The sequence below is a fragment of the Rhinichthys klamathensis genome, unplaced genomic scaffold, assembly GCF_029890125.1.
Source record: "Rhinichthys klamathensis goyatoka isolate OS25496 unplaced genomic scaffold, OSU_Roscu_1.1 h1tg000739l_1, whole genome shotgun sequence".
Lineage (NCBI taxonomy): Eukaryota > Metazoa > Chordata > Actinopteri > Cypriniformes > Leuciscidae > Rhinichthys > Rhinichthys klamathensis.
This window is the reverse complement of record NW_026607151.1, coordinates 4,528-76,616: the sequence shown is the minus strand read 5'-3', so window position 1 is coordinate 76,616 and position 72,089 is coordinate 4,528. Positions and strand designations below refer to the sequence as shown.

The following is a 72,089-nucleotide window of genomic DNA, read 5'->3' as shown; positions in this document are numbered from 1 at the left end:
TGCCATTAATGCTTGGATATCACGCTTAGGACTACGTCTCTTTACATTAATAATAATAATAATGTCTAGTGCGGTGGCTGTGTTTTAAATATAAACCAACCAACATCCGTTGCCATGATTTTTGGAATGACTGATCACGATAGGAAAAAATGACGTTTTAGTCGCATAACATCGTTTAATGGAAACGCCGTCATTTCGCAAGCGCGAATCTGTAATGGAAACGCGACAGCATTTAACATAGATTAACTTCTCAGTTATAGTGTTCATTATACTAACCATTAAACTCCGGATTGATTCTGGAGGAATAAGCACCGGCAACAATCTCATGTTTTGATTCAGATCGTGCTCGAAGAGGAGGGGAAGGGCTATTCGCGTCTCCGTTGTCAGTTTGTGAGAGGGGGAGGGAGGGAGAAAGCTGCGCGCAGCTCTACAATAAAATACAATTTACCCATATTAAATAGTTAAAAAATCTGAAAATCAATCCGCGGCGGTCAGCGTTGATATTGTGGCGAGCCGCCACAAATTAATGCATGTATGGGAAACCCTGGTGTATATCTGCTTTAAAGACTTTCATGTTTTAAATGCTTACGATGATGCTTTTTGCACAGATTCATGGGAGGCGGAGCAGAGAGCTGCAGTCTCATAGCTGAGGGTCTTTCTGTGGCCCTGCAGCTCTTTGACGACTTCAAAAAGATGAGGGAGCAAATGTGAGTTCTTGAACTTGTTCTGTGGAATCAAAATTCTGCTGTCTTATTTCTCCATTTTACTAAGATTTAGGATGTGAAAGATGCAATATAATTTGTGTTGCAGACAAAATGATGTATGTAAACAGCTCAAGGGCAGATTTTGTTTGCGATACTAAACTTATGTGACAATGCATTTTTAGGGATGACATCACGCACACCATTTTATCAGCAAAAGACCAATTGTATGTAAACAGGCTGGGCTGGAGACAGCAAATGTTCGCAAACATTTTTTAAAGCATTTTCATTTTGTCGATAACTGAATAGCACAAAAAGGTGGATGGAAACTTAACTATTGTTTTTCTCTTTAGTGGTCAGACCCACAAGGTTTGTGTGCTGCTGTGTAATTCTCCTCCATACTTACTACCGGCTGTGGAGAGCGTCAGCTATACAGGCTGCACTGCAGACAGCCTGGTCCAGATCATACGTGACGTGAGTCTGCACTGCATTCGTTTGTTCAGTTATTTATTTCCTATTTGTGATGTAATGATAGACTATTTGTAATGTAATGTATTTGCCTTGATACTGGTCATACTGGTTGATGCTATCATAGTCTACAATATGATGTGTTATTATGTTATTTTTTCCACTGTGTAGTCTTGACAAATTTTAAGCTGAGCCATTTATTTATAGAAGGTGGTGTCTGTTTCTCATATGTAATTAATGAATTTATAATCATTTTTATTTATTTATTTACTTTTTTTTTTGTGGCTGTAGCGGGGGATCCATTTTTCTGTAATTGCCCCAAGAAAACTTCCAGCGCTTCGCTCTCTTTTTGAACGAGCATCTTCGGTAGCAGGTGCACCAGAATCCTCACACCCAGACTACAGTCAAGACCCCTTTCACATGGTGTTAGTCAGGGGCATTGCACTTCCTGGTAAGAAAGACACTTGCCTTGATGTGTTTATGAATGTGCTGTGATATATCCTCAACAGTTTTTGTCAGCAGGTGGACAGCCCTATTTTGGCACATGGGAGGAGATAAAATAGTATTTTATTGTATTATTTAGGGGTGTAACGAGACTCATGTCACGATTTAATACAATTCTGAACTCACAATACAATTGCAATACTTTAAGCCACATTTTTTTACTACTTTAAACCATTTACATTTACTTGTTACTTCTTCCTTCTAAGACGTATGATAAAAAGTTAACAAAAATGTACTGCTGATTAAAATGTTAAATGGTAACACTAGAATAAAATATTCATGATTCTGAAGCTGAAAATACAGAATTTGTTGGACACGTAAGCCTGCACTGTCACTGACTACAGCACATGGGTTTCAAATGATCAGTACAACCAATCACAGTTCTAATCGCAAAGTGTATCAAAATGACTGTTCTCAAACTTTAAAGGGTTAGTTCAACCAAAAATTCAAATGCTGTCTTTATTTACTCACCCTCATGGCGTTCTCACTTGTCTCACACGCATGTACATTTGAACGTCCATGTTTACTACAGTATGTGCGTTGATCAGTAAATCTGATCATATAAAGCCATCGTGTCTCTTCAGAAGACTTGGATTAAACAGCTCGTTTGATTATTTTGACGATGCCTTTATGACCGTTTTTGAATCTTTGTACATTTTAGTGGAATGGACTTTAAATGGAGGTACAGAAATGAGGATGTGACTTGGATAAAACTAACTCTATATTGCAATACATATCGTTCACATCACCGATAGATATCGCCACATTATCACTGTAAACCTTTAGACCTCTAGTAGTATTAGATTTGCTCTGGTTAATGCTTTGTTACGTGTGTGTGTGTGTGTGTGTGTGTGTGTGTGTGTGTGTGTGTCCAGTTGCTCCTGGAGGAGGTTCTGGTCCAGTCTCCCTTAAACCTGTCTTGCCACCTCAGTCTCTGCCTGTGTCCCATTCTCCTCTGGGGACTGTAGCCCAGACTCCTCCTCAGATGAGTACAGCCCTTCCATACCAGGTGTGTGTCAGTTAATAGAAATGAATAGAATTACTCATTTCCATTCAATTCAATTAAAGCTCTAATTAAAAAGTGTGTGCGTAACAAAATCACAGTAGATCTCAAAGTCGTTCAGATCCAAGAAATGTATATGATGGTGTGAGTGAGATGCCAGTCTGCACTGTTTGGCACAGGGAAAATAGGGACAGCAAAAATATATGCCGTTTTAATGAGCGATTAATTGTCTCAGTTCACTTACCATTGGCAGGTGAAGTAAAAGGTTAATTTTTGTCTCTGTCTCATTGCTTCAGTGATGTAGAGCAGTCTATTCATTCTGAACCTTTCTGTGCCTAATTGGAAGCACATTATTGGTAATACACAGCCTCATTTTGATTCTTAAGATAAGACTAACAGCTGTTATAATCTCATTTGAATAGATCTAAGTGGTAGATAAGATGTGCATGAATGCATTTGTATTCTGTGGAAAGATCTGGCTTTGTTTTCAAATGAGGCTGTGCACACTAATGATGAGGCCTCATGACTGTTGTCCTTCTGTTACACACACACACAAAAACACTCTCACACTCTCTGCCCATAGAATCCCTCTCTAAACGCTGCCCATGATGCAGCACAGAAGGCATTAGAAGCTGCAAATCAGCAGCAGAAGAGTCGATGTGAGTCAAAATTTTATTTCTGCGTCTTGGATTTTCTGCTGTGTTCCTGCTTTACCTATTGTCTGTATATGAAACACCATTTACTGAGTTGTTTTTGTTTTGTTTGCAGTTCCTCAAATGCCAACTCCACCTTTCAGCCAACCACCAGTTCTCCCATCAGGGGGTAAACCCAGCCTATCTACAGTTACCACAGTGTCACCGCCAGTGTTAACGCAGCAAGTTCCACCTCAGCAGCCCCAACAGCAACCACAAGTCCCACCACCAGGCCCGCCCGCACCCAACCAGCAACCTCCTCAGGCCCCTCAGCAGCAGCCCAACAATCAGCAGACACCTCCACCAACTCAGCCTGGCATGGTCAGACTTGAGAAATGTATTTCTGTGGATACTGTTTCATTTGGATTCTTCCTCTTTATCATGCTCTTGCCCTATCAATAAATTCTTATTTTCCAGACTGCTGTACCTGCGCCCACGGCTGGGGCACAGCAGGGTGTTGCCAACAAGATTGTGGCGTGGAGTGGAGTTCTAGAATGGCAGGAGGTGAGAAGCTTATACTAGTGATGTCATGGTAATTTTTGCACACTGAATGGTGATTAGTAGGGCGTCCCCTAATAAATGACCAAACGTTAGTCGATAAGAAGACGCTTAGTCGACCAAAGTTTAAATTAGTTTAAAAAAAAAATCTACTGGAAGTGGCAAAGTCACGTAGTCCATGACGGACAGATCGTAACAAAGCTGGTCCATATGGTAATTGCAGTGCGTCGGGCAGGAAATCGAAAGGTTTGCCTATCACTCATCAGCCTAACTGTGGCTTATCATTTGAAACCTAGTAGTAGCCTAACATTTGCACACTTTACATGGCCGCTCGCTCCAACGTTAACCTCGATAAATGTTCTATTATTGGCACATATCCAAGTGTTCCTGGAGGAGCAGGCGCAGTAATTTTTTCCTGATGACAGCGGAAAGAACTTAACATACTTCGTCATTTTTTGTCATATAAGAGTAAAGAGTAAAACAACATTCGAAACTGTAAAGGGTCTACTTTGTGCTTTTGTAAAATAAAGAAAACAACCAGGGTGCTCTTTCTGCCATCTTGTGTCACAAAAATGAACTGAAACTCAGCGTATACTTGCCTCACAGACATTAGAAATATGTCTAGACATTTTGAAATGTCTACTTTTAAATAAACCAATTCAAATCGAAAACAAATACTCTTTGATTATGTAATCTGTATGAAACATCCTTTTCTCTCTAAAGGTGCGTCCACTACACTGAGGAGGTGACGAGTCAGCATTTTCAACTACGTCTTTGCAGCTGATGCTGACAAAAAAAAACACTAGTTTATTAATTAATTATCAAAATGTTCAGTTTCCTTTCTGTTTTTTTTTCCAGACAGATTTATAATCATTACTTTTGGCAAGCTTTATGCGAGCAGCGAGCGATTACATCACTTTTTTTAACGCAATATACCACAATTTGCTAAATAAATATGTGGATGGGAAACTATTTACTGTAATATTTCTATACTGAACTGTGATTAGTCTGGATTATATGGTTTAGTACAAGTAAGAACAGAAAATGCCCCAAAATTATGAATAACCTTTCTTAACGTTGCTAATAACAAGCCAGTGTTGTTATTTTTAACAATAGCTAAAACTACTAAAAATCATTTTCTTTATTGAAATAAAGCTGGAATAAAAGTAAAAAAAAAAAAAAAAAAAAAAAAATACTAAAACTGAAATAAAAATAAATTGAAGCTAAATATGTAAGAAATTAAAAAAGGACAAAGCAAATAAACAAACTAAAACGTAAACTAAAATTAAAAGGAAGTAGTATTAAATAAAAAAAAAAGTATATCAATAATACTTAAATAACACTGTTGCAAGATACGACAGCGTTGTATGAATTGTGTCCTAAACAACTGCCTGCACCAAGCAGGTGTGCGACGGGTGTTTTGTTTGTGGTTTCCTACTGGATAAGGAGACATGATTAGTGTCTCAATTAATCTTTCCGAAAGACTCCCATAACTTACCTGTAAAATGTAGGCTTTTCTAGATGTGTGTAAAAGATTGATTCGCTCACTGAGACTGAAACTGTTTAAGCTATCTAGTCGCATTTCATTGATGTATTGTTAGGTGACCCTTGGGTATTGTGCCTGAGATGCCATTTGCGCAGACTGTAATGAAATCAATGCTGTTTCTTGATTTCTGTTTGATTTACGGGAGATGCCCTCTCTTTAGATTAATGAAGCTCTATTGACCATTCCACAATGGCCACGAGATCATCTCAGGGGGCGTCTTAGCAATGAATGTTCTCAAACACATAGTCGACTATTGAAATGTTTTCCTTTGACAATGGGTCAACACAAATGATCAGGAAACAAAAACACAGACGCACACGTCGTGGTCATTATCACCATCTGGTCAATAACATGCCAGCAAACCAATGCGTGCTTATCAAGCATGGCGGCACGCTCCGTTGCTGAGGCCTGTCGCGGAGTCACCATCTGGATGATGAGTTCACACAGCTCATCGTACACTATTCGCAAACACAAACACTGCCAAGCTGCGCTGTGTAAATTAAATCAATAGCAATTCTGCCCCACAACTCTGTCGATCAGCAGATGAGTCCTGCTTTTCATCCACACTGTCCTTTTGCAGCGATACTGTAGGGTGGTTTGCAGTTAGGATGTGCAAATCTGGTATATTTTCAAAATTGAATAGCTGTTTGCTTGAGTCAACAAGTCTGTCTAAACGAAGCCCTGAAAAATTAGGTTCCATCAGACGTTTCCTTGGGGGAAATATTCTTGTGTTCAAAAACTGCAGGGATCTTGAGGCAAATTTAGCTATTTTGTGGTTCGTTTGCTCATTGCTTGTACTGTTTTGATTGACATAATAATGTAGCAGCTGTTCCGTTGCCAGTGCGATCTCTCTTGTTGGAAGTTGCACACACAGGTTGTTTATTTCACGAGACCTCCTGCCTTGAGTCCCACCATCCATCTCTGCCAGCAAAGTCTTTTTACTCTGTATGTTAACCTCTTCATCTTATTCTGCCTCTCCTTTTTTCCTTCCCCCTGTCACCTTTCCCTCTGTCTCCATCAATCACCGCAGAAGCCCAAGGCTTCCTCCGTGGACTCCAACACAAAACTTACACGCTCCCTGCCCTGCCAGGTCCAAGTGAGCCAAGGGGAGAATCTGTGAGTTACTCCCGTTTTGCCCAGATTTGCATAATGTAGGATAAATGGTAGAGATGCACAGAGAGAATGACGTGGTGTGTTTTGTTTCAGAAATACAGACCAGTGGCCACAGAAGCTGATCATGCAGCTCATCCCTCAGCAGCTCCTGGTAAATGTGAACATTGTCATTCCCTGCAGGATACATTACTCTGCTTGCAAAGGAAGCAATTTCTTTTCATTCTTCTTTTTCTCCTCCATTATCTTTCAGTGTTTTCTTTCCTCCATTTTCTCTGTCATCTCCTATTTCTTCATCATTGTCCTCTCTTCCTTTTTTCTTTTTCTTCTTCCTGCATCATCTTCTAATTTTTGTTCTTCTCCTTTTCAATCCTTTCTTCCTTTTTTCCTCTCCATCATTTCCTCCTCTTCATAATCGTCATCTCCTCCCTTTTCTTCGTCTATATTTGTTCATGCTCTTCCTCATTTCTTTTTCTGCACCTTTTCTTTTCCTCCTCCAAATATTTTCCTCTTCCTTTTTTCTACTCCTTCATTTCCTCCCCTACCTTAAAGTGATAAATTCATCCAAAATTGAAAATTGTCATCATTTGCTCAACCTTGTGTTTTTCTAAACCTGTATGAGTTTATTCTTTCTGTTGAACACAAAAGAAGATATTTTAAGGAATACTGGTAACCAGACAGTTGATGGGCCCCATTGACTTCCATATTTTTTTTTTTCCTACTATGGAAGTCAATGCTACCGTCAACTGTTTGATTACCAACATTCTTTAAAATATCACGTGGCCACGTGTAGCACTTTTATGATGGATGGATGCACTTTTATGGACTTCAAAACAGAAACAGTAATTCACTGCCATTTTAAAGCTGGGAAGAGCCAGGACATTTTTTAATATAACTCTAATTGTATTTGTCTGAAAGAAGAATGTCATATACACCTAGGATGACTTGAGGGTGAGTAAATCATGGGCTAATTTTCATTTTTAGGTGGACTATGCTTTTAATCATCACCTCATTTTCTCCTTTTTCTTCTCCTCTTCCTTTTCTACTCTATCATCATCTCCTCCTCTTCCTTAATAATCATCTCTTGATTAATTGATCATCTTTTTCTCATAATTCCCTTTCTCCCCCTTTTATCTTCTCCTCCTTGTCCTCCTTTCTCCACCATCTTTTTCTCCTGCTCGTTATTTTGTCCTTCTACTTTTGATTCACTCCCTGCGTTTGACTATGCGTACTTCCTTGCTACACACAGTAAGCTAAATACAGTAAATAAGTAGAATGTTAATTTAAAGACTATTCATTGTACAAATTAATACCTTTAAAAAATAATTAGACTTATACTATAAATGTATTTAAATTAGATCAATATTTAAATTAGATAATTTAAAAAAAAATAATCTCCTATTGACTTTAAACTGGCATTCAAACTGCTTTTGTTAATTTCATCCTAATACACATTCTGAAGTGTTGGTCAAATGTCTGGGTCACATGGGTTATTAATACAATGATCCATATGTCATCTTGTCTTTCTATAGACTACTCTGGGCCCTCTATTCAGGAACTCTCGTATGGTGCAGTTTCTCTTCACTAATAAAGATATGGAGTCTTTGAAGGGACTGTATCGCATTATGACCAATGGATTTGTGAGTACATGAACAGCATCGTATTTATAACCTCCTCCTGTAAGTTACATCAGTCAGTTCAAGAATTAATAATCAGGCTTAATAACTTCTCATATAGAACAGATTTGTTATGTTGCCTATGCATATATCTGTGTTTTTATTGTATTTCTCATTGCAGACTACTAAAGAGAATGTGATAGTGTGTAATAATGCTCTTCAGCCTCTTGGGGGAGTTCTTCCTCTGCTTTTAAGTGTCACTGCAGCAAAATAAAAAGATTTTCACATTTAGTTATGGGGAAAAAAGTCTCATGAAAAAAAAAAAAAAATCAGCAAATTCACACAGCCAGCATTTCCTCTGAAAATGAAAGGGTCTGAAATGAACCTTTACCCTGGAGCTAGATCCCTTGACGCAGACTAAGAGATCTGTCAGTAGTGAATCACCATTAACACTGATTAAATTCAGTTTTAGGTTCAATCTGTGTCTGGAAAATGGCTGCTTAGTTCATTTTAATTCTGTCTTCAAATATAATCATGCAGGCTCAGGCAGCTCTCCAGTCAGCTCTCTACTTGTGTGTGCTGTCTAGATGTGTGGATTGCCACATAGTTTGATGTATATGTGTATCTATATATATGTGTGTGTGTGTGTGTGTGTAGGCTGGCTGTGTGCACTTCCCCCACAGTGCTCCATGTGAGGTGCGTGTGCTGATGCTGCTGTACTCGTCTAGGAAGAGGATCTTCATGGGACTCATCCCTAATGACCAAAGCGGATTCGTCAATGGTATTCGGCAGGTCATCACTAACCACAAACAAGTGCAGCAGCACCGATCGGTGAGTCACACAAAATGGTGTTGTTTTCAGTACAAATAAACACACTTATTTATGATGCAAACTAAGCAGCATAAAATTTTTTAATTGTTAATATACACAAAAAACATGCACAGATGTGATGTAATCCACATCTAAAGTAAAACAATCTTTTTGTTTCTGTAAAATGTTTACGTGTAAAATAACAAAAGTTATTTAACAGTTTATTTAAAAATGAAAAAGTCTCTGGTTTTGCATTTGTTGCCCACATAATGCACACAGCATCTAACATTAACACTCTCTAAGTGCTAATTGCGAGTTAAATGTAGTTTTTCCAATTTAAAACAAAGATCCACAAGGTTAAAGACAACATTGCAAAATTGTATCCATGTGTCTCTGGCGCATGTCCTGGTTGGCATCAACATGCCAGCTAAACAGCTAACAGTTTCAATGATCACTAATTGAAAGGGGAGAAAAAATGAGGATCATTCCAGCCATTCTAAAGGTAACCTGAGGTAACATAAGGCCCTGATTTACCATGACATTGTTGGAAAAAATGCTTGAATTTCACTCTCAAGGAATATTCTGAGTAAAGAGCCAGTAAAATTGAAGAGCCAGTGAGACTTGTTAAGTATATGTGGAATTTGGAGCTTATTCTTTCGCAATAAATTCCCAATGAAGGTTTTCCTCAGATCTGTCTCACCTTTTTTTTGCATCCCTGGACATAATGTTGATATCAAAAAAATTATAATAATTTCAACTTGTCCCTCTTTAAATTTTTTTAAAAAAATGAATAAATGTCTGGGTTACAGTGAGACACATACAGGCCAAATCGTAAATGTTAAAATTACATAATTTTAATGTGAAAAAAATCACTTACCTTTTCTATGTAAATTTCTCTGTTTTTTCAACTTCATTGCAATGACAATGGAATGCCTTAAACCCTAAAATGGCGGTAAAAATGACAAACTGACCCTTTTTACTTCAATTGCAATCATCTCACCATTACATTGACTTGGCACATTAACATTATGCCACAAGTGCTGTTGATTGAGCATAACTTGGATTGAACCCTACATTTGAAAACTGCGTTTTCGTTTCAAAATGCTCTCAATCCACACTAGTATTTTCAAGCATTTTCCAAAAGTTTCATGGCCACACTAAAAAGTCAAATTAACCTTATTGTGCATGCGAAAAGCCTCATAAACGCTTGCTTGGATTATGCCGACGGAACAGACATAATCAAGTACTCATGGTATTCTTCTCCCAGGATCATTTTATTTTGCAAAATATTTCACCATTCACTGATGCGTTCAGTTCGCACTCACTCACCATTATAGGTTTGGTCTAAACGCAACTGCCCTAATGTTTTGCCGCAGAACAGCAATTGGGAGTATATTTTCTGTCGTCTTTGCAGGACTGTGATATGAAGAGTGTACAAAGAAACATATCAACAGTGTGAAAGTGAATAGAACATAACAGGCACAATACCGGGTATAAACATAGATATCTATCAGTACAATATGATTCACATGACTAAAAATGTGTCATTGTTTTCGAATACCTCCGTTTTCAACGACATTTTCAAATTTATCCACTTGGGAGTGCATTTTCAAAAAGCTCCGTCTCTGTTGACAAAAATGCCGTCTCAGTGTGGACGAAAGGCCAAAACAGAGAGGAAAAATATGCGTTTTCAACGTATTAGTGTGAACAAGGTCACAGTCACACACTTGAAAATGTGCATGCACATGAACTCTAGCGTAACAACATACAATAATGAAAACAAATACACCATTATGAAAAGACCTGCATTTTTGGACACTTCAGAGAAACCAAAAAGCTATTTTGCTTGAGAAGTGTGCTTATGCCACATTTGTTTTAATTCTGTCAGTAATTCATTGTATGTCCTTTTTTTTTGGATGAACAATGCTGGTCAGATGCAACCTGGACAGGTCCCGTCCAATCAGAACTTCCTCAACAGACCGCCGGGCCCCATCCCTGTTACGCATGGCAACGTGCAACAGCAGGTAAACCAGCAGTGCTTCTTCCCCTCTCTTCTCTCCCCTGCCCTGCTCTCTCTCTCTCTCTGTCTCTCTTGCCCTGTGCACTCACCCGGTTTGTATTTCTCCTCGGCCTGAGATGGAATGTGCATGCTGTTCTAAACCCTCCTCGTCTCCTCCTCTCTGTCCCTCTCTTTCTGCCTCAGTCTGTGGTGGTGGGCTTGCCCTCCGTCAGTCAGGTCACACTGATGGAGGACCAGCAGAGACAAAACAACATGGTGAGAATCAGAAACACAATTATACACGCATGCATGCACACACGCAGGACCGCGATTCCTGCAAACACAGGATTTCACCACTTGATTTTCTGCCATTTCAGCACCAATCTTGTGAACAGCGCCATGTGTTAAAGGGGACATTTCTGAAACAAGTCTCTTGTGATCACCAAGGCAGCATCTATTTGATCAAAAATACAGTAAAACAGTAATATAAAGAAACATTACTTATTATTATCAATTTTAAAAACAGTTGTGCTGCTTAATATTTTTGTGGAAACCTGCATACATTTTTCTGGATTCTGAAATGTTTTGTAACAAATATCTTTACTGGCCAATTTGATTTAATACATCTTTGCTACATGAAAGTAATAATTTCTTCTTTTTTTTAAACAAATGCTGACCCCAAACTTTAGAACGGTAGTGTAGTCTAGTCCATTTATGAAACTAAGATGCAAAAGCGTGTCATTAAAAATGTGCCATAGTCACCTACTTTTCATTTACATATCAACACCTTTTCAGTATTCAGCATCTAGACAGTGGAGTTGTTACTCATTTCAAATGCTAAGAGGTTAGCCAAACATAACAGAAGTCATTTACATATAGATGTCTTAAAGATACAGCCTGATTAAAGGTCAGAAAGAGGATAGTGTCACATTGACATGAAGCCTGGTCTGCTTTACAGCTTATTCTGTCCAATAAACTCCCAGTTAGACAGCAACCAGTGCTGTGCAGTTCATCCCATTCTCGAATAAATGACTCATGAGTTGGTTCTTTTAAGTGAATACAAATCAAACTGCGAGACCAATGTAGTCCGATTCCTGAATGGATGACTGACGAGTTGGTTATTTTTAATGAATCAAAAACATTCTGCGCGAGCAGTGTGTCACATGTTTTACATAAGGCTGTTGGGCCTTCAGTCAGTTTAGTTTCTGTTCTTATGACAACGCTTAGTTTAAAATACAGATGAAATTTGTCAGTAGTATTTTATTTATAAAAGTAATTAACGAATGCATGAAATATGCTACTCAATTGTTTTGTATTATGTAATATTGAATTGCATTTATTCCGCACCTGGAATCATTACATTTTCCTTTGGTTTCCTAGCCTGGATGCCAGCCCGAACCCCGCCCACAATATTTTTTGGTCGGGAAGTTCGGTCTGGACTCGATCCATTGAGGAGTAATTATGATCGGTTCAGAAATCGGCGGGCCAATCAAATTGCCAGGGCGGGCTTTATACGATGATGGACAGATGATCTGCAGTTACGTAATCATCGCGTTATCAAAGAGCGCTTGGGTTGAACTGGTTTCCCTCAAAGATGACTGCAGATGGAGAATTGAGATGTATAGATTCTGCTATCGCGTCTGTTGTAAAAGAAATCGACAGCGCATTAATTTTAAAAGACGAACAGAGAACTGCAATCAAGGCATTTGTCGATCGGAAAGATGTGTTTGCCGTCCTTCCTACGGCAAAAGTTTAATTTATCAGCCCTCTCCGATGGTCGCTAAGAAGATGGGACGCAATGAAAACCCTGTGGTCGTTGTGGTTTCTCCTTTGGTCGAACTCATGGAGGACCAAGTAAAAGAAGCAACACTCATTATTTTACTACTTCTTCCAGCGGGCGTGTAGTTGAGTTCTGTTGACAACTATGCGTAGCTCAACATACGTCACTTACTGCGTTGCTCTGATTGGTTGTAGGTCTATCCAATTGAGTGCAGAGTTTTTTTTTTTTTTCCTGGTTCGGTTAAGACACGCCTCATAATCAAAGCCCTTTGGAGCAGTATCAGACTCACATTCTGACTAGAATATGAGTATGACGAAGTCAGGCTAATGGTTTCCATCCCTAGAAGAAACAATTCTGCTTGTGAATATCCAGTTTACTTCAGTTTACCAACTGTGTCAAACAAAACTCTGAATATCTATATTCTATATAATAGAGTGAAAATGGTTATGTAAGTAAACAAATAAGTTACAACTGTATTTGATGCAGGAAGCCTTGACTTGTATTATAAGTGGACTCCTGGGAAAAATGTCCCCTTTAATACCATTAACACAGGTACAGTGGTCTGTATTCACAGCTCTTTCACACAGAACTAGCACTTATGTAATATAGTGTTTTACAGCAGTGCCTTCTAATGTTCACTTACATTCTTTTTTCATCACTGTGTGTGATTTTGGTTTCCATTAGCTGAGAGCAGCCGCAACAGGCAATCAACAGCCGCCAGTCACTGGTGCTCCGCCCAATCAGGGCCAAGCTCAAGCCCAGGCTCCTGGTGGCATGCTCCGGCTCCCAAACCCAGGCGCAAACCCCCAACTCCGCAGTCTCCTCCTCAGCCAACAACCTGTAAGTGTGTGCAGTGAATAGCACATGATGCCCTTCCACACCACTTCCACTCGTTTCTCTGAAAACCAATGCTACAGCCAGTTATTCTACTGTGAAATGTACGTTCCGTGTCGAAATGACGTTTTTTGTTTTGGTCTGTGCGATACCACACATTGCCAATTTAGTATTTCGACACCCCGAGTTGCCAGTTGGTGGAAAACACAGAATATTGCAACCATGGAAACCAGCAAACAAACTCAGAGATCAAAGTCCACCCGACATATAAAGCCTCGGCATCCATCTAAAAATCTCTATGAACGGGAGCATATTAAAACAGTGATAAATCAACTCATAAACTTGCAAGTCTCCTCGCCTTCCATTGTCAAGTGCGCTCGGTTCTGTTGCATGTCCTCAATCTGGCAACCCGCGTGAGCATTGAGTCTGAGGAGGAGTGGGCGGGGGAAACAACTCTCTCCAATATTTAGAATTTGGATTGCAGTACCCATTTCAACCAATAGCTGTCAATATTACATACTGCACCTTTAATTACAATAACAATTATTATTAATAATTATTCATTAGAATTAGCAGGTATAAAAGCTGGGAATGAGCAATCTATTAAGAGCCTAAGTTCCCGTCCGAACTGAAGCCCTGTTTATTTATTTTATGCTTTCGCTGCTTGCGAATCACCTTATACTGTTCACCAGCAAGCTCCAAGATTTGCACGAGCTGTTCCTATTGTGACGCTGATAATAAAATGTGGGACCCTTTTATGGAGAATTTACAACTTTAAAACGGTATAGAGAAAGCCAAACGTGATCTAAAACAGCCACATAAATTAAAGACATAAATTAGAAACTTTTTAAACTACTCATGACTCATACCCACTCATACTATAATTTATCACGTTTTATTTTATTTGTGATACATTTTGACTAACTTGTAGAACTTTTATTAGATAATATTTTTGATTATAGATTTTTATTACAACTGTGGCATGTTGTAGCTAGCTATAGTTTCTAAATGTGTAGGTTTCTATTTTTCATAACAAATGCTATAGATCTATACAAAAATAAAGAAGTCAACATTGGCCTAAGCATAGTAATGAGTCCTCATCAATGGCCTTACCTGTAATTATAGCCTTATTGTAACAAATGCTACAATTGTAAGATTACAAGAACTATGGTACATTATCATAAGGGGAAATACAAGTTAGGATCAAGAGCTTTAAAGTCTGGACAAAACAATCAGTTTTTCCCCATGTGTAAAATGTGTTTTGTTCTAATGATGACTGACAGGAAAAACCTGGCGTTCAGACATGGCCAAAATCATTAAGAGTCTGTTAGGACTAGGAAATAAACATTTTCAGTGTAAAAATGTTAAGAAAATTCACGTTCACTTCCCATGGGACTTTGAAGTAGATAATTCTGTCAAACTAATAAGGTTTCAGATGCCTAAATAATGTAGAATACACCAAATATCCTGTAAACAAGTCATTGTTAAAGGTGGGGTATGTGATTTTCTTTTGTGACCATTTTTTCGAAATCACTTGAAATCCTATTCCTAACCTACTTACAGCCACTGAGTTAGAAGCACTGAAATGAAAATTAAGCAATTTAATCATCCGTGGAACGGGCAGGACTCAAAACTCCAGCCAATCATTTCCAAGACCACCTAGAATCATTGGACAGAAAATGCGTCAATCAAACGGTCGTACCATACCCCCCTCCCCCCCGCGCGCGTGTCCCCTTCGTGTGCATACTCAAAGCTCGTGACCCAGTCACAGTACGTGCAAGTCGCCCCGGTACAGAGAGAGAGAGAGAGTAAGTGCAATCTCGCGCATCTGAGTTTTGCAGATGCATGATTCATCTCTCCAATCACAGTTCGGCTTGCATTGATATGCCATCATCTCATCTCTCTCTCTTTAGCAGGGTGGGATGCAGGGCATGCAGGGAATGCATCCCATCCAGCAGATGGTCCATCCAGCACCAGGAGGGGGCGCTCAGATGCAGGCTCAATGGAGGCAGCCTCACCAAGGTAACACTTAATTTCCAGTATGGTATCATTAGCACAATTTATTTTTATCACATCTGTGACCTTGTTAATTGTGTAAGAGATTTCATTTATTTGCTGTGGTTTGTACAACTATTTTTGTTTCATTTTTTATTAAAACCTCTTGGATTTTTTAGACATTTATTTAATAAGTTTCACATTCCCACAGGTCCACTGATGATCCCTACAGGTCCACGTGGGCCAGTCGCACAGAATCCTGGGATGCCTTCAGTTTCGAGTGTCATGGAGGATGAAATTCTTATGGACCTTATCTAAGGACCACTTTACCCATCATTCTTTGCTTCAGAGGTTTCATTATGGAATACGAGAGTCATCTAAGCTCTGTTCTTTTTACTTTTTAGTTATAAGCAAGTACGTAGGGGACGAATATCGGTGTTTAGAGATCAGGACATTATTTTGATACTCATGTATTCGTTGACGCATTTAAACACAAGCCTATCACCGTATCATGTGAGTGGTAACACAATTTTTCACACAGATGGGACCGAAGAGCAAGACATTTAAAAAAACAGGCTCTTTCGTCATTCTACACCTCTTCTCGCCTCGAGATGAATAGTTCGAATCCGGTTGCTATTCTATTTTTATGAAAGTTTTACTTTTTCTTAATTTGTCTTTTGAAATCAAGTAATGTTGTTTTATGAAAATAAAATAAACTTAATTTTCTCAAGCAATTTTTGTATTCAAGGTCTTCCTTAAAGTGATAGTTCACCCCAAAAATTCTAATTTTATCATTTACTCGCCTTCATGTTCCAAACCTGTATGCATTTCTCTCTTTTTTTCCTTCTAAACAAAAAAGAAGATATTTTAAATGCTGGCAAACAATATCCATACAATGAAAGTCAAAGGGAACCGAAACTTAGTTACCAACATTCTTCTCTCTACAAAAGAAAGAGTCCTACAGGTTTGGAATGACATGAGTGCGAGTAAATGAACTATCTCTTTAAGGCAAAGTATTTGTTTGTTAACCTAGTAGTGGTGTGATGGGGGCGGACGAGTGACTTAAATAGACTGAATGATAGGTTGCAAAACGCTTGATTCTGCCAAATGGTGTCACAGCGTTAAAATTAACCACTCCAATATGTCATGGAACCATACAGTGGACCCCTGTGCCAAGTAGTTCTACCAGATGGCAGCACTTGGCCACGCTTTCCTTGGCATAACACATAATCAGGCTGGACACAGACACAATGTACGACTACAATCCACACGTATACGGAGATATCTTGGATCAGTGTGGACGTATATGCATATTCTGACACTGAACAATCCTGATTAACCATCTTTTGTGCTGAGCAAACTATTTGTATGGCCATCACTAAATGTGACTGTCCCATCATGCTTATTCTTTCAGTGCACCCTGAGGCATTAAAGCTTTGTGTGCGACATTACTATATATCTGTCACATTAGGAATGCATGTTCTGAACCTATCGCACCAGTAATGGGAACATGGGAGCACAATGCGAGTTACCAACCGCTGACATTCAGGAGAATTAAACAGCCTCCGGTCAGAGAGCAGTCGAGCGTTTGCGCTAGCATGCACGTTTTGTGTGCTTTTTCACGTGCAGACCTCTTAGTACACAGACACACATTCTCACACAGACAGGAAGTGATGTTAGTCCCTGTCACCTGGGAGACGGAGACGGTTGCTAAGATACGCTGACACTGGGATCTGATTCTAAGCTTTCTCTCCATCCCTCTTTCACACACACGCCGCATACACTCATAGATAGAGGCTCTTCTGTCTCGCAGTGGCGGCTGCTCATCCCTTTCGCTGCCATCCAGGTCACGTCAACCGCTGAACAACTGTGCTCTACGTGCCCTTGCTTTTTTCCTTCTCTGCTTTCTTAACTTTCACACTTTTCAGTTTGCGGATGTGCCTATTTCATGCCAGCTCTGTTTAGATGGCACTCCTTGGGATACGCAGACTGTTTGCACTTATCACAGTTTGATGTGTGTTGATGCACATTTTCTGGCTTGTTATTGTCTAAATAAAGCATTGGAGTAGCATCGCAGCGAGTAAATCGCTGCAGCGCAGACAGTGATGACTGGTGCCTCTGCTTCAGTATATTAAACGTGAGGAGTTGGACCATTCTGCTCACTCATCTGGAAGAGCGAGTATTGTTCCAGTTCCAGTGGCCGTATGGCTGCATTTAATCTTGCAGCGTCTGCTCGAACGACGTTGAGCCGTGTGGCCAAGGGAATAAGTGGGTCACGGAGCCACACAGAGTTTGTTTTAGGGAGCGTTCGCTTTGTGTTTTATATTTAAAACAAAAGTCAGTCAGTGGCAGGAGAACGGAAGTAGAGTGTTGTTTTACCTCCAGAGATGTTTGTCTTGCACTGGCGGAAAAAAAGCGGCCTCCGGGGCAGAGATGCATCTGTGACCTTAATAGATGTGCATTGATGGAGGCTCAGCGTGCAGGTGTCTTGTGATTTTCGACGGCCTTCGACATGCAAAACACAAGGGTCTGGGTGAAGATTGAGGGTTTCGAGTTTTCGTGCCCATGAGGGAGCATTTGAATGGTTTGTATTCTGACAGTGGAGAAGTTTATTGAGTGAAATTGCAGTGCTGTGGGGAAGCTGATCTCTTTCTTGTATGACACGTATCATGGTTCAGTGAGGCAAAAGCAGCTGAGCTCCCATGGCGAGGTGGGGCAAAAGATCTGGTATCACACAGGAGCACCATGCTGGCCTCCTCTGAATGGGTCAGATCAAGCGAGGAGGGAAAAAAATGACAAAGAAAGATGTAATGCATTTCGTTCACAGCAAGACTAAGCCTTCCACGAATCCTGAGCTGACGAGCTACGGCAACTGACATGCAGCTAAGAACAGGAAGCGCAACTGAGAGGTCTGATGGAAAATTTTATTAACCAATGGCACAGCCCATTGAGAAACAGTGTGCAGACAGGCAACACTAGAGCTTATCAAAACGGGTTCACTGCAGTGGCATTTTCATGATGCTCGTATTGGTCAAGGGACATCGCCGCAGAGTCTTCACTGTGTTTTCATGGGTTCAGTCCACTTACTTTTTAATCTCACCATTCCACTCAATGTTGTCATGTACCTTTTGTTTTGAAGGAGCACCAGAGGCAGTTCTGGCTCACTTGTCGTGCCCCAGGCAAGACAAGACATGAAAAAAAAAACTGTATATACAAATCTATATCAGGTCGGAATTTAAACCCAGGTTCCTTTGCTTTCCATGCATTTTATACTGTAAAAGAGCAGTTTTGATATTTTGATAACTCCTTGTGTTCCACATGAAAAAATCAAATGAGTTTCAAGCAGGCCCGGATTTATGCATAGGCATTCTAGGCACGTCCAGGGGGGCCCAATTATAGTAATGAAGAATAATATTTGATTATTATTATCTCACTTTAATGCTAAATCATTGTAAGGCAATTACTATAGGCTATACATTAATTAAATTTTTAAATATATAGTTTAGTATGTAAACTACCGGGTGGGGGCCAGGGCCAAACATTTATTTAGCTTATGTCATAATATGAGATAAATCTGGCTATAATTTTTTTTTTTTTTTTTTTTTTTTTAACAAATATATATATATATATAGGGCCGGCGATTGCTATAGGCGATCGCCTAGGGCGGCAAATGTGTAAGGGGCGCAGGCGTGTTTATTAACATGTTTAGTAAACATAATCATCATAAGGCGCCCCTCAGCCACACGTTTAATTACTTGTCAACTTAATTATTAGATTGAATTGATCATTGTCGATCATTTCCTAATGGGGGGAGGGGGGAGTTGCGTTGAGTTCCGTTACGTTAGGTTAGGCAAGGCAATGCTGGCGCGTTGATCGAAAATGAAGCGGTCAAAACCCTCGTGCACAGGGAAGAAAAGGAGAAAGGAACAAGATAAAAAGAAAGCCCAGTATAGAGGTAAGTCTTCTCATCTCAGCCATTAAGTTGTCAAACGAAATAAATTTACTTAGTATTGTGCAAAGGCATACTGGCCATCGGGACTACCAGGAGATTCCCGGTGGGCCTACGTGCTTTTTGGGCCGATACATCTCGAATACTTTTATATATTTATTTATTTTTTGTCTGAACGGCCCATAAAACTCGTAAGTTACATCGGCGGCCCATTCGTTTTGTTTTGTTTAATTGGTGGCGCTGGGTTATAACTAGCTTTCAAGTATAGAAATGTGTACAAAACTTATTAGGCTATGAAAGTTTCCTTTATTTTTATTATAAGGTTCTATCTCCACTTTTGGTCGAAATTGAGTTTTTGACATAATCTTATCCATTAGGTGTTTATTAATGCCTGTGTGGTGTTATTTTTGAAAAAAAAAAAAATTTTGTTAGTAGTTATTAATAAAATAAAAAGGTTCCATCTCACAAAACAGCAGGGATGTAAAAACTTTGATGCTCAATATCTCAGAACTACCCTAAACGGAGATAGAACCTTATAATTCTAAGCTCACGATTTCTATACTTGAAAGCTAGTAAAAATAAAAATAAAGGAATAGATCTTAGGAATAGCCTAGAAAAGGAATAGCCTATTACTGTCATGGGATTAATATTATAACTATTATTATGCAGTAGTGTAATGTAGACAGACACTAACAAAATAATAATAATAACCTTTATTTTATAAAGCGCCTTTAAAAGCAGCTTCTCAAAGCGCTGTATAGGCCTAAACAATGGGCAATTGTTAAAAAAAAAAAACACATCAACAAGTGAAGGCAAGTTTAAAAAAGTATGTCTTAAGTTGACCTTTAAAAATGGCATAAGACTGGGCTTCCCTGCTCAAGAGGCAGAGAATTCCAAAGGACAGGTGTTAAATTCATCAATCTGGTGCACTTTGAGAGTTCAAAATTAAAAGCTCCAACCCATATTCAGTGTGCAAATTTGACAGAGAGAAAATTAAAATGCACAAAATTTTCAATTTTTTTTCTCAAAACTCAATCTCGCCTAGGGCGGCCCTATATATATATGCATATGCAAATGTACTCTTTATATATTTATTTCATTCAATTAAAAAAAAAAAACACTTGGCAGTTTGAATGGGCATGATGCTGCTGATTCCACAGGTATTCTGTATGATTCATAAAACCGTGTTAAATAAACCGTTTACCATTTTAAATCTAGAACCAAAAGCCCAAAGAGAGCATTATTGTTTTCTTGTGATCTTGGTTATCCAGAATGCATACTGCATACATTTAGAAATGGCTTTTGATACCCCTGGACCAACAAAAAAACAAACAAGAGAAAACAACTTTTAAATTGAAATTTCTTTTTTTTTTTTTTTTACTAATGTTGAGGGGAGATCCCAAAAAAAAAAAAAAAATCAATAGCTAATGTATGGCTTAGGGTTTGTGTTGATTTGTTAGTCCGTGACCAGGAATTGTTTGTTGGGCAGTCCAGCTCTAGATTTAAATCACTTCTGCAATGTTAAGCTTTCATTCCGAAAATATTCGCTGTCACAGGGAACATATTCATCTGTACACAGACATCTAAGCAATCAGCACTGAACAAAGTGCTAACATTGTGCAGTTAACAGTGCAAGTGTGCTTTGTGCTAATGCAGTAGTTAAACTTTAATGCAACTGTAAGTAACAGCAAGATGAGCTGTGGAGTGTCGCACATGGTTACATCACACATCATGTTTCATATTGTTTTGTATTGCTACCTTTCAACGGCACCCAAAGAACAGGAGCCCCACCTTTCTGTCATCCGAAAAGGACAACACAGGGCTCGACACAAACATGGCATGAATTACTTACTGCGTTAGATGTATTCTGACATGCCCTTGAGAATAGCAAATTTTGTTGTTGCTGCTAAATCTGCTGACATGGTTTAATGCAGCGGAGAGGAAGCAACGTTTGCAACATGTCTTGTGGACCTGTGTAAAAAAAAAAAAAAAAAAATTCTGAAAACAGTAGACACACTCAAACATACCAGACCATAAGAATGGATTCAGGAGTAGTGGAGATCAGGGAAATTCTTAAAGAAGACCGTTCGTGATAAATAAAATGAAAAATCTTTTCAAAATCCATTTAATAGAAATGTACTCTTTATATTGGTTTCGCGTGGTTTTAAAAAAACATTTATATTTTATTTTAATTTATATTAATATATACTTTCATATTCAAGGAAAGGTCCAGTTTAATGTCCGAACTCAATGCCTTTCCTTACACCTTGAACACACGTGATTAAAAAAAGTAAAGAAAAAAGTTTTGTAAAAAAGTTTAAGTAAAATATTTTTGAAATCAAATATCACACATTATATGTATATAAAAAAAAATAAAAAAAATTTAAGGTGAACGAAGTAGACGCGGTACGCGGATCCACCCCGCCCCCACATGCTTGCGGCGGGCTGACAACTATGCCCGGCAAAAGACAACAGCTGTTTAGCGCTGAGAAGCGGAAAAAAAGCCCAAGATGAATCCCGTGCATCACTTTCGGGTATGTTCAAAAACTTGTGAAAGTTTTGGCTATTGAAGTTAATGGGTGAAATTAATTATCCGTGTTTAATGCCGCGTTAATAATTTGACCAGCTTCTGGTTTGATACTAATGCAATTTATGTCAATACCGGAAGTGTAGCATTCCATGGACGAAAATACATAAACCAAAAAACAAAACATCAAACATCATTAGACCGTTTTCTAATTCTGCAGCGATTTATTAAAACCATTTAAAAATTATAATATTAGTATAGTGAATAGTATAGTGCTTTCAGAAAACCATTCATCAGAAAACACACACAAATACATACGTACTGTGTACAGTACACATGTATATATATATATATATATATATATATATATATATATATGCATGCATGCATGCATGTGTATATATATATATATATATATATATATATATATATATTAATATATTAATATATATATATATGAATGCATGTGTATTTATGTATATGTATTACACAAACACACATTTTGACATATATGTATATATACACACATAACCCTAACCCATTTCAATAAATGAATTGTGTGTGTGTATAATATTATATATATTATTATTAATAATATTATATACATCAGGTTACCGTAAGTTAGCTAACGTTAGTGAAGTGTTGGTCACGTAAGCTATAGCTTCAATTAACCTATTATCTTCCAATAAACATTGACTAAAAACTGGCTACATAAAATATAACTGCTGACTAGATTCACGAGAGGTCGGCTAATGTGTGTAAAAGTAAAAAAAAATACAGTAATTTCATTAATTTACCAGCGAGCGTACTTCGGAAACACTGAAAATGAATGGGGTTCAATGCTGGAACTATCAGTGTTTGGAACTATTGGCCGCTCCACGACACGCGTTACTTCCGCATTCCAAAGTTCCTATGGCGGTCTATGGGAGTGTCGCAAGTCTGTTTTTCAACGGCTCTGGGCAAAACAAAGTGAAAACTGGAGGCGGCCAATACAAACCAAGGGCCGGATACAATTCAATCCACCAGCCGGAAACTGAAGTCTCCCCGGGGGCCGCCATTGGCTAACAAGCCTTCACCTGCTGTTAGCATTCCATTGACTCCCGTTCATTTTGGCTTCACTTTGACAGCGAATAACTTTACATCTGAGGCGTTTAAAGACTCCATTTGTCCATTATTTATTTCTAAAGAAACACGACAATGTATAAAAGGCTCCATTACCTTGTATCTTACGTTATGACCCCGTAGAAGCAGTTTTTGTAAAAATAGGCTAACGATTGCGTCATAACCACAGGACTCTCTGTCGCACAGTAGAGAAATTACCGTATAGACAGAAGGAGAAGCTCGCGGGCAATCGGGGGGACGTGGAGGCATAAAGTCAAGGGAGAAGCTCATAGAGAGTCATAAAGTTGCTCCTGCTGCTAGCTCATGGACAGCTAATACTCACGATCTCCGGCTCTGCAAGATTCAGAAGGGAATGATTCAGATTCCTCTTGGCACCGCTACTAGAAGACGTACAACTGTCAGACAGGTTGCTCACGTCACATCTACGTCGTCAAGCTCAGTTTGAGCCTGCGCAGTGCGCTTGGCAATCAGGAAGTGAGTGCTTCTAATTGACTTCACTTTTCTCCGTTGAAGTCTATGGGGTCGCTGTGTCCATTTCTTTTACTGTCTATGATACAAACCAGCACAGATTCGGCTACATAATAAGGAGCTTATATTATTGTTATTATTATTAAATGTCATCTTGTTGTGTTGTTTGGTGCAAGAATCGATGAAAAATGAATATGCTGTATCTGGAATTTTTATTTCTAGAAAATATTCACATCATTAAAATTGCACCGTAATGTCACTCTTTACATTGTCGTCTTCTTGGCGCTGACTAGGCAGAACTGCTGATCTTACCACACAAGTTTTGTACATGACCATTCAGCACATAGTTATAGGCATCTAAAGATTTATATATGTTTTTCTTTACGATCGGTTTCTCTATAGGGTAGGTGTAGAAGTCAGGCCCTTCAACCGAGGTAACGTTAATCCTGTCAGTCAGATCGTCCATGCATTGAGTGAGCGTGTAGGCTACGGGTCGGCCAATCTGGTTCCGTCCGTTAAAATGAACTTTTGAAAATAACAATCGCGGTCCTGGACAGTGAGTGACCTTACACATTAAGATAAAATCTGATTTTCTCCAGTCATTGTTCAAAAACAAGCTTACAAAACTTGCTAACTAGCGTTGGTGAAGTGGCCAGAGGGATCGGCCAGATGGGGCCTCCACCTAAGCTCCGCCCACAATAAAACGTCACCATGTTTACCAACTGAAAAGGGCTCTATATTAAACAAGGATTTGATTATGCTGTAAAGTGTAACAACAACAGTGACTAGGCCGCTGGCGTCATCTGCAGGCATTTGTTATAATACATAATGTACATTCCATAAAATAATTGTTTATTATATTGCATTATGTATTTTAACAGTGTTGCTCAATAAAACCATAAATAATACAATTCTGCTTAGGGCACCCATTTGGCCAACAGTACCCTGATCAGGACAATTATATCATCCTGACATTTTTAACTTTATTCCCACAAAAAAAAATATTTAAATACAAAAATGAAAAACATGTTCATCGCATATTTGTATTCAAATCACTTTGTGTATAGTATTTTGAATGTAAATTTGAACAAATGAACACAGCATCACGTCATTGACCCACATCGCAAAAACATATTAGCAGCCACTGCAAAACTGAGCAGAAACTCATCCCGAGAGCACTGTCATCCCACACTGTGGTTTGGGAGTATTTCACTCTGCAGGTGAGGACACAGCGGAGAGCATTAATTCCGACGCTTGCCGTGAAACGCGCCTTGTTCGCTAAAGGTATAAAGCATTGCAGCGCTCAAAGGGCCGCATGCTTTCCCGCAGCTTCCCGTGAAGGGCGGTAATCACACTCACAGGGCCTTATAGTGTACAGCGCGTCTGATCTGTCTTCATCATTTGAACTGCATTAATCCTCCAGCCGGCCCGCATCACTGTTCATTTAATGGGCTATGGTGTCCACATAATCAGTCAAATCTCAGCTGCCCGTGAGGGAGACCGAAAGATAGAGATTGACCAAAAAAAACACAATCCACATGGTCAACCAACACACACACACACACTGCGCAACGTATACAACTGCCATGCCGGATAGTGTGAGTCGGGGTGGGGGAGCTCAAACCTAGAGAAAGGTTTTAATTGGGGTGAAAGCGGAAGAGATGAGGCGATTATAAATGAGGAGGGGGACAGCTTGCAGTCTTAATCAATGGAGATTGAGGGCTTTGACTCGGAGAGAGAGCAGTCAACAGGGAGACACACAGAGATCCAGGAAGATTTCAACATAGGAGGGTATCTGTGGGAGAGGGGAGGAGATTGGAAAGAGGAGAGAGAGTGAGAGGGAGAGAGAGAGAGAAACCGGAGGGAGGGAGGGATATCCACTGCACTGTTGTGTGACTGGAAATTTAATAGAGAGAGAGAGGGAGGGAGAGGAAGAAGGAGCAGGATGCTGATCCTGGACGAGAGAAGGAGAGAGAGAACCCACTGGTGTAGAATTCCAGGGTTGAGCTGTGGGCTGTGAACAATGCCTCCTCTACTACTGCATAGAGCGCAGTTCGGGGGCAAAAGGCAGGAAGGGAAGGGGAGGAGGTATTCAAAGAGAGCTAAGGGTATAGATGTGATGTCAGTGGAGCGAGTGCGCCGCAGAGAGCGACGGAGGAGGGAAGGACGAGGGGAGTTTGTGCGGGGGCATGCTGATTCGGAGGGTGCCGGGATTGGCCACTGACCTGTAGTACAAGCCCCTCTGAGTAAGCCGTAGCCGAGTGCGAATATCATTTTAGGCTGAAAGACACAGCACCTCTGTTCCATATCCATCCTGAGAAAAAAAAGAAAGGTATAGGGAGGTAAAGTCAGCCGCAATCTCATCTCTCAGACGTTTATTGCGGGCAGAGAACTCTCAGTAGAGTAGGAAGTGAAGAGTTAAAAGTGGCGAGGCAGTGACTGATTCCTTGTGTCTGAATTTAGAATGTTATCAATTCTGTGCTAATCAGCCATCTGATATCCCCCCCACTGACCTCTCCCTCCTCCTCTCACACCTCATTTACCTCCAATTCCTCCAAGCACCAACTCATGTTTTCACGCCCCTGTGTATCGAGCGATATCCCTCACAATTGTTTATTGCGATGTTATGCGCAACCTCGTACTAAATTGTTAAGAAAAGGTGAAGCGTTTAAAGCCAGATGCTGGGTGCTCAGGAGCGCGAGCAGGGGGCTGATTTGGCTACTGTATGCGCCTCAGAGTTGCTATGCCAACGTAACATCTTAAGCGGAGCGCGCACGTGTTGTGGTCGAGCATATGCGTTCTGTACCACACGCCCATACATACGCACATAAATATTATACCTACACAAACACACAAAGTGTGAAGCAGGAAATTCTTATGCTTTACCAGGCCTGTCTCGTGTCAATAAAAGGACAGCTGTCTGTCTCTACCATAGAGTGCATCGATTGATTGACATGTCCTGCGTGCTTTGATGTGACACGCATGAAATACGGTCTAACTGACATTCACCTGCGCCATTGCTCATTAGATAAGAAATTGCTCCTGTGGATAAGAGATTTACATAGGCTACACGTTTTGTCTCTCTTATTGGCCAAACTGTTGCGAAAGGACGATACTGTGGCTTTGGTATATTCACACATGAATGAGAGTAATTCGGCAGCACATACTCAGAAAATAACACTGATGCTAGTTTAAATTGTTTGTATACAACAAGTAATGCAGTAAATATGAACTAAAAATGGAGAAGTTTTTCCTTTGCATTTTTTGCATGGGCTACAGAAGACAATATGTTGTCAAAACCATCCCCTTTCACACGGATCTGTGAAAACGACTAAAAACACTGTATTATGCTGCCAGGCAGTAGTTGGCAATGTCACTTTGTAAAGAAACACTATGTCTATATAGACTAAACACGTAATACACATGCGCATGATGTTAAAGTTTGAGGGTACGTTTACACGACAACGATGCACTAAAAACGGTAAAGGTTTTCCTTTGCTTTTTTCGCGTACAGAGATGACAAGTTTGTCAAAACAATCCCCGTTCACATGGATCTGTGAAAACAACTAAAAACACTGTATTATGCTGCCAGGCCTGTAGCTGGCAATGTCACTTTGTAAAGAAACACTACGTGCCTATAGATTGAACAGGTAATATGCATGTGCATGACGTCACCGTTTTCACAAATTCACGTTTTTGTTTACACCGAAACAATGACGGTATCCTTTTCAAAAACTTGAACTTTGAAACAAATGGTCAAACATGACCAGCGCGACAGATTGCCATGACGGGAAGAGGTATAACGTTACATAGTTCCCACAGGCCAATTAATGTCACGTGACCTCCCCGGAGACATCTTTGAGGGCATAAGCTGCTGTGTTTACAAAGTTTTACAAGCAAATTTCGAATATTTCTTTCTGTTTATAATGTTACGAAAATCATGAAGAGACAAAGTGACAGAGATTATAAAGAGACTCTATTAACACAAAACAGAGAAAGGTACAATGCGAAAATTTCTGTCATAAATGGTGTGGATCCGCACTAACGAAGGAAGCACCGAGCACTGATTAAGCAGCTTTGCCTCATACAGTATTATCATGTGTAACGTTACATTATCGGGTATTTTTTACACGTGAGCAATTCCGAGCCTGGAAATCACTGGAGGCGTACAATCAGTTTGTCAAGGGTTGGGTTGGTGACGTTTGCTCAAGTGCAATCAATGGAAAAGTAGTCATCATAGCGAATGTATGTAGCATGATGCTAGACTATCTGTCTATTAAAAAGCCATAGCCTGCACAACTTAATTCCTGTTCCCCTTAAAACAGTCATCAGTGCTTTCTGTAATATGCATGTACTTATTTGTACAGTGTAGAATAGGGTTGGAACGGTACATGTATTCGTATTGAACCGAAACTTTATGGGCGTCACGGTTCAGTGCATGAATATACACGATATAAAAATAAATAAAACTCGCGTGCAAATTAATTCATGTGATGCGGAACTACTTTATACGCGGGTTAGGGACCTAATCTGAGATCGCAATGCTGGAATGTGTGAGTGAGTGAGTGCATCACATCCGGTCGGCCGGTCGCATACGGTCTAGCCGCAGAAGTTCAGATATTTCAACGGATCCAAAGCTCAAATCGGATACGAATTTTCCGCATACGCATATGATCGGAACTCCCCGCAGCTCCCGTACGACCCTCCATTGGAAATGAATGACTTCCGGTCCAACGGCTGTCGTTTGTCGTGTGCAGTGGAAAGGCGGCTTTAGTCCGAAAATCGCGTCCGAAATTTTCGTTCGTTAAAAAATAAATACGACCTCACGTTATGTCAATCACGCTTGCACACGGCCTCCGAAACTTTAGTCCGTGACAAAAAAAAATTGGATCGGGTTCGATTTTCTGCGTTTTTCGCATCCGTAGCAAGCAGTTTGATTGGTGCTTGAATGGTGTTTTGACAATTCAGACTCAGAGCCACCGAATCACGAATACGTCAATACGAAAAACACTTCCGAAAATTTCGGACTCAGTGTACAAGGGCCTTTAATCCTGAGTATTCGTAAACTAATGTTTCACACTGCATATTCCTAAACCCTGGATTAATTTTCTTATTTGCTGTAATTCTTATTAACTCCAATTAATGTGTTTTTGATGAGCTTTCTGGCTTTTTGTACGTTCTCAGCGTGAACCCATAAGTCCATATGGGAACCCGGAAGCTAACTTGTTTTGCTTCTGATTGGTAAATATTATTGCTATTGTAATAGGGGGCGTGTTTAGGTCTGTCTGAAGATCTAAAACGACTAATCTGGCTTTTACAGCATGTTATTTGCAGTGTTTACGGTTCTCCATTAAAGGGATACTCCACTTTTTTTGGAAATAGGCTCATTTTACAACTCCCTCAGAGTTAAACTGTTGAGTTTTACCGTTTTTGAATCCATTCAGCCGATCTCCGGTTCTGAGGGTACCACTTTTAGCATAGCATAGCATACATCATTGAAGTGGACAAGACCATTAGCAGTTCTCAAACAAAAATCACCAAAGAGTTTCAACATTTTTCCTATTTAAAACTTGACTCTTCTGTAGTTACATCGTGCACTAAGACCGACGGAAAATGTAAAGTTGCGATTTTCTAGGCTGATATGGCTAGGAACTATACTCTCATTCCTGCGTAATAATCAAGAAACTTGACTGCCGTACCATGAGAGCAGCAGGCGTAATGATATGACGCAGCGCCTGAAAATAGGCCACCTTCCGTCAACACAACGGAACTATTTTCAGGCGCTGCGTCATATCATTACGCCTGCTGCACTCATGGTACGGCAGTAAAGTTTCTTGATTATTACGCAGGAATGAGAGTATAGTTCCTAGCCATATCAGCCTAGAAAATCGCAACTTTACATTTTCCGTCGGTCTTAGTGCACGATGTAACTACAGAAGAGTCAAGTTTTAAATAGGAAAAATATCGAAACTCTTTGGTGATTTTTGTTTGAGAACTGCTAATGGTCTTGTCCACTTCAATGATGTATGCTAAGCTATGCTAAAAGTGGTACCGCCAGAACCGGAGATCGGCTGAATGGATTCAAAAACGGTAAAACTCAACAGTTTAACTCTGGGGGAGTTGTAAAATGAGCCTATTTCCAAAAAAAGTGGAGTATCCCTTTAAGGTTTGATTGACAGACCTAAACTTGACTTGACTGGTCGGTTTGACATCTCACCTTCACATGTCACTTTTGCGCTTTAATCGTTATTTTAATAGGCTATCACTTGGTTCAGGCTAATAATATTTAATTTACCTCATGGGTTTTTAAACACACTACATGTCCTCCAGGCTCATTAATATGTTACATGCGAAATTTCATCATAAGACGTACTGTGGTAAAGTTGGCTGCTATCTCTTTCTGCGTGTATTTTTCCATCTCCGCCACTACTCACAGGCAGACAGTGCTCCGCTTCCAGCTCTGCGAAAGGGTGAATCAATTTGAGAGAGAGGGAGGGAGAGGGAGAGGGAGAGAGAGAGAGAGGGAGGGAGGGAGGGAGGGAGGGGGGTTTGAACAGCGAGAGAGCTAGAAAGACGGAGAAAGACAGGCGAGAGGAGACATCGACTCCACACCAGAGCTTCTGACGGATATATTTAGATTAAAATCAAAGTAACAAGAGTCAAGGTAAGACTAAACATTTAGTAGTATTACTTGGAAAACAAACATTTTGTATGTTGTTCGGTAGTCTAGGAAATTTGTGCATAAATAGCCTTCGCAAACAACTGCGTTTAAAACTGTAATTTTGTATTTTCTATTATTTGCCAGCTGTATTCATGGCTATAATAACGAAACCCGTGTTTTAATATGTATAGAAGTACAATGGAATTAATGCGGCAGTGTGTGTCTGTGTCGTCTGTGTATGTGTCCAGTTGCGCGTGCGTCCAGGCGTCGATGTAAACTAATGAATTTGTGCTGTCGAGACACCTTTCACCAATATTTAGTAACCTAGAGTCATAAATTATGGATGGATTACTTTAGGATACAGGACTGCTTATTACAAGTCGAGGAATGAGAGATGATTCGTTTTAAACACATTGTATAATAAAACTGGAAATACATCGTAACGCCCGTTATTTTAGTTAGTGCTGGGTATGTATAATTCTAGACTTTTCTGCATAACAACAAATATCGGCCTCTCAATGCGTATTTTTCAGAGTCTAAAGGATGCTCACAAATGCGCATTTTCTTTAGTTAACTTGTCACGCTGTTTCTTGGTTTACTATAGCCTAACCAATGTAGCAACCCCTAAACCTGTTGCCTTCAAACTTTGGATTATTTTTGAAATATGATTGAGTGTTTTCACTTTGAAAGACGCTTTGACCAAATTTATGGGTGCAAATACGAAGGCACTGTGTGGCCTGTGATAAATCTCTAAAGCGCGCGCGGCTTGTCTGCTCGAGCTCCACCGCTCGCGAACAAGAAACAAACAGATTAAGCGCAATGAATGAAGATCTACTGCTGTTATCTGTGACACATGAAACGAAGGGTTTAAATGCTGATGTGTTGAGCTGAGAGAGAATTAGCCCATAGGCATGTGCTGTGCTCCCTGATAGTGTGTGTGTGTGTGTGTGTGAGAGAGAGAGAGAGAGAGAGAGAGAGAGAGAGAGAGAGAGAGAGAGAGAGAGAGAGAGAGAGAGAGAGAGAGAGAGACGTGTGGTGCTGGTGATGACTTGGGCATCTGTTGCTAAAGGAACAGGGTGCAATTCCTCACACAGGTTTCTCATGCTGAATCCTATTTATGGATGGAATAAAGCTCTGCCTTATCACTCTGTGTATTGTTGGATAGTAGCCTAGTAGATGCTGCTGATATGATATATTATTGCGATGCCATTTCAGAAGTAAAAGGGTGATTTAGATTGTTGAAAGTATGAGGTGGAAATTGTGGGTGATAAGTTGAGTTTGCTGTCATTTTGGAAGAGAATGATTAAGGCTTCTTACACAGACCCCAGGCTCAACCGGAGTATATAAGAGAGCAGAAATGTTTTCATTATCATATGTTCCCTTGGCAACATAAGCCATGACACATCACATAAATGATAAATATATTTGAACACAAGCTTTGAGGGAGACATTTTCACATTGCAAACCAGGTATAGCTGGGCCAAAATCAGAATCATGACAAATGTTTGTTGGTAAACAGTTGTCTTTCACCTTGTTGAACTTCTAAATTGTTCAGTTCTTGGAGCTGCTCAGAGCTGGTTTGTGTTAGGCAGAAATTACAGCTTCAGTCACCATTTACATGCATTGTATGGTGTATATATTTAAAAAAAAAGATGCTGTGAAAGTGATTAGTGACTGAACTGTTATCCTGACTAACATATTGTTTTGTGGGAATAAAAGTCATACCGGTTTGGAGTAACATGGTGGTGAGTAAATGTTAACTGCGTTTTCATTTTTGGATGAACTTTCTCTTTAAACTCTGGAGTCACCCAGAGCTGTATTCATAAAAACCATCCACCATGTTGAAATTAATGCTCGTTAATAACTCGCTAATGCCTCTTGAATGGTTTGAAGTAAGCCATTTACCTGCTGTGGATATTCCAATGGGTTCCTCTTTTAACACGCAGGTGTTAAATTTAAAGGTGACATGAAGTTTTATGAATAATCATTTAAATGCCTTTGTTCACGCTCCATTCCTCTCTGTGACTCTGGCAGCCTGTGCAATATATTGCATGTGAAGTTCTAACTGATAAATGATATCTAATGTTTTATTTTTTACATCAGCTTCAAGCTTCTCTTGCTAAAAGGCCCTTTAAATTCATACCTTTTATGTGTGCGCTCTAGTCGACCTTTGATGCCTCACCTTACTTTTGCGTTTCATGTGCCTTTTTTTAAATGTATGAAGGGGCTTTTAACTTCAGTAGGTCAAAAGGTGACAGACATCAGCCGTCAGAGAGGAAGGCTTATGCAGACATGCTGTATGGAGTAGTTCACAGAGAGCATTGCACCCTCAACCCTTCTGCTCCAATCAGACCCTTCAGGGCTGCAACTCAGCAAGTTGCTCCTCAGCGCCTGTGGCAAATCTAGATCTAAATAATTAGATAATGATTAAAAGGTGGTTTAGAGATGCACAGAAAAACAAGGCAATAAAAGTCGTTTGACATAAAGGAAAAACAAGAAAGCTGCTGAACAGAACCAGACGCCTTAGTGAGATTAGATTATGAGAATGTGGAGAGCGAGGTGCTGTTGCATAGTGCTGCATGATAACTTGCTCATGTTATGGCCTTGATCATCTATTACAACTTTTTTTGTATTTTTTTATATTAAACCGTTTCTTTTTTCTTTTTTGGGGTAAAAATCATGAAAACAACGTATATTTTAGACATTCAAAGGAATATTTCTGGTTCAATACAAGTTAAGCTCAATCTATAGCATAATGTTGATTTTGCACTTCTGTTACAGCGAGATTTTTTACAGTGGAAGTGAATAGGAGTCAATCTGTAAACATTAAACGTTTCAGTAATATAACCAGATGTAAACAATATGTGTTAACATGATTTTAGTGTAAAAAAATATGTATTTAAATATGATTTACACTGTTTTACAGCTTAAATAATATACAAGTTTTAACATAAGAAATAATGTAAGTGCTTTAATAAAATTATAAGCTTCAAATTTCAGCTTTTAAATCCCATTCACTTCTTTTGTAAGTGCCTCACCATAATCTTGATTTTTACTTTTTTTTAAAGAAAGCCAGGAATTAATTATTTGAAGTAAGCAACATTAATACACAAATGCTGTCGACTGTCCACACTAATACGTTTTCGTTTGACATATTTTAGCAACAGTGTAAAAGTGAATAGCACATAACAGGCACTATACCAGTCTCTCCGGTTTGGCCTTCCGTCCACACTGAAACGGTGTTTTAAGTCAATGAAAACATAGCTTTTGGAAAACGCTCTCCAAAGCGGATAAATTTGAAAACGCTGTTTTCGTGTTGTAGTGTGGACTGTGAAGCCGGAGGTATTTGAAAACGATGACGTAAGTTTAGTCATGTGATCCATGTTGTACCAATAGATACTCATGTTTACTGGTATAGTGCCTGTTATGTGCTATTCACTTTTACACTGTTGCTAAAATATGTTACTTTGCACACTCTTCATATCACAGTCCTGCAAAGATGACAGAAAATGTACTCACATTTGCTGTCCTGCACCAATACAGAGCAGTCGCGTTTTAGACCAAACATATGGTGACTGAGTGCGACCTGGACGCATCATTGATGGTGAGATATTTTGCTAAATAAAATTATCCTGTTAGAAGAATTCCGCGATAACTTTATTATTTATTTTTCCATCTGTATCATCTCAGTGAGCTTTTGTGAGGTTTCACGCATGCGCAGTAAAGGTGAATTTAGAAGTTTCTCATCCACACTGAAACGCCGTTTTCAAATGTATCCGGATACACGTGGACGTAGCCTGAGCTTAACTTCAATTGAACCTGGAATATTCCTTTTAATAAAGCAATCAGCCTCATCTATAGGAACTGGATGTCCAGGGAGTAAACTTTGTGTTCAATTTGGAATTTTTATTTATTTATTTTACTCCGTCCTTGTTCACCTCTATTTCCATTAGGAAAAAAAAATCAATGATGGATGTGTACAGTAATGCATTAATTAAACCAGAACACACTTTAATTATTAGAGGCATAAATCTGTCTTGTTTGCTCATAGACAATAAACAAAAAGACACGTTCACATATAGGACATGGTTCAACTCACCTGCACACCTACCTCTTAGTAAGAAATTTAGATGACTCACAGAAATGATCACACATGCATGCACACACTCCACTGGCCTAAACTGCCTCATAGGCTTCTTCTTTTACATGCCAGGTGACACATCACACTAAGTCAGTTTTTTTTCTGGAGTAACCGCTGCACAACAATAAAAGGCTTTTATTAATTCAGAAGGGGTGTGGGAGGGCTTTGTAGCATGCTGGATGGTATTAGCCATCCCTGAGTCTTTGGTGCTCTTGTGCCATGGGATCCTGAGCTAAATTCTGGCTGATGACATGCAGAGAAATTTTGCAGTACGATATTGTTGATTATAAGACTGCATCTTAGTCCATATACAGTGGGTTTGTCTTCAGCAGGCATAGTTCAAGGGCTTCAACAGACCTACAAAATCAAGCCAAAAAAATCAGAGCCTGTGTCGAATTTTAGTTTTATATCCCATAATCTTCAAGCCATTACGTTGCAGGGTGATTTCCCCTAGAGATAACGGCACAGACGACGCTTTACGGTGCACTGACCGTGCTTGTAGTCTTTATTCAAGGTGGTATAACAGTATGCGAGAGCATGACGTTTAATGCATCTTACAACATGTTACGTCTACTGGCTGGCTGAAATATGACATTGAGCAAAGTTATAAAAGTGTAATGAATTAGTCAGAAGTGATGTCTGGGGACAATAGTGCGAGACTCTTCTGTCTAATTTTAATGCACCACACATAAAATATAAATCCCCTTGTTTAAGCGAGGGAGAAGGATGACCCTTCTTGGGCTGAACTGCTTTCCAACAATCTGCCGACTAGAGGGCCAGAGTTTTCGTGCAAAACATCTTTTGGCTGGATCGTGAGAAGGCCATCTTCAGGCTTTATTGAAGAGATGGCTGGACTGCTGAATTGACCACTGCCTAACTTAGCAATCCGAGGCGTCCCCGTCGATATGGAGATGGCTTCGTATAAATCATTGCATGTCACCTTGCGTGCTCAGACGCAGGGATGGAGTGGCGCGGTGAGCCGTTTGCATACTCTGGCCTGGTTTCAAAACCGATAAACGGGGTGGATTGAGCCGTGCAAGAGCTGACCCATCCATAGTGCTGATTCGGGCCTCCTTTGCTCTCCCTGCAGAGTGGGGGCGTGGAGGAAGAGGGCCACGGCATAATTAGCCGTGATTGCTTTGATTGAGTTCCCCAGTCCAGTCCTGTGTGTTGGTCCTTCAGGGGAACAATGAAGACTTTTAATTATTGAGTAATTGTCAGTAAGGAATGGCAGTGGTTATTGATATAAAATTAATACCGGAAGCAGCCCTGAAGTGACATAATTGGAAATAGTGGAAACGTCTCCCCAGGCAGGAAGCGTTCGCGGCGTTCAAGTCTCCTGTGGCAAGATCTGGAAGCCCACTGGAGCGATGTAAGTGCGTTCATGTGGAGGTAAAAGGCTTTGGGGATGAAGGGACTCGGGCGAGAGGTCTGTCATGTGTGAGGGGAGGGGGGAACATCTTGATCGTGTGTTCGCGAAGACGGACAATAGGCATGGATGGCCAGTGCCGAGTTGATTAAATTGCCCGTGAGGGATTATTAATGAGTCTGTGTGGATTTGAAGCGAAATAGCCAGCCGTGTGTTAATAAAGCAGTCTATCTCTGTTTAGATTATGCTTACATTAGCATACTTTCATGTCTTGGTTGGTTTCACGTCTTGGTTGTGTTCAGCGCTGGTGTTGTTGACGCGAGGCAGATGAACACTAAGCATTTACATTTGTTTTGGCCAGAGATAGAATACATGGAGGGATTTTAAGGTCACACATGGTTTCATGGTGTATTTTTGGGTTTTCGCTTCGTAAACTTAGTTGAGTCATGGCAGATGCTGACCTCTGTGCAGCTATTTGAAGAAAGCTCGCCAGCCAAGATGCTTTCAGAACATATTCTCTGCACAATGTGTTTGTAGTGACTGCAGCCATGCTGTGGTTTATCCATGCGTGACTAATGCTAACTGCAAGTGATGGCGCTATGTTTAGCCCATCATGTTTGACTCAAAACATGAAGAACTGTACATCTGGAAGTGTTTTAGCCATGATCCTAATGCATATTGGCAAAAGCACATGGGTTACCTTCAAGTCAACCTAAGATTCAGCCATGTGTTCATAAGTCATTGACATGAGGAGGTCGTAATATGATGTTATATAGATAATGGATTGTCACATTGATATTCTCTAACAGAGACTGTCAGGAACTGCCTATTTCATGGGTAAACAGCCAGAGCCTAACTTGTAAGGGTGGTCAGACAATGGCTCGATCATGTGTGAGTAAAGCTGACTTGGGGTAATGGAAGTGGTCAGGCTATGGTTAGCTCATGTGTTTGGAGAGGCAGTTTGGTAATGAGAGCATTCAGGCTTCAGTGACCTCGCAATGCAAGCACTATCGCGGTACCGCCGCATTGAGCCACACTATCTGGAAGGAGTTTGATTCGGGTCACCGAAGGAATAAGTGAGCCAGGGCAGGAGGAGAGATCAGAGCAGCAATATAGACTCAAGCAAAGGGGCTTTTCCTGTTGTAAATCTGCATGCAAGAGTATGTGCTTTTCTGTGTAAGAATAAGCGTGTCGATTGTGTTTTACAAAGCAGGCCAGCCAGTATACAATGTATCACCATGATGATGATGATGTCTGATTAGAAGTCCCAGATTCAGAGCCTCATCTGTGTTGCTTTTCGTGGGGCTTTATGCAGACACTGTCCCTGAGGGTGAGTTTATTTACTGTGAAGTGGCGGTCACCATGATGTGGGGTTGCGTGCGTTTGGGGATCATCTTAATGCCGTCTTCTGGGGTGGGAAAAGTAGTCACGAAGAAAGAGTCTAATGCGAAAGAAGTTTAAGGTTTGGAATCATAAGGAAAGTAATGAATCCGTTCCTTAAAGATTCAATTTAGGATTCTCTTAGTATTTGCAGAAGAACACTCTTACTTATTCAGTCAAGTGTGTGAGTCGATAAACTGTTTCAAACTAATGAGTTTGAGACAGATATTGTAGGCTGCATCTGAAAAGTTAGCTGACTTGTTGCCTTATTAGGCAACTCTGCAGGCAGCTCATCGCAATAAAAGGCATATCTTAGTATTACTGTTTGTAATTCAAGTACAAATTTAATTCAAAATCAGAACTTGTTGACTTTATTGCATGTTTTATTGTTCAGGTTCATGTTATTCAATTCAATTCAAATTTATTTGTATAGCGCTTTTCACAATACATATTGTTTCAAAGCAGCTTTACAGAAAGTGCATTTTAGAAATGTACATAGAAACATACAGTTAGTTAATCATGTATTAATTTAGGGAATGACATATTGCTGGCGTCGAGTCGTCTCTTCACAGGCGTCGAGTCGTCTCTTCACAGGCGTTTAGTCGTCTCATCGCAGGTGTTGGGGCATCTGAAGTCTCCGTGAGAGGCTGGTTACAAACTGGAGCTGACGAACGAATTTACCTCGGGACTTGCGTCCCGAGATAACAGCAGAAAAGCAGATGGGAAATAATTAGCGTAGCTGCTGTTCATAATATTAATGCATTCGATCTGATTCAACAGTGGTATAAAAGGTAAGCGTTATGTGAATGCTTGGCTAAAGAGATGCGTCTTTTATCTAGTTTTAAACTGGGACAGCGAGTCTGAGCCTCGAACAATATCAGGAAGGCTATTCCAGAGTTTAGGAGCTAAATGCGAGAACGCCCTCCCTCCTTTAGTGGACTTAGATATCCTAGGAATGACCAGAAGCCTCGAATTTAGTGATTTTAAAGAACGCGATGGATTGTAGGGTGATAGAAGGTCCATTAAATACACAGGAGCTAAACCATTTAGGTCTTTATAGGTCTTATAATTGATACGGAACTTAATAAGTAACCAGTGTAGAGATGATAAAATTGGTGTTATATGATCATATTTTCTTGACCTAGTAAGAACTCTAGCGGCTGCATTTTGCACTAACTGTAGCTTGTTTATTGCGGATGCAGGACAACCAGCTATTAAAGCATTACAGTAATCTAGTCTCGAGGTCATGAATGCATGAACTAACTTTTCTGCATCAGAAACAGATAGCATGTTACGTAGCTTAGCAATGTTTCTAAGGTGGAAAAAGGCTGTTCTTGTAACATATGAAATATGATTTTCGAAAAGTTATTAAATATTTTTTTTAATTTAAAATTTTTAATCCAAATGTAGTAAAAAGTTCCTCTGACGTAGTATTTATTCTGACATATTATAGTATTTATTAATATGCTTAATATGCGTTGGTCATATTTTATTTTTATTACAGTATTTCTGTTTTTATTTCTGTTTTATTTTTAATAATTTTAGTGCTTCAAATTTATTTTATTTCAGTTAGTTGCCAAGGCAACATTTCTCATTTTCTTTTACATTTTTTAAGTTTAATTTCATCTAATATTTAAATTTTATTTTAGCTTTATTTCAATTAACGAAAACTTTTTTAATAGTTGATGCAACATCCACTTTTCACAATCCAGTCAATTCCCAATGGATAAATAATTGTGTGAGTACAGTGGGTTGCAAAAGGCAATTCGCATTGACTTTCAGGAGGGAACTTTTCTGTCTGCATCGATCGGCAGAACAATTTGGATTTTGAAGAGCTGTTAATGGAATAAAATCTGGTTCTGCATTTCCAACCATATTCATTATGCCATAGAAATATGTGCTATATAGGACCATTGGAGAAAGAGGCAAATGAGAAAATTTACACCTTTGCTTATTTACATTTATTGTGATTTAAGAGTGAGTAAGGTGTTTATGAAAGTGATGAAAAAATGTAAGTTAGGGTAAGATTGTCTTCAGGTGAGAGTGCTGTCATAAGAAAAGGATAGAGTGAAGGGCAAAGGAAGAAATATGGAGAAGGTTAGAGCAAGGTAGCGCAAGACAGAAGTGTCCGAGCTGTGACGTCACGTCAGCCCTGTTACTGTGATAAATCAGACTTGGCTCCATGTTCAGAGTGATTATGCAGAGTGCCATCATGCGAATCAATTTGCTGGCCTTTATTCTTTCACCCACACATATACTTCTCTTTCTCGCTCTCTCGGTTTTCTCAGTGATCCGGTGCAGGCCTATACAAGTAAGGATGGCCCAATGGCCCCGGGGCCCGTGTGAGAGTTTTGAGCCAGTTGACAGAACTGTCAGTGTCCCTATCAGGCCAGTGCCTCACTGTCACTGCACATTGTGTTTGTTGAGTTTGTACATGTGTTTTTATGCCTTGTAAACTAAAACATTTGGACTTCTGTGATGTTTTAAACATTATTGGTGTGAATTCTGTTGATTTAAATGTTATTTAGCACGTGAGGGTCTTGGAAACATCATTTGAAATGTGTAGAAATGTTTTTTTTTTATGTTTTTTAACTTAGGGATGCCGATATATGTTCCTTTTTAATGTTATCATATTCGGCCTGATAAGAAAATTTGGCCGATATATTAAAGCAGATAAATAATGGACCATTTCCTTCAGCAGAGACACTTCAGATGTGCACTGTTCGCGCCATGATGGTTTTGAATGGCTTGAAATATGATTGGAATAACTTCAAAAAAAGGAAAAACTGCAGTTAGGTGCAACATGTGCAGCGCAAGTCTGTCATATAGGCTACATAAAATTATAATGAGAACATTATATTTGTGTGCTTGGGACATGGCTTTTAATGGTGAGACTTTTGTTCTTGTAATCAGACTCTCAAACATTATATCAAAATTTGGATTTAGTTTTATCGGCTAATATACCGGTTATCAGCTTTCAAATAATAAAGAATTATCGGTATCGGCCAAAATGTTCATATCGGTGCATTCCAATTAATACATCTTGGAATAATAAACAAATATATTTATATATTTATTTATTTGAAAATGTATTCAGCTTTTTTAGCATTAGCATTTTGACGTCATAATTGAGGGGGTTTTTTGTTACAAAAAAGCTCAAAACATGTTTCATGAAAAATATAAATATATTCAGTTGCATAATAAAATATGTGTCTAAAAATAGCTTATTATTTATTTGTGGTGGTGCCAGTATAACTGATGGCAGGGCAAGTAAAAATCTGAACCGCTCGTTCTCGACCAACCCAGGCCAGCACAAAAAAAAGGCTTATTATTGAGCCCTGCTGTGGGTGTTGAAAGTCTACAGAGAGTTGACTCAGGCATGTGGATTTATTTATTTATTTATTTAATTTAGTTGCCTGTTCGTTAATTATTTGGTCGACCTTGTCATCTCTCCCTGTGTAGATACAGCCCTATGTAGCAGCAGTGGCAGCACGGAGAGAGACAGGGAATCCCAGGTGGGGTTCTGAATCCCCAGAGCAGAGTGATGGAGCCGTCCCAGCCACATAGCCTCGGAGTTGGGCTATGGTCGTCAGGAGCTCATGTGATGGTGACACACAAGATGGTGAGTGAGCCTGTTACTATAGCAACCCCAGGCTCTCAGAGCGTGTTTCCATTTCACCTAGTGTGGGAGAGAATGATGGAGGGAGGACATTGAAGAGTAGGCTGCGAGGAGCTTTAGGGAGTTTCAGGAGGGTCTGGAGAGCAGACAAGGAGAGAGCAATGCAATGATGTTACTAGGATGACATCCTGGGGTGTGCATTTGGAGGTGTGGTGTGGGCAACTGAAGTTAATATAAGAGGAAATACAATTCGGTTTAAGAAAGTTTCAAATTTTGTCAGGAATAATGATTTTACCATTACCAAATCTGTGAAACACTACTGTTACAATCCAAATGATTAACTCAAATACACAGGAGAGACGCTTTGTTTTTAAAAAGTGGGCTGGATTTGTTGGTCTAAAGGTAACAGGGCTTAGCAATAAGGAGGTCCTAATGTCTCAGGACCAGTGTGAGAGTTTTGGACCTTTTGGGCCAGTGCCGCTTTTCCACTCAAAATGTATTCTTACATTCATTCAACATTTCAAAATGTATTCTTACATTCATTGTTGTTGTAGTACATATTACACCTTCCAAGCTTAAACATGTGGTCTCCTTCTATATTGTTGCAAATTGTGCTGATTTGTCACCCAGATAATGTCATCTAACTGGCTAACAAATAATAGTTTTTGAAAGCTTCAGTATGAATTGCAAATGACATTGTTTTCTAGCAAAAGCAATTAATTTTAATATTTTAAAATGTTATCAATTTACTGAGTTATTTTAAATAAATTGAATCATTTTAATGTTAACTAAAAAATATTTGTATTTGTAAATTAAATGTAGTTTTTGTAAACTTAACATTTAATGAAAAATAGACATTTTTCTAGCAAATGCAAATGCAAAAAAAGAAATGCATTACTAAAATTAATAATTGATGATTCTTCGTGAGGGGGCGGTGAAAAGGTTGTCAATGCAAGTGAAAATCGAATAACTGCTGCCCGACTTGACAAGCTGAAAAAAATCCTTATGGTTGAGCCCTGGTTAAGGTTTTTACTTTGAATATGTGGAGTTTTAGGTTTAAATCCAGTTTTTTTCTGTAATAATAATTTGCCTACATATCTTTGTTAACTGAAAACTTTATACTTGTTAATTATGTTTAGTAGGTTTAATCTAAAGGCTCTTTCTGAGCTGATTATGCAGCGCTGACTGTCGACACTTGAATGGCCAATAATCAATTGGGAAAAATGTACAAGCTCAAGCTAAAACTGTAATTTAATCGATTTTCTATCGAGTGGTAAATCAGCCCGTCATAGCCACGCCCCTGAAGTGATGGCCAAGCAGGGATGGAGAGAGTTGAATGAGAAAGGAGGTGGAAAGAAAGGAAAAGGGGCAGAGATGAATATGTTCTCCTACAGAACGGTGCAACAAGCCGACAGGTTCGCATGAGGGAGGAGACCTCCAAAGAAACACTGCGGCATTGGCTGTCAGATAAACGCAGCATTTCTTCTGCTCTCCTCTGTTCATGTCCATCTCTCTACACCTCCCTCCCCGCTGCTTTACTTGCTCGCTTTGATTCTGATGCCACTGCACTGAGAGAGACATGGTGTCTGTCTCCACGGTGACAGGTATCCATGGAGACATCCATCAGTCAGTATGTGTCAGCATTTCCATAGGGATGCGGATCTGGGGGTGTTTGTCAGCGAGTTTTGCACTGCACTCTTATCATGTTTGTCATAGATGGTGTTTATCTGTGTATGTATTAGTCATGGTGTCACTCAGGGTGTGGGGTGCAGCCTTTAGACCAGGGCCAAAGTGTTTGTGTGTGTGTGTGTGTTTGCCTGTGTGTGTGTGTTTGTCTGTGTGTGTGTATGTGTGTGTTTGTGTGTGTGTGTGTGTGTGTGTTGAAACAAACTTTAAAACACTTTCTATCCCTGTTTAATCTGCAGAGGAAACTGTACACCTGTGGCAGGACTACCTGTTTGTCTCAGAGTAACACAAAACAGAAGGGTGGTTGGAAAACCTGTTTGGAAATAATCATTTTTGTTATATTATTTGTTATTTTCTGTTTGCTAGGGGGTATTATACTTATATACTTCACTCTCAATATCCTTTTGGTATCCCTAATATCCCTTCACCCTAAAATTCTGAGTAAAGAACAATGTTTCAAATAAAAAATTTTTTTAGATAAAATGAAAGTCAGTTGGGTCCAAGACAACATTGGGTTAAAAGAAAACCGCTGAGACATTCTTCAAAATATCATCTTTTGTGTTCCACAGAAGTAAAAAAGTCACAGGTTTGGAATGACATGATGGTGAGTAAATAAATGATGAATGAGTTATAATTTTTGGGTGAACTATCCCTTTAAATCCCAATGACTGCTCATGTAAATACACTCCCGTCACCAACATGTTTATACAGAAAACAAATTGCACACACACACACACACACACACAAGTGCGAAGTCTGCGAACAGAAGCATTGATTTCACAAGAGGACACATCCACACCCCACTGACCGAGACATACAGAGTCTGCATGGTTCTAGCCTGCAGTGCCACATGAAATCTCAGGAGTGAGAGGAATAAGAAAGAGAGAGAGGTGGTCAAAAGTGCTGAAGTAAGTTTTCACAGAAGGCCCTGGAAACACATATGGTAGAGATGAGTCGGCACGGCTGCGGCTGCACTGCCACTGCAACAGTGTGATAGTTTACATGCTTCTGTAAATGGCTGAGAGACACTCTGATTAATGGCTGCTGCTCTGCTCCCCTCCCAGCCAAACAGGAATCAAGCGTATCAACACTTTTAGCACTGCAAAGTGCCAATTAATTGTTTGCCAGAAGCACGAGTATATGTCTCACAACCTTGGGGTGTTCCGCTTCACAAAAGCTCTTTTATTACAAAGATAGTCAAGCGGGGGAAAACTTTGGCTGCATTGCCCCAACAACAGCGTAGAGTAAACTAGAAATGGAAAGTTCAGCAAGACAAGTCTTACCTGCAAGTTTAAAAAGCCTTGAAGGTTGTTTAGTCCTTAAGTTCTTGGAACTTGAGCACTATTTCCAGATAACTCAAGTGCATTAAATACAAAATTAGTTGTTCCAATTTAGCAGACTTTAAGTATAACAATTTAGTATACCAACAATACAATTGTAGGGTATTTATATTAAGTACATAAATATGTAAACGTATTTGTAGTATACTTAGCATACAAATAAATGTATTTCAAATACATTTTGGTATATTTATTTTTCACTAGGGATGTTTTTGCTAGCACTCTAATTTATTTTAAAAAAGTGTCTGCTTACAGAGAGGCCAGGCCTCCAGTTGCATCCTAACGAGGAGAAATGCAGACAGACAGGAAGTATCAGTAGTCTCCGTGAGGAATTGTTAGTGTGAGTAAATCAAGGAGTGTTTCTATGTATGTGTGAGAGAGTAGCAGAGAGTGCCGTGTACATGCGCTTATGATCTTATATAGAGTGTCTGTGTGTACTTAACATCTGATTGGATGAGGATCACATAATACTTATGACTTGTTTTCTCATGCACACTCGAAGTTTCAAAGTGCCCCACAAGTGTGAGTTGTTTACACGTCTGTATATGTGTCTACTGTCATGCAGTCCCGCACGTCATCTTTCATCCCGATCCGTAACATCACTGTACAAAGCCCCGCCGAGGCTGAGCGCTAAAACTTTATGACACATGCGAGAAGAGGATCCCTCCTCTACCATCAGCAGCCCCATCATTCCCAATCACATCCCATCAGATCTCATTCAGCCCTGCAGTCTTTCACAGACCACTCGAATACGGCCACGCACAGATCATGTCATTGGCAGACGGCGGCGTAACTCCAGCGTGTAAAAATAAAGTGTGAAAGTAAAATGGAGGTCGGGATTAATTTGCTGCGATACGTGATGTGACCTGTATTGAGATGGGCAGGAGTCTCGCCGGCTTCTGTGAGGCCCTGCTCGCCCCCCTCGGCTCGCTTAGCCATGGGTAGAGTATCGACTGCAACCATCGATTTACCTGTACAAACATTCAGCCTCAAACCCCACATAGAATATTTCAATAACCTGGGGGGCTTCTCTCCCCCTAGCCTACACATAAATCAGCCACTACACAGCCAACACAAAGCAGGAGAGTTAGCATACTATTAGTCATGTCTCTGACATTGCGCGAGCTTTGTGCAAACATGGACGAGTGCTCGTGTGGAGGAGTGTGTGGGCACGTGACGTCAACACCTCATTCATTGGTTCAAGTCTTGCACTTGGCTTAAACGGCTGCACTGTTTGCAGATGGCTAAATTTTTTTTATGTTTGGAGTCACAGAGCCTGCAATTATGGACGTGTACAAATTAAAATATTGAAATCATTTTTTTATTATGCATTTAAATGATTTTTTATATGTTTCTTGAATCGTGGCAATGGATAATTTATTCCATTTATTTATGTTTCAGACATTTATATTACATTTATATGGAAGCGTGTTGTCAAGTTAAAATAGTTTGTAATCATAAGATTAGGTAAATTTGTGAAGTTTAAGCCTGCTAGATAGTGTTAAATATATTTTGGTAGTGGACTTCATTTTTCAACTTAATTCAAAAATCTGAGTTCCCCTTCTTCATATAAACGGACAGCTTGATAAAAAGAGAGCCTTTTGGTTCGATATGTGATATTCAGACTTTTTTAAGTGGGTGAGTGTCATAACGTTGCACAGCGAGCACATTTATTTATGTAAAAGTCTTGGCTCAGTGCATCTCTGAGGCTGTTTTACTTGGATTCAGCATGGCAGTTTGAAACGGAGGACCAGAACAATAATGGGAGACAAGATGGATGAAAATGAAGCTGAGCACACAATCCTTACACCAAAGATCGCATGCAGAAAGTCTGAAGATCCTCTTTGAGGTTACCGAATCGATAAATAATGGACAGAAAAGTTCAAACGAGTTGTAACACAGACCTTATTGTGGTTGAGTACCGACAGATGCATTTTTGCTGCCCATAGTGAAGCAACAGAATAAAAAAACTATGTCAGCCTCACTCCCATGTGACTGCCTAAAAATAAAATATTGCTACGCGTCACATTACATTAGCACAACAGAGCTTAATTCTTCCTAGAAATAGATACACTATAAACATTGGGTAAAATATGTATTTAGTAATACTGTGCTTGATGTAAACGTGTAAAAATGTTGATTGTTTATTTATTTATATTTTTAGACAGAACCCCCCCCCCCCCCCCCCCCCCCCCAAAAAAAAAATAATCACCTGAATGTTTTGATGCATGGATTGAAACATTTGTTGCCTGGATAAACAGCTACGCAATGCATCAAGGATTCAGGGGACATTTTAGATACACAAAAATGCTAATAGTGTAAAACACGGTATCAATAACAAAATAAAAACTTAAAAAGCATCAGATTAACAAACATACACAATGCCAGTTCCTTGCAGTCATCTTGAGTGACAAGCAGTGTGAACTCTCTGTCTCTCAGTGAAGGACATCTGGCACATTTACTCCAAGAGGAGATCTGAAAAAAAAAGTCCTGCGGGTGTTTTGTGCTCTGTAATTTTTGGTCAGAAAATTGACCTGTAGATTAGTTTCGAGGATGTGCAAGTGCCACTAGAAACTCCACTCGCACCAAAGAGTCCATGTTCTCAAGTCCTTGCTTTTTTCATTTCTCTATTATTAGACATTCTTGCAGACTCAGTATCTCAATTTGATAATTAATTAAAGATTTATGTGCATGCTTCAACATTAATATAATCAGTGTTATTATTATTATTATTTAAAATGTTAATTCTAATTTTGTACACTGTCTAAGAGCTTTGACAGTGCTCTGAGATCCCTATTCAGTGTCTTTATTAATATAGCGTTAAATTAGTTTTATAAGTCATGTCAGGGTCATCTTGTCTTCATAATTACAATTACATACTAAAACCATCTGATAGCCTTTAACTAACTTCTATTTTGGAATTAACGCTCTATCTTAGCCTGCGAAGACATAGAAAGTGCCTGCTGTTCAAAATAAATGCAGCCTTATGCTGAGCAGAGATTTAAGTATGTATGGTTTTTCTTTTTCCCATAATGTTTGCATAATCAGAGTCTTTCCCCAATGGTGACGACTGCTGTAGAGTTTGTGTGGAGTTTATGTTAGCTCGCTCACTGTCTGTGCTGATGATAAGGTACTTAGCCGACTGCTGAGCCTAGTTAACGCACTGTACGGCTCTGTGTGAGGAACGTATGGCCCAGTTATTGGATTTAGTTACATTTCATTAACATCATCTCAACGCTGAGGATCAGGAGCGTTTTGTGTTACTTGCACCATTGATCTCGCCGTTTCACACCAAGATAACTTGATCGTCAGATATTTTTAGATCTATTGCTCACTGAAGGCCAGAGGCTATTTTATATAGTTTCCTGTTTTCAGTGATACACAAACATTTTATTGATGTCTTGTTTTGGAAAAACTCCACTTTCCTTAACTGCAGTACTCTTGTCTCAGCTGAAATAGTGCAGCCACCCAGTGTGTTAGCCGGTAACCGCCACTAAAATTAATTGACACAATTTTATTATAGGGGAAACAATAACAGCTCAACATACACACTGTTGTAGTGCCAGTGCATCTGTCAATGGCAATCTGCCCGACCAATAATTACCATTTTTCATCATAGGTCCACATGTTTTGTTGTATAACAGCAGATGAATGGGTTATCTCTGGGGTTTTGCTTACACGGCAGAATCCTTTATTTTAGCGGCCCCCCTTGTCTGCGTCGTGCCACCTCAAACATCTCCCTCTAAAAGGAATAAACACAGTTACTGGACTGAACTCTGAAGTAAAAATAGAATAGGCTTTTTTTTCTTTCTCCGCATCAGCTGGCAGACATGTGGGGGTAGAGTATGTTCACGTTTCCGCTGCTTTCCTTCAAATCTCTCGCCGCAGTATGTGTATTGTTCGTGATGGGATCTTAAATGCAACGCTGAGGCATCACCTTTCTATTCCAGCTGATATCATAGAAGCTGAAACAAGGAGGCCATGTCGCTGGCCCCAGAATCCATACTAGTGTCTAATCGTAAAATTGGACTTTCCCTCAGGAGGAAGCAGTGCACTGCAACTGCTCTATGTGGCTGTGTACAGTATTTGTGCTAAACGTAAGATATGTGCGTGGTTGAGTATTATCATTAAGAGGTTAAAGGTGATGTGTCATTTTCTTTTTCATTTCACGCCTTAAAGCAGTGGTTCTCAACCGAAAGCCCCTTATATAACAGAACTATAAACTAAGTAAATTACTTTCCTGTAGCTCAAACAGTAGAGCATTGGTGCTTGCAACGCCAAGGTCATGGGTTTGATTCCTAGGGAAAGCAAGAACTGATAAGAATGTAAATGTGTACCTTGAAATACAATGTAAGTTGCTTTAAAAGCGATAAAAAGCATCTATAAAAGCGTCTGCCAAATGCATAAATGTAAATGAACTTGAAACTTCTGGCATCAAAAAAGGAATTGTGGTTTACCTATACTTTCCCAGTTTCTGTTAATAATATATTATAGTCAATATATATATATATATATATTAACTAATATATTATTAAGAGAAGCTGGAAGTGAAAGAAACAGTATGTTCTTCAATAAAAACAATATTATAGAGGGGAAAAGAAACATCTTGATGATTGGTTTGTGTTTAGCATTTTAATTAAGTTAAGATTGCTTTTATAATAATATTACAGTTTTTAAAAAATTGCTTACAATTTCTGAAACTATGGCTCCATTTATCAAAACTCTACACACAAAACACACCCACAACATGCAACACATCTCTTGCAAAAGCAAACATTTAATTCAAAGCTATTTTAACTCTTCTAAAAAAAATTGTGCATAGTTTTTAAAAATGCTTACACACTAAAAGTGGTACTTGAGGCCCACTTAGCGAAACCATTCACTTATGTACATACATAGCGCGAGCACGGCAGAGAGGGAGAGAGCGAGAGACCTTGCGAGTGTGCCTTACGAAAGCTTACAACAATCCAGCTGAAATGACTTCTTGCAGGTTGGGATGTCTGCCATTGTTGATTCCAAAGCCGGTGCTGGATAAACAGCGAGAGTGCGCGTGCGACTGTAGGCTAAATTATTTACGACAGTGGTAATGGACAATTCCGCTTCCAACCTGTAGGGCGACCGCAGAGGAAAAGTTCCTTGGTGTTGCTTTAAAGGTTCTCTAAGCGATCCTGGGTGACGTCACTTCTTGTTGACGTTCGAACTATTGTCAAACAAAACCTAGACCCTCCCTCCTCCGCATCTCGTCTCCTCCCCCTCCCTTACGTAACAATCATTCACATAAATTGTCGCCCTACTATTAATTTGATTGATCATTTACAATGCATATTGATCGCTAGCTGCTACAAACATATGTTGTATTCACCAAAGTTAACGCTGACAGCATAGTTCTAGCTAATTATATCCTTGTGTGGGTTTGGCGAACATAAGCGTCAATTTAGAACAAAAAAAAAGAATTTAACGTTACCCACCTGTCCAGCAAAAACAGAGCAACCTGAATGTCGGACTGGAAGCCCTTCTGCCGGCGGAGTTCTCGCCATCTTTCGAATGCTTTACCGAAGTAAATTCGGTACTTCTCGCGTACTTTATCCTTTTCCCTCTTCTTTGTAAGTTGATCATCGGAACGTCGTCCCTTTGGTCGTTTGTCGGCCATTATTCAAACTTCCCTCTTGTCTTGATGCTTCTCTCTCCTTCACACACCCCCTTCATGTGCACGCGCACTAACACCCCAGACCCACCCTCAAATACTTCTTGCCAGTGATTGGCTGGAACACTGTATGTTATGTTTCGTGGAGCGGGTTGCCGCAGTTTGTTTTTGTTGCCGTTTGTGGAGCCTGTGGTGTCTACAGAGACCACGTTTTTTTACAGTGTGTTCAGGGGTCAGGCAGCCAGCGGATAGTGAGGAGATGTTTGCTGTATGTGACAAAAACTGTTTTGGCCTAAAAAACGCGTGACATCGCTTAGAGCACCTTTAATGTGCGCGTGCCTGTAGACACCAGTGATGCACGGGTCAATGTATAAACAACCTGCACCCGACCGACGTTTTCAACTAACCCGCCCGCAACTCGGACCACAAAAAAAAGAAGAGAAAATATTGTACCCGACCCGCTTCCTGACCCGCATTTTTTAAAAGTAGTAAATGCTCACCGTAGCGTCATTGGCCCATAGACGTAGGAACTTGGGGTGCGGGGGAGTGTGGCCGCTTTTGGAAAAGTGTGAAAGCCCTTAGGAGCGCAAACTGTTCTTTTTCTGAATGCTGTATGATAGCCTAGTGTTTTGTAATAAAGGCTTGATTTATTCATTTATTTCGTTTCATTTTCTTAACAATTAAGATGCTGCATGTGTTTATCCAGTCTAATCGAAGTGTGCGTCTCTCCCCCGACTTTCCCAACAAAAATCCCGCCCCCTCTCAGAAAATACATAAACTGACATTACTGAGCTATATGCGTTTTTAAGTAGCCTATTAAAATGGTACAATGGAATTGCTCAGTTCAACGTGTTGGGAAATCGGGCATTTTGTCCCGCGTCAGCATTTATTCAAAAGTTAATAATGCTCAACATTCAAAAGGTAAATAAGGATTTCCCACTTGTATTAGTAGGCAGCTCGTGCGTCATCTTCGCGCCAGCTATTCAGTCAATAAAGTATAAGTTAGGCCTACGTATTTCATAGAAAATTGTGTCAAGTACTATATCAATTACAAAGGTTTAATTGGCATTTATATTTTTTATATTTCAAACGACCCGACCGACCGCGACCCGAATATCATTAAAAATATTTTTGGATGACTCGTAACCGCGGGTGACCGCAGGCACCCGCTCATTTTGGATCAACCTGCGCATCACTGGTAGACACACACGCAAACGGCAGACCGACGTGTTGTGTTGGTCATTGATTATCACACAGTCACTTGAACAGTTTAAATCTTAATATAGTATTGGTATTTGATCTATGAAAAGGTTGTTTGTATTGCAATGTATATTTGAAATATTATACAGTAAGACTTAGGGGTGCACGATTCAGAAAATGTCACGATTCGATTCGATACCGATTTTTTGTCTCAAGATTCGATTCAAAATCGATTTTCGATTCAAAAACGATTCTCGATTCAAAAAACGATTTGCAGTATATAAATGTAGTTTACTTTTTCCTATGTGATTGATTGCAGTAGACACAATTTAAAAGAAAAAAAAACACAACAAATTAAATGTAGTTTGATATTACTTTGTCTTCATACAAAATAAAAACTTTTGCAACTAAAAAGTGCAAAGTGCCAAGCTTTGGCCAGCTTTCAAATACATTTAATTCAAGTTTAAAATAAAACTTAAATAAAAAGCTTTTACATTTAGCTTTAAAGTGCTGTAGTCAGATCAAACAAACAATTATGCTAAATGTGGTTTAAGGACTACTTCATCTACCAGGCTGACTGTTGAAATGTGAACTCGACTGGGCACATTGAACTTCCTAAAAATATACTAATGTCATAACCCTTGCGAAATAATTTTAAATAGATTTTAAAAAGCCACCGCTACTGGTAGCAACTATGGTTAGATTGATTTGTTTAGATCCAGTGAAGTCGTTCATAGGTGTAATTTGCGGGTATCTCCCGTTAACTAGCAGAGCATTCGTTTAGTTCGCTATTAAATAAGAGATCTGTTGTTTTTGAAATCAAGCTGAGCGCTCGTGTCCGCTGCTATCAGTGTCATGGATACAGTGTTCTCTGTGGCTCGCGCAGTCTTCACTCGGACGCGCGCTTCATATCGCCGTTGTGGTTCCGGTGAGATCTCAAAATAAAATGCACACAAACGTGATGAACATATTCGGTTTTGATGAGAGAGAGAAAAAACAATACGAGTGCGGTTTAGAACCCGTAACCTTTGACACGCTTGGCAAAAGATCTACAGACTATTAAGAACTCAAAAATAATCTGCGGATCGATGCATTTATTTACGGGTTGAGCAGAGAGGCTGCACAGTTTGACCAGCGGGCGGCAAGAACTTGCAATGTAACTATTTATCAGACCGGCCCGCGCAGCCTCGAAACACTACCGAACCACCGGTAAAAGTCCTGACTCACCCGATTGCCACTCCGCCCGTGCACGCCATAAAAAAAAAAATGAATCGATTTTTGGAATTCTATTAATCGATTCTGAATCGGTAAAGATTGTGAAACATCACATCAAATGTGAATCGATTTTTTTGCACACCCCTAGTAAGACTGGTATCTATATTTCACAATATGTTATTAATGGGTTTTTGTATTTTATCTGATATATTCCAATGCTTTACATATTGGTTTGTTTATTGTATTCAGTATAGTTATAGGCCATTTCTATATTATATAGTCCATGTAATGGCTAAAGTTACGGTTTATGATCTCATAGTATTATTGAGATATTGGACTGCTCAGGAAATAAACATCCAGCACTTGAGAAAGACATAAATTCTGTATCTCCACTTCTTTCCAACCCACAGTGCTATCCAGCCTGTGGCTTTGTACCTGCCCAGATTCCCCTAGGTCTGAGGCCGGTAACATCAGCGTGGCGTATATGGGAACTGTATTAAATCCCGCCGTGAGAATATAAGCCCTGAACGGGGTCAAACCACACCCAACGTGTGATATGGCTGCTGGCTAACCACACCCAACGTGTGGTTAGCCAGCAGCCTTATCACCCTGTAGCCCAAGACTGGTTGCCCAATGAAGCTAAGCAGGGCTGAGCCTGGTTAGTACCTGGATGGCAGACCTCCTGAGAAAACCAGGTTGCTGCTGGAAGAGATGTTAGTGAGGCCAGCAGGGGGTGCTCACCCTGTGGTCTGTGTGGGTCCTAACGCCCCAGTATAGTAATGGGGACACTATACTGTCAAAGAGCACCGTCCTTCAGATGAGACGTTAAACCGAGGCCCTGACTCTCTGTGGTCACAAAAAATCCCAGGATTTCGAAAGAGTAGGGGTGTAACCCTGGCATCCTGGCCAAATTTGCCCAGTGGCCTCTGTCCATCATGGCCTCCTAATCATCCCCATATATATATATATATATATATATATATATATATATATATATATACCAATTGGCTTCATCACTATGTCTCCTCTCCACCAGTAAGCTGGTGTGTGGTGCACGTTCTGGCGCAATATGGCTGCCGTTGCATCATCCAGGTGGATGCTGCACATTGGTGGTGTTTGAGGAGATTTGAGTGCCGAGAAAAGCGCTATATAAATGTAATGAATTATTATTATTATTATAACGTAAGCAAGACAGTTCTAGCCAATAGCCGCATCGCTAAGAGCGCTCTCATCTGATAGGAGGAACTAGACCACAGAGACGCCTGCTCCGACCTTATCAAAATGTGCATATCTCAAAGCAATGGAACTGAAGGCTGCACTGAATAGGGCAGACAACACAATAAGCAGTCAAGCATGAGAGTTCAACGCATTGTCGACAGGGATTGCGGTGACAGCTGCATCAACTTTATTAACCATAACACAGAGTTAGCAGCTAGGTAACTACTGCATAGCTGTATAACAAAACATTTTCAGTAAAATCCAACTCACTGAAAGTACGTGTGACTCTACAGATTGTAAAACCTGGCGAATTTGTTTTGAGAAAACCAGCCAGCTACATAAATCCTGGATAGACATACCTCTAGCCCAGGCCCATGAGGAAGCAATCGCCCTCGTAGAATGAGCTCTGATGTTAAGGGGACAATCATTCCCCTGGCATTCGTAAGCCAACGCAATAGCATCTACAATCTAGTGAGAGTCTCTGTTTTGAAACGGCACGTCCCTTATTACATCCACCAAAGCACAAGAACAGCTGGTCCGACTGACGAAAGGCGGCCGAGCTATCCACGTATGTCCGCAAAGCCCTGACCGGGCAAACAGTGCTCTGAGCGCCGGCGTCACGCAAGGCTGACGGTTCAGCAGAAAAGGCGGGCAGTGAAACAACCTGTGCTCTAAACGGTGTGTTGAGTGACTTCGGAACGTAGCCTGGTCTCGGCCGGAGAGTGACACTGCAGTCGCCAGGTCCGAAACAAATGCAATCGTCGTTCACCGAGAACGCATGTAAGTTAAGTCTCCAATGCGCTTCGCTGAGGTGAGAGCAAGTAAGGCCGTCTTCAGGGAAAGCTCCTCAACCGCAATCGAAGCTAGGGGCTCGAACGGTGGTAGAGGTAGAGCTCTCAAAAACAGCTAGATCTCACGGCGGCACGGAGGGCGGCCGTGAAGGACACAATCTCCTCGCTCCCCTGAGAAATCTGATCACCAGAGCGTGCTTACCGATCGATTGCCCGTCAACCGGGGAACGAACAGCAGCAATAGCGGCCACCTACACCTTAGCGTGGATGGCAAAGTCCCGCTCTCCATTCCGAGCTGTAGAAAGCGCAAAACATCCGACACAGAACGATCCCCGGGTCAAATCGATGTCCTGGCACCATTTTGTAAAAAGAAAAACTCCCCATCTCAGAGCGCAGAGGCGATCTGGTAGAAGGGGCGCGCGCCTCCTCGACTATACTCGTGAATGCAGAGTGTCCTGCTCATTCAAGGTCCCCGCAGCGGCCACACATGAAGGTTCCAGAGCTCGGGGCTGGGGTGCCATATCGTGCCATCCGCCTGAGACAGCATAATCCTTCCTGAGGGGGATTTTCCATGGGGGAGCCACCATTAACTCTCTCAGGTCCACGAACCAGGGCTGATTCGGCCAGTTCGGGGATACGAGGATACTGACGCTCTCTTGTAGAACAACAGCCAATAGCGTTGCTCCTCTGGGAGTGCTAATAGACAGCTCAGCTTAAGTACACCAGAATTTAATAATATCATAATCACATATCAGTATACATAAACAAACCACCAGTGGCCATAGTGACAACAACTGTGAATATACGCAGTTAGATTAAAATAACCAGTTGCACTGAGCAATACAGGGCAACATAACCGTATAGACTCATATCAGTATGAACATAAACACAGCGTCAGTGGCCGTAGCGACAACAACTGTGAATATGCAGTTAGTTCAGAATAGCCAGTTGCACTGAGAAATACAGGGCAACATAACCGTATAAACGCATATCAGTATACATAAACACAGCGTCAGTGGGCTTAGTGACAACAACTGTGAATATATGCAGTTAGATCAGAATAGCCAGTTGCACTGAGCAATACAGGGCAACATAACCGTATAGACTTCTGCGTCGAGTCCAGCACGTCTGCGAAAATGACCGGTGCGTGGTGACAGCAGAGGAACATGAACTGCGTGGCGGAGTGGGTGCATTCTGATTGGGGTGCAGCCCACGACTTCACCACGTGCTCACGTACGTCCAGGAAGAACTTTCTTGGATTCTTCTCCTCAATTGCGGTCTGGCGGCAGGAACCAGTCCAGCAGTGATTCCAGCTTACTTTCCACAGGCTCGTCTGGAGTGTTCCAAGTGAGGTCCAGCTCCGTGACGGCCTTGCAGAGGACCTAGACGAGCTCCTCCTGGAGGTCCGCAGGGCCCTCTTGGTCGGGCGGTCCGTGAGACCCCCAGTCCTTTTCCGATGGCGAGAGCGACATGGAGTCGTCTTCCCCGCCAGCTCAGAAGGAAATGATTTTTTTTCGCGGCGTGAGCTTGCGTCCGCAAAGCTGACAGCGTCGAACTCGTCTTCGGGCGAGGGAGGGCCCACGAGCGGCTCGCTGGCGGCAGTGGGCAACATCCCCGCCGTTGCCCGCTTTTCTGGCTCTGAGGGCGCGCACTGGCAGCTCGGCATAGTGGGTGCACGTGCCGTCCGTGAGTGGCGCCTCGGCGTGGGCGAGTCCCAGGCAGGTGACACAGTACTGGTGAAGGTCGGGCGGGTCAATGGGACCCGCACATATCTGGCATGTAGCAGCCATCGGATGCGGAGAGGAAAACGGGGTGAATAGTCCTCTATTGCAACTTCCACAATGACTTAAGATAAGACTTTTAGCGTGAAGATAAAACTTCTAGCGTGAAGAAAGAGATTCTGACGTAATTGTCGCGCCCATGCATTTTATACTGCCCGCGAACCTGTCAGTATTTGCATAATTCGCGTCAATTGGCCAGCTGTCCTCAGCTGGCGTTAGCCCATAAGATTTCAACGAAAGTGGAGAAGGGAGGAGTTCCCATATACGTCACGCTGACGTAATGTTGAAGTTACCACCTCGAAAGGGAAATGTAAGGACACTATCTTCTTTACACTCAGTTTGCAATTGTAAAACAATGTCAAACACCACACGGATATGAAAAATGTAAAACACTATCTTGTGTCTTTTGCTTGTTCAGTGTGCTGTAGAGTTTGTCATAGCACTCACACGTACATGTACAGTGTATGTGCACAAATACACTGTATATACAGTATGTATGCACAATTGATAACACTTTACAGTTTTTGAACTGAACTGAATCAACACTGAACTGACTTGAGCTGAGCTGAATAATGTCACTATTGGCTTGTTGTTAGAGCTGCTTTACTACAGAATTTGATTTTTTTTTACTATTGTGAAGCTGCTTCTGTATTTTGTAAAGCGCTATAGAAATAAAGGTGACTTGACTTGTATGCATATTCAGTGTATTTACAAAATAAACAGAAAATTCAGGGGTGAAAAATGTATTTGCTTCTCAGAACATTGAGTTTTGATTTCTAAGTGATCAAATTAGGTATATTTACACTAAACAGAAATTCAAGGGGGTAAAAATAAATAATTTCTTTCTGAAAACATTGAGTTTTGATTTCTAAGTGAACAAATTATGTATAAGTGTTTTGCAGACTTGGTCTTACGATGCATGTAACTAAGTGATAGAGCTGTCCTTTAAAGACGCATTTTTGACGAAGTAGTATGACCCAACGCTTGCTTATTCTGCTACACACTCAAAAGTATGTACTTTTTCTTCACAAAAAACAGTAGCAGGAGCTTTTAGGGCCATTCACTCCAAGGACGCTAATTATAACTATAATCATTGTAATTCTGTGAGAATAGTCTATACCACAGCTCTACTACACATAGCAATAGCGACGCTGAGCAACAATATCGTTGGAGTCACTTTCAGGATGATTTTTCCCTGCTGATGAATGATAAAAACATTGACAGCCAATCAGAATCCACCAGCATTTAATGAGCTAGTGCATCGTTGGTGTGGTGTGCCAATATACTTACCGTAAATGTTTTTTTGATGTGAGCGTGCCTTAGCGGGTTAACCATTTAACCATGGTAAATCTGTGCTAAGATTTGAAACAGAGAATGAGGCTGAGACCCTCCAGGATGCTGATGCAGAACGTAGGCTAAAGGGTTAATATGTTTTAGTGCAGAAGGTTAACCTTTCATCAGGCTTAGAGGCCAGCGGCGTATTTACACACCTACTAGAGAGAGAGAGAGAGAGAGAGAGAGAGAGAGAGAGAGAGAGAGAGAGAGAGAGAGAGAGAGAGAGAGAGAGAGAGAGAGAGAGAGAGAGAGAGAGAGAGAGTAGAATGGAAGAGAGGATAAAGGCAATCAGTGGGGTTTAACATGTTAATGGACAGACACAAAGCATTTGATAAAGGGCTCAATGTGGGTTGAGAATTCGAGTGTGTGTGGGGCAGTGACCATAACAGGATAAAAGTGACTCGTGTACACACTGCAAACACATTTCATGTGCCAACCATTCAAACCACATTTCCCAACAGGCTCACAGCTGACTCAATTTCCTGTCATCACTGTCATTTTGGACTCCATTTCCCATCAACATCACAGCAGATGCTATCTCCTATTACAGCCATTTAATTGGCAGTTGGCACTTTGAGCTAATTGTGGGTCTTGTCAATCATGCATGAAGATGACACAACACAAATAGATAAAATAAGGTGACCGTAATTTCAAGGATGATGTTTTAATAATTACTTCTTGGTGAACGCTCTTGCCTTTTTCTTTTGTCTCACAAAATGCAACGTTACGAACGAGTGTGATGAGATTCTGCAAACTTTAGGGACTGAGCCCATGATCCATTTTAAACATCAGATGTAACCTGGTTAAGTCATGCTGTTAAACCTCCTTGCAAATGAATGCAGGTACAGTATGTTTCCCCTTTGCCCACATTGAACTGTTTTCTAAAAGTGTATATAGCACCAAAACATTAGTATTATGAAATCATTATTATGCAAACAACAGTATAATGTTATATTATAAATATTTATGAATCTCTAAATGTCCATAAAATAAATAAAATGTTTAATTGGGTATATTTGTAGCAGGATTCCTGGTCCACACATATTTAGAAAGACAGCTCCATTAATGAATCTGACATTGTTTTTATTTTTTTACTTGTTAACATGCTTAAGAAATGCCAATGTAATATTTCAAATATTTCAAGTCATTGAGAAAAAGACCTGAATTAAAATCACTGTACGGAATCTTCTCCTCTAGTGAGCTGTTAACCTGAGAACCACTGCGACTGGATCAGTCGTGGAGCTGAGAAGAACCAGAACCAGATCAGTCTTATAAGTGAACAAATCATTTAGACCGGTTTTGTGAAATGAATCAACAGATTCAAAATTAAGTTTTGTTTTTACATTTTCTCACATAAAACTATCATATTCAGAATACTTGAGTTGAATGGACAACTTTTATACATAAAAAAATTGTCAACCAAAAACAGTTTGCTTTGTGGCATTAGAACATCTAAGTTAATTGAGTTTATTCAGTTCAAAAATATTTTTAACATCTATGAATCAACCTACATTTATTAGGTTACATCAGCAAAATTGAATTAAGGGTTAAGTCTAGTAGAAATAGATTCTTAAGGCAATGGTTCTCAACCTTTTTGGCTTGAAGGTCCCACATTTTCCAATACAATATTCATACTCTAAGATATTTCTGCTGTAATTATGACAAAGCTGCTTGTTTTCAAACTTTCTTTTTTCCATTAACAGGGCTAATTCATTTTATATATTTAATTAAACACCATTCATTTTGTGATTCCAGAAGTTATGTTCTGTATTCCAGAACTATATAACATAACTCTAATTTATTAATTTAAATACTTCTAAGTCATCTTGAGTCCCTCTTGGAAGTTTGCTGAGGGCCCGTAGTGGGCCCCGGCCCCTGGTTGAGAACCACTGCTGAAAGGAAACAACTACAGGTCAACTTCACAGCTTCATTTGTAAGTATTCATTTTCATTTAATCATTAATATTTTCCACATTTATGTAGTTTTCTTCTACTAAAATTGTGGAAGAGACACAACATAAGATCCGGGGCTACTGAAAACAAATTTGGGGCTAGTGCTGGTTACCCACCTGGTTACCAGCAGATGCAGTAGGGAACAACTGATGCAGGTATTGCTGCAGGTAGCTGTGACAGTATTAGTGATGCTTGAGTTGCAGTGTTTATAGAAGAGGGCCTGGGGCATGGCTTACTGTTACACGACAGCTCTACAAATGGCTTTTGCCCATAACGGCATGCTAATGCATACAGTAAAACACTGGTTATGGTCACTGAAGCAGCAGCAGGGGATGTCACATTTGTTCCCCTGACTGGAGAGAGAGAGAGTGTGTGTGTGTGTGTGTGTGTGTGTGTGTGTGTGTGTGTGTGTGTGTGTGTGTGTGTGTGTGTGTGTGTGTGTGTGTGTGTGTGTGTGTGTGTGTGTGTGTGTGTGTGTGTGTGTGTGTGTGTGTGTGTGTGCATGTGTACATGCATGGTGTGTGTGTGTGTGTGTGTGTGTGTGTGTTTGAGCTTGGGTTCATCACCTTGTGTTTGTGCTTATTAAAGAGAGTATGCAAATATTCTCATGCAGAAATCATAATTCATTAATTCATGCTCTAAATCTAAATTTAGGATAAGTTAGGAAAGATCTTGCATCTTTAGAGCATGTAAGAATACATTTGCAAAGAGAAAAGATTGTCTAAACAGGTATGGACAGGTGCAGACTTTCACTTCCATCCATATGCATGCAAATCAATGTTTGCACATGTAAAGAAATTTTAGAATTAGAAAGTTTAACTTTGGTGAACTCTTGACTAAACTGCATAATCATATAGTGGACAGATGTGTTACCATTATTTGTCTGATACTCTTTCCAGTGCACATATATAAGTATACCTGAATGCAATTATTAGTGAGCGAGACCCATACAGACATGCTTAGATGTGTGTTTGTATTGTCATTGTACTACTGTATTGTGTATTTCATTGAGTGTTCAAACTAATTTTATCGACTCCCCATCACACACACACACACACACACACACACACACACACACACACACACACACACACACACACACACACACACACAACAGGAGTAGTTATTTCTTCTCTCTACCTGTTTTATATTCATTCCTTTGTGTAGTCTTCTCTGCATCTCTCCCATCTTCCGTGTGCTCTTGTTGTTTTTGATGCACCTATGTTGTCGTTCTCCTCTTTCTATCTCTGTCTGTTTCATATTCATCCCTTTCTATTAAGCCTTCCTCATGCTTCTCTCTCTGGGAGAAATTATTAATATTAATGTTTCTCCCTCTCCTCTCTTTCCTCACCCTCTATCTCATCCTCTTAACATTTCCTTCTCTCTATATCTGTTCCTTACTGTCTGTCTCTCGTTCACATTTCACTTGGATCTCTCTCTCTCTGTCTCAGTATTCATCTATTAGTGTTGATGATTCTCTTCTATCCCTGCAGCTGTACAGTCATCTATCAGTTTAATAATCTCTCCATCCTTCTGCCTTCTGCCCTGCTCTCTCTCACTCCATATCCTATCTCTCTTCCTCGCTTATTTTTCACTGCGCCGAGTGTAAAATCATGTGTTAAATGAACATGCATGTCAGAGTACGATAATTAGGGCCATCATCATTAGTAATAGCCTGTGTCTCATTGGATACCCTTATATAAGGTTACTGGAGTCTAAATAACCTGCAGTGAGAGAGCTGAGCCCCCTTGCATGGGGTTCGTGTCGAATTAGCAATCCATCAGCTGTAGCACATTGCACCAGTTAATGCTGCTCTAAGACCCCATGAGCCTCAAGTCTATGGGCGAGTATGGACATAAAGATTAGTACCATAGTTCACACGTGCAGTATTATTGCAGAAAAGCACAAGGGAGCTGAGCACATACGTACATCTGGTAAAGGTGAGTAAGTGTAGCCAGATATGTTCTGTCAGACTGTGTATTGCATACAGCCAGGGTCCAGAATTAACACTCGCCAAATACGAGTAAAATTGTGGTTTCAGTGATTTTATATTTTTTATGTTAATCACTAGCAACATAATACATGGTTTAAATTAAAAGAACGGTAGTCTGACCAACACTAATGTAAGTGATGAACACGATTCAAAAGTAATCATTTAGACGCGACGGAAGATTTGATTAAAAATCGCAAGTTAAAAAAAGAAAGAAAAGAAACGTACACATATATTAATCATTCCCAATAAGATCAATAGGATGCATTTAGAAAATAACTAAGGTGAATTTCCATTTAATGTCGACTTTAGACTTTTAACCCTAATGCTGTGTTGAAAACCCTGTAACACCTTTGATGTTCCTGGTCAAAAATGATCGGCCTTTTAAAAATTGCTTGTAAATCTCGTTATGCTCTATTATCACCAAATATTGGATTACATACGGTGCATAAGTTCAGATCAATGAGACCTACGATCAATCAGTTCCTAAAAGAAATACAAAACCTTTCCTAATTGAAAGAAAAAAAGTTGACAAAAAGATTGAATCCAATATTTGGTGATAATAAAGCATAACAAGAGATTTATAAGCTATTTTTCTATAGGCTGGTCATTTTGGACCGGAAACACCACAAGTTTAACAAGGTGGGAGAAAATCCCCAAAAAAGTATAAAAAATTATCCCAAATTTTTTGAGAAGTAGTCATACCCTGTGTGAGCAAAGTCAGTAAGTTTTAATTCAATGTGATAACATTATCTAACATTTTTGGAGAAAAGAATATCCTCTCCGGGTCAAAATGACTTACACAACATAAGGGCTAAAGCATATATATATATATATATATATATATATATATATATATATATATATATATATATATATATATATATACTGCCAAACTCCAGGTAGCAATACATTTGTGAAATATCCTTTACATTATGCTTCCCAGATGTAAACATTAGAAACAAAATTTCAATGGGTCTCTGTGTTTTTATGACAGATGTTATAAATTTGAATTCTATGGTGTTTTAGGTTGGTTACAGTACACACAACATGAATACCTATCAAGAGGATCATTAATATGCACAGAGAGACAAGAATCCATTATAAATGTACAGTAGTTGAGTTTTCCAGACGAGAGAAGGAAACACCTTTAACCCCTGTCAACTTGATGCATTCATTTTCTTCAACATTCATTTGATTGCAAGTAATTATTATGTGGCATTTTAGCTATCATGCAAACCTTAAATATTTGACTCTGTTAGAGTAAAAAAACATGGCTTTCTTCTTTGTCTCTCTTTTGCAGTAAAACATGTATTCATCACAAAGCGGCCTGTCACATTAGAGGACCTGTTAAGGCAAAGATGACACAACTTATGTAATTGTATCTGTATGAAAAAAAAAACAAGGACAAAACACGCCACCAACCAAGGAGACCGAACATTTCGACTGAAAAATGCAGAAGTGACATCCTTTGTGGGAGGAAGCTGCAACAGTTAAAGAGACAGCATTCAAGAGCCATTGGAATCAGCCTATCATCCTCTTTGGAATACAGGAAGGGTCATGACCCAGTTGCCATGCGCATCACCACGGTGACCAGCCTTCCTAGTCCCTCCCCCCTCCTCCTCTTATTGGTTCATCTGCTGTTGCGGCTCATCCTCCCAGGCCAAGACGCAGTCGGAGCCGCCTCCACCTGTCCCACGCCGTGCAGTTGTTCTAATCAAGCCAGTCGAGTGATCTGTACAAGACGAAACTTAGAAGAGGTGCCAGACAGTATATCCAACAACACACGATACCTCAACTTACAGGAGAACTCGATACAGGTAAATACTGACCACAGCATTCTTTTCCCATTAGGCTTTGGGAAGGACGTTTATCTTTGTTTGTTTGTTTGTTTGTTTCTTAGCTTTATTGAGTATCAGTTTCACTAATGTTGCTTGAACACTGAGGGCCAGATGTACTAACGCTTTTGCGCCCACTTCAGGCGTATTTGTTTCGCAAAGTGCGCATAAAACCATGGCGAGGTATGCACGAACGGGACGCACCGAGATGAAAGCGCAGACTACTGCCTGTTGCGGGAACTGAAAATGGCAAAATTCGCTTTTCGTGTCATGCATATGCAATAATGGGATGGTCAAGGGGAAAGTGGGAGTGTCACATAAAGAGATGGGAGGGGAAGCGTAAACTGCGCCTAATTATGTATTCCGCGTTATGTACAGAAAAAGGCGGTGAAAGCGTGCCTCTTTTTTGCGCTGAAAATTCTCCGCCTCTTAAAAGCAGGTGTAACTTAGGAAGCGGGTTTCATGGCATATGCTTCCTGGTGAAATGGCAGCAGAAATCCGAGCAAGGCGACGACATAGGCTAAGGAGACGAGCTGAAAAGATTTTTGCCACAAGAATCACACTTTTTCAGTTGAGTGAAAACGAAATCATTAAGCGTTACAGATTAAGAAGCTACGCAATATTACAGTTACTGGAAGAAATCAAAGATGACATTGAATCTCCGACTCGGCGTTCACATTCCATTCCAGCAGTTGTTAAACTCCTCGCTACATTACAATTATTGGCATCAGTATTGTCATAGCATCATCAGTGAGAGGAGGAGGGGCATTCAATTGCGCGTTTACTACTTTTACTACTTCACCCTACTTTGAGTGTGAAGGTTTAGATTTATTCTCTAGATAACCGCAAATTTACGGCTAACCCTGGCACTGAAAGTGTTAACCAAAAACAAGCCTATTAAAAATGAGGAACAATAATGCTTTTCATCAAGCCTCCATTTAAGCATAAAAATTCTGATTTGGTTTGTTGTGTCCTCGAGCCCCACTTGAAATGATTAAAAATCTAAAAATGTTTTAATACCTGAAGGCATCCTAGATTCTTTGGCTTCTTTTTCTTCCATAGCATTTTACCACAAGAGTGCAGCTCTGACAGTTTCCACCCTCCTCTTCAACACCCCCAACCCAGTGTGTTTAACACCCTCCTCCCCTCCCCTGCTCTATATACAGAGGGGATTGTGGCAGTAGGCCAGGAGGAAGCTTCTCGCTGCCCAAGAAAAGCAGTTCTGGCTACATCAGATGCACAGAGACAAATGGTTTCAGAACCCATAGTGTTTATGATGTGATATTCTCTGGTCTTTTCATTACGTTTTAGCAAATTCTAATAAGACTGTTGATATTCTGTTATGACTGTTGTTTACTCTTTAAGTAATTTTTTCTTCACCATTACTAAGATTTACAGTTGCAAGCCATTCTGTTGGGTTTTGAAGGGATAGTTCACCAAAACATGAACATTCTGTCATTGTCACTCTCATGTCACTTATAAACTTATAAGCTTTTTTCTGTGGAAAAGGGGAGTTGTTTTTTAGGAATCCTCATGCAGTGATTTGTCTTACAGTTCATAATTACTGAACTGTAGGGGACAAATTCCACACCGACCAGCCGCCACATCCTGCTTGTACAACTATGACAAACAACAAGCACATCTCTTCATCCAAAACTAGTGCCAGAGCAAGAACGTTGCATTGTGTTGACATTTTTATATTCAGAAACAAACTATCTGAGAAATCAGATACTAGTAACTGTTCGGGGGATAATCCACATATGGCATCTCAAACTGAAAAAACCGCTGTGCCACCAAAGCGTTCTCAAAGGGGTCATATAATGCCATTTTTATACAAGTTAATATGATTCTTTAGGGTCTAAATGTATTGTAAGAAAACACTAATTTTACCTGATCAAAAACAGCTCTGTTTTCAGCACACCATTTAAGTGCATGTGTCTTTAAATGATAATGAGCTTTATCAACCCGCCTCTCTGTTCTATGGGGCGTTTTGACACAACACACGTGGAGTGTTGCCTTGACAACAGTTGAGGGTATATTTTGGAGAATGAATGGCAGCGGGAGTCTCTGAGGACACATCTGTGCAACCCTATCAGTTTGATTTTTTGACATAACTTAATCAGTAACAGACACCGTTATCTACAAAAGTAAGCTTAGTGTAGTGTTACGACGTTAACTTTAACACCTGCGTACACAGTATGTAATAACACAATAACCATAACGCGTTGTTCATTATAAACGTGGGATTATGAATTATATTGAGAACGTTGTAACGTTACATAGAAAACATGCCGTAATGTACCCTGAGTGTAAACCTTAGCCGCATTCATCATGAAGCGTGCAAGCAATTTGAAAAGATTAATATGAAGGTTAATAAAACGTTACACTCACTTCTTCTAGAGGTTCAGCAGGAACACGAATAGTTGGTACCGATTCTTTTTTCAGGAGCAGCTTCTTAGCAAAACCAGCTTTAAACTGACCCTCGTTTATAAAGCAGTCTGGTGAGAAATGATTCATGGAAACATGAAAGCATTGACGTTGATGGTGGGGAATATTTCCTTCCAAAACAAAACTCAGCCACTGCGTCTTCAGCGCTTCGGATTTAGGAACATCAAAATGACTTTTGTGTTCGTTATTGCACCCAAGAACAGAACATCACAATCGCTTAGACCCCATTCTGCTCCAGCGTATCAACAATGACGGACTATGATGACAGCTCGCTCAGGGCGGGTCTGTGTTGAAACGCTGCTGTCAATCAACAATTGAGGGGGGGCGTCCGACAGTGTGACGTCACACGGTCAGACGGCTCGATTTGAGGCAGGGGAAACATATAAGGAGATTAAAAAAAAACACTGGATGGATTTTTATCATTATATGATGGTTGTGTGCAGTCACTGCCAACACACATTTTAGTACAATCAACTTGTAAAAGTGCATGTACCATTATATGACCCCTTTAAGCACACACAGCAAGCGTTTTCAGAAGAGCGCTGGCGTTTTCAGTTGGCTAAACGCTTTGGTGGACACTTAGGATCCAGAAAAAAACACTATAAGCATATTCCATGCAACTTATGTGCTGTTTTCCAAGTCTCCTAAAGCCATATGATAAATGTGCGTGACGTGAGAAGAAAAGACAAAGTTTTTAATTTATTATTCATAATCTTCTCCTCTGAAATGGTGCAACAACATGTCAGAACTGAACACTGTTCAAATGCCAGTTCAAATGTGTCAAATTACATTTGAGTGCTGCAGCAAAGGAAGAAATGCTATGAACAGCAACTTAAATTTTATTATGTTCCTTGCACATAGCTGTCATATAGCTTAATTTTAAATATGATTTTATGTTGTTGTTTTTTTGTCCTTTCTAGAGATGGAAAAAGTGGCCACTATGAACAAAAAAAAAAAAAAAAACTTTTGTTTGTCATTGATTAAAAATAACAGCATACGGTTTTGGAACAACATGAGGTTGAATAAACAATGACAATTTTTATTTTTGGGTGAACTATCCCTTTAATCAGTTTTTCTTCAAACATTAAGAGTGAATGATAACAACTTGCAAAACATTTTATCTTTAAAGCACAACAGTCAGTAATGAATGTACTTTTTTAAACTTTGTCTATGACTTTGTATTTTCAAAAATGTTCATCCTTCACAGGAACAAATTGATCACACATAACTCTAATCCTAAACTTGTACCTGTAATTTTCTCACTTAGGTGATAAAATCAGACACATTCAAACATTTGCGGCACCTGGAGATCCTCCAGCTCTCCAAGAACCAGATTCGTCAGATAGAGGTGGGTGCTTTCAATGGCCTCCCAAACCTCAACACTTTGGAACTGTTCGACAACCGCCTCACACTGGTGCCATCGCAAGCCTTTGAGTACCTCAGCAAGCTGCGAGAACTGTGGTTACGAAACAATCCAATCGAGACCTTACCAGGCTATGCCTTTCACCGCGTCCCCTCGCTGCGACGTCTTGACCTAGGCGAACTCAAAAAGCTGGATTATATATCTGACGCAGCCTTTGTTGGACTCATCAACTTGCGCTACCTGAACTTGGGTATGTGTGGCCTGAAGGACATCCCTAACTTGACTCCCCTGGTGCGACTGGAGGAGCTAGAGTTGTCTGGGAACCGTCTAGAAATCATCAGACCTGGATCCTTCCAAGGCCTGGAATCTTTACGCAAACTATGGCTCATGCATTCTCAGATGTCGGTCATCGAGCGCAATGCTTTCGATGATCTCAAGAACCTAGAGGAGCTCAACCTATCCCACAATTCCCTACACTCTTTGCCCCATGACCTTTTCACACCCTTGCAGAAGCTGGAGCGAGTACATCTCAATCACAACCCTTGGGTGTGCAACTGTGATGTGCTGTGGTTAAGCTGGTGGCTGAAAGAAACCGTGCCGAGCAACACGACCTGCTGTGCACGGTGCCATGCACCACCCTACCTAAAGGGAAAGTACATTGGAGAGTTGGACCAGAGCCATTTCACCTGCTATGCCCCCGTGATTGTGGAGCCGCCCACTGACCTCAATGTGACAGAGGGCATGGCTGCTGAGCTCAAGTGTCGCACCGGTACCTCCATGACTTCTGTGAACTGGATCACACCGAATGGCACCCTAATGACCCATGGCTCCTACCGGGTCAGGATTTCCGTGCTGCATGATGGCACACTGAATTTCACCAATGTAACTCTGCGTGACACTGGCCAATACACCTGCATGGTGACCAACTCAGCTGGGAACACTACGGCAACTGCTGTCCTGAATGTGACCGCAGCAGACGTTAGCGTCAACTACACCTACTTCACCACGGTCACTGTAGAAACTGTGGAGAATACGGGGGATGAAGAATCTGCATTGCGTGCCATCAACGAGACCATTATCCACATTCCTGGGTCGACACCTTCTGGGCACCTCTGGGATAAAGTTGTGCCCACTACTGCCTCTTCTCTCTCAATCCTTGGCTCATCGTCTTCTCCCACAGCAACCAAACCCACTTTCACAATCCCCATTTCTGAGCCCAACTACCCCTCTGGACTAGATGATGTCATGAAGACCACCAAAATCATCATTGGTTGCTTTGTGGCAATTACCTTCATGGCCGCTGTCATGCTGGTGGTGTTCTACAAGCTGCGGAAGCAGCACCAGTTGCACAAACACCACGGGCCGGCACGAGCCATCGAGATCATTAACGTCGAAGATGAAATCGGAGCGGGAACGGGCATCCGTGGCAGCGGCATCTCAGGAGGATCCACAGTACCGCAAGGAGGGTCCGGCGGACAGAGCTTGCGACTGCACCACCCTGAAATCGTCAACCTCCCAAACCTTGCACGAGCAGAGCATCTCAACCATTACTACAAGGCCCATCACTTCAACAATAACATGATGGGTCTGGGCCTTGGTGGAGGCTCGGGCGGAGGCCTAAACAATAACAACAACCCTTCGCCCTGCTCCCAGGCCCAGAATATCCCCATCTCTTGCACGCAGGTGCCAGTCTCTGCAGGTAGTACATCATGTTCCATGCCTTCTTCAATGCCTCTGCCGACCCTTGGCATCCACGGGTCACTGAAAGGCCTGATGAGTAAAGGGCAGAACCCACAGATTGAGCCGTTACTATTCAAGAGCGGCTCCAAGGAGAATGTCCAAGAAACCCAGATCTGAAGTTGAGAAAGAGAGGAAGAGAGAAAGGGAGAAAGGTAAATGTACAGATAAGAAATGGAGAAAGACTATCAGGGAGACAGAAACAGATGAAAGGTATTGGCTGTTCAACCCCTATGGGTATGTTCTCAGGAGTAATGAGAAAGGCAGACCCAGCATTGTATGAAATATAGCCTACACAAGAATACAAGATACAGCTGTGAAATCACTACAAAGTAAATATGCTGGCAAAGAGTGGGGTAATTTCTAGAAGGAAGAAGGCAACCACACCGCAGTTTAAAATCACAGTCTTTGCCATACTATGATCTGCACGTATCAAGGGGATCATCAGACATCAGCAAACAAAACCACACTTGCCAATACAATATAAATCCAGTTTTTGTATAATGCAAGATTGATAATTATGTGCCAAACTTGCACCAATCTGTGCCAAAGCAAAATCTTTGCACATCAACATGTGTACAGACACATTTCAGAAGATGAAAAGATCTGTGCGTAAACTGTACACCATCATATACAGATCTCCATCAATAAAGCAGGATGCTACAAAAATCAAAACCATACGCACCATTAGGTAGGAAATGTATATAGAAATACATAAACAACCGTAAGTATTTATGGACACTGGCTGAGAACGAAAGATCATGTGTGTAAATGGTTTAGAGAACCTTAAAGCTCAGATGACAAAAATGGATCATTCAAATTTTGTAGAGGTTCGTGGTCAAATGAAGGAAAGATGGATTAGTAGACCAGCACTGTGTTGAGGGCCTGTTTCTTGATGATGATGGACTCAGTTTCTCCCCTTTCTCAATGGCTGTCACATTTAAGGGGAAGAGATGAAAACAAACAAGAACCTAAAGCGCAAAAAGACAATGAAAGATATACAAATTTTAAGAGAATATATAAACTATGAAAGTATACATGATATATAAATATATTTTCATTCAGAGAAATAAATTATGAAGAATCTTTACATTTTTCTGACTGAAGCCACGGCTTTTGAAGAATTAGCAGCTGCTGTTGTAGCGCTTTGTCACTGATAATTCCTTTCTCTGCATAAAAACAAAAATGCGTCTTAAACTGGTACACCCTTGTGGGACTTAAGGGCATCGTGAGGAGACAGAGGGACAGGGATGGATATTCTGGAAATTGTGTTTGATTTTTAAGTCTTAAAAGTTTTCTCTTTCCTGTTCTATAACTACCAGGGTTATTGAGAAGAGGTCATTTTAATTCACATTATAACTACTGTTTGATTCCGCAGGCCTTTGAGATCCAAATTGGGTCGATATCAGTAATCACCATTATCAACAGAATTATAAGACAATAATGATGATACTATGTAATGCAATGAAACAAAATACTGTAAAAGTTTATCTATATGCTGCTATACTGAGAAAAGGCGTTTTTTTTGGGGGGGGACATTTTAGCGAAACCCGATTTGAAAACTGAATAAAAAGAGGCTCCTGTTGACATTACATTACTACTACTATCATCATTATTGAGAAACATCAAGTGTCAAAAGCATAGCAGATTTTTGTTTGGTTTCATTGTTTTTACCTAGAGGTGATGTTTGTGTAAAAAGTGGTTGTCGCCACAGCTGATAATCCCCTCAGTTAAACTGGAATAGCAGTGGACCTACTGACAATGACAACGATTTGCTTGAAGCAACACAAAGCCACAACAACAAATCCAAACAAGGAAAAGGATGGGCCTTAAAATGGCCCCCTCAATGGCCTGTCCCCTTTGTTTTGTACAAGACAAAAACTTTACCAGGACCCTGCTTTTTTTGCCAATGTGATTGAAGGAGATTCAGAACAGAACACAAACTCTGGTGAATACAGCAGGGGTAAATGGATTATTTCAAACACTGTGTCCAGACATGTGGACGGCATTACTGTTTGAGCAGAAAGCCAACGGAGGATAGCTTTTGAAAGGTAAGAGAAAACCCACTCAGTGAGCAAGATTGGAGTTTGGAAAGCTTTTTTTAATGAAAAAGGACAAATAAATGACTACTATAGAAACTTATAGAGCTCTTTTAAAACAAAACTACTATGATAATAATTGTCTTTCATTATTTGTTTTTATCTAGTTTCATTTTGTTTTGTTTTTTTCTTTTTCAAAATCAAGTGTTATCTTAATTGTAATATTGTTATTGTTATTATAATTAGCTAATATTACACTCGTTATAATTATGAAAAATGTTCTGTTAGCAGAAGTCACTTCGAAATTTTAAAAAAAATGATATATATACATATATATATATATATATATATATATATATATATATGGCACACAAAATGGCAACTGAAATCGTGAAACTTGGTGGCATTGATTTGTTCTATGTTTGTGTCTTTTCTTTTTCTCATGCATTTGAGGTACCACTGTAAGTAACCCTTGGAGCTTACAGCGGGGGAAATAAGTATTGAACACGTCACCATTTTTCTCAGTAAATATATTTCCAAAGGTGCTACTGACATGAAATTTTCACCAGATGTTGATAACAACACAATGAATCAGTACATACAAAGAAACCAAAACAAATAAGCTCAGAAATTAAGTTATGTGTAATAATATGAAATGACACAGGGAAAAAGTATTGAACACATGAAGAAAGGGAGGTGCAAAAAGGCATGGAAAGCCAAGACAACAGCTTAAAACTATTAGTAATTAAAAAGCAATCCAACCCCCTGTCCGTGCACATTAATAACAGCTGGTTCAGTCCCAACGGATGGCCTACAAAAAGGTCTCATTGCCAAGGTGTCACACAAGACACATCTCATGATGGGTAAAAGCAAAGAGCTGTCTCAAGACCTTCGCAACCTAATTGTTCCAAAACATAATGATGGCATTGGTTATAGGTGCATTTCTAAGCTTCTGAATGTTCCAGTGAGCGCTGTTGGGGCCATAATACGGAAGTGGAAAGACAATCATTTCACCATAAATTTGCCTCGACCACTGCTCCTCGCAAGATTTCTGATAGAGGAGTGAAAAGAATAATCAGAAGAGTTGTCCAAGAGCTAACACCAAGGTGTATGGCGTTTTTAGGGTAATGTGCAGTGCCATTTCTCCTCCAAACATGGTGTGTATTATGGCATCCAAACAATTCAATTTTGCTCTCATGTGACCACACTAAATTCTCCCAGTATTTCCCTGGCTTTTCCAAATGTTGTGCAGCAAACTTTAAACGAGCTTCAACATGCTTTTTTTCTTCAGTAATGGAGTCTTGCGTGGTGAGCGTGCATACGGGCCATGGTGGTGGAGTGCATTACTTACTGTTTTCTTTGAGAACACAGTACCTGCTATCTGCAGGTCTTTTTGAAGCTCTCCACAAGTGATCCTTAGCTCTTGGACAACTCTTCTGATTATTCTTTTAACTCCTCTATCAGAAATCTTGCGAGGAGCAGTGGTTGAGGCAAATTTATGGTGAAATGATTGTCTTTCCACTTCCGTATTATGGCCCCAACAGCGCTCACTGGAACATTCAGAAGCTTAGAAATGCACCTATAACCAATGCCATCATTATGTGTTGGAACAATTAGGTTGCGAAGGTCTTGAGACAGCTCTTTGCTTTTACCCATCATGAGATGTGTCTTGTGTGACACCTTGGCAATGAGACCTTTTTGTAGGCCATCCGTTGGGACT

The 72,089-nt window shown here is 40.2% G+C and overlaps 2 protein-coding genes across 8 annotated transcripts in view; both read left to right on the top strand.

The window, feature by feature from the left end:
* The window catches only part of med25 (mediator complex subunit 25), an 18,785-nt gene extending 2,495 nt beyond the window's left edge, over positions 1 to 16,290 (top strand). The window contains exons 5-20 of one of the 5 annotated variants that reach the window (XM_056242667.1): positions 609 to 707; positions 1,055 to 1,175; positions 1,461 to 1,620; positions 2,549 to 2,682; positions 3,260 to 3,335; positions 3,445 to 3,689; positions 3,786 to 3,872; positions 6,446 to 6,528; positions 6,619 to 6,676; positions 8,055 to 8,162; positions 8,796 to 8,969; positions 10,883 to 10,972; positions 11,152 to 11,223; positions 13,412 to 13,567; positions 15,475 to 15,583; positions 15,768 to 16,290. In XM_056242667.1, coding sequence (XP_056098642.1) covers positions 609 to 707; positions 1,055 to 1,175; positions 1,461 to 1,620; positions 2,549 to 2,682; positions 3,260 to 3,335; positions 3,445 to 3,689; positions 3,786 to 3,872; positions 6,446 to 6,528; positions 6,619 to 6,676; positions 8,055 to 8,162; positions 8,796 to 8,969; positions 10,883 to 10,972; positions 11,152 to 11,223; positions 13,412 to 13,567; positions 15,475 to 15,583; positions 15,768 to 15,874 — 1,879 coding nt within the window. In that variant the 3' untranslated portion in view covers positions 15,875 to 16,290. Of the gene's footprint in view, positions 1 to 608; positions 708 to 1,054; positions 1,176 to 1,460; positions 1,621 to 2,548; positions 2,683 to 3,259; positions 3,336 to 3,444; positions 3,690 to 3,785; positions 3,873 to 6,442; positions 6,529 to 6,618; positions 6,677 to 8,054; positions 8,163 to 8,795; positions 8,970 to 10,882; positions 10,973 to 11,151; positions 11,224 to 13,411; positions 13,568 to 15,474; positions 15,584 to 15,767 lie in introns of all 5 variants that reach the window. The other 4 variants (XM_056242666.1, XM_056242664.1, XM_056242668.1 and 1 more) reach the window with 4 other exon arrangements.
* Positions 16,291 to 30,156: 13,866 nt separating this feature from the next.
* Positions 30,157 to 69,609, top strand: lrrc4ba (leucine rich repeat containing 4Ba). 3 transcript variants are annotated; one of them, XR_008805749.1, is made up of 5 exons: positions 30,157 to 30,286; positions 40,636 to 40,795; positions 62,248 to 62,764; positions 66,498 to 69,479; positions 69,564 to 69,609. XR_008805749.1 is itself a non-coding variant. In XM_056242670.1 (4 exons), exons 3-4 carry the CDS (start codon positions 62,519 to 62,521, stop codon positions 68,448 to 68,450), a joined length of 2,199 nt encoding a protein of 732 aa, XP_056098645.1. In that variant the 5' UTR covers positions 30,157 to 30,286; positions 40,636 to 40,795; positions 62,248 to 62,518; the 3' UTR covers positions 68,451 to 69,541. The 3 variants fall into 3 exon arrangements, 1 of the variants encoding a protein (XP_056098645.1); XR_008805750.1 differs by lacking the exon at positions 40,636 to 40,795; XM_056242670.1 differs by lacking the exon at positions 69,564 to 69,609 and having other exon boundaries at positions 66,498 to 69,541.
* The last annotated feature ends 2,480 nt before the right edge of the window (positions 69,610 to 72,089 follow it).

Excerpts from the sequence above, each read along its gene's own strand:
- lrrc4ba (XM_056242670.1), top strand. The coding sequence starts at position 62,519 with ATGCGCATCACCACGGTGACCAGCCTTCCTAGTCCCTCCCCCCTCCTC. Across the intron at positions 62,765-66,497 it reads TACAGGAGAACTCGATACAG|GTGATAAAATCAGACACATT; the intron begins GTAAATACTGAC and ends TTTCTCACTTAG.